Here is a 72,089-nt window from a genome sequence, read left to right on the forward strand (position 1 = left end):
TCCACTCACCGGGGACAAAACGCAAAAGCCCCCACCACCATCTAAGTCCTCCAGCCACACCCTATCTGCCTACAGTGACCACCCAGCTAATCTATTATCATTATATTAATTTACTAATTAGGTTCCAACTCTCATACTCTAGTTATTTCACCTCTAAACATTCTCACACATGAGCTTTTGGGGATGCCTCATATCTAAACCATAGTAGCCACCATGGGGAACAAAAAAAATCTACAAAAGAGAACTACTATATGATCCAGCTATCCACTGCTGAGTATATATCCAAAATAAATGAACTCAGAGACAAAAGAGATACCTGCATACTCATATTTACTGTGGCCCTAGTCACAGTAGCTAAGGTACAGAATCAACTTAAGTCTCCATCAACAGATAAATGGATAAAGAATATATGGTATATGGGCACAATGGTGTACTATAATTCAGCCATAAAAGAATGAAATCCTGCCATTTGCAGCAAAATGGATGGGACTGGAGGGCATCCTATTAAGCAAAATAAGCCAGACATAGAAAGAGAAGTACTGCATGTTCTCTATCAAATGTGGAAACTTAAAAAAAGAAAGAAAGAAAGAAAACTAACTGAAAGTCAAATAGTAATTATGATTACTCAGGGCTGGGAAGAGTAGCAAAGGGTGGATGGATAAATCCCACGGATGTGTTAATAAAAATAATAAGCAAATTAGTTAATTAAAAAATTAAAAAGATAAAATGATTCCAGACCAAAAAAGCCTACAGACCAGGATGATCAGGGAGATTAGGAGAACTTTAAGTTGGTAGCAGGCCCCCGGCAAAGGATGGAACTTGACTCATTAGATCCTGGAGACCCATCCGACAGTTAGGTAAGGCGGATGGACACCAAGTACCCCTGGGACCAACCCCTCCTTATTTCATCCTGTTTCAGCCACTGCACCAAGCCCACCATCAGTGAGCATGCGAGGACTAAACACCGTATCCTGGGCCACACCATCTCCTCCCCTCCTTGCAGAGAAACCAGTACATGCTGCTGTGATTACACCCAGCAGCGTGTGATTAGTCTGAAATGCCTCTGTGCACAGAGTGGGGTCAAGTACATTTCATAAAATCATTTTACAAGTGCAACTCAGAAAGCATATTTTGTGATCCATTTCACAGTATTCTAATGCAAAGCCAAAACAATGACTCTAAACATGGCAAGGTAAAACTATTTGTATCGGGAGCGAAAATAAGTTATCCACTTTCATTGTTCAATCCTCTGTTCGATAGAACACATGAATATTAAGATGGCCCTATTTCATTCCATTTTAAAAGTAAGATGAGGCTAATCGTATGCAAATAAAGCATTTATTTAAATCATATGCAATAAAGCATTTTTGGCCTGAGTCTTCATGACAACTCTGAATGCCTGCCACATTTTAAATACCACAGGTGGGAAACAAACGTATAACTTACCTCCTTACATAATTTTCCATTTAAAATATAGAGAAACAAAATACACTATAACAGCAGGGTTTTTTTTTCCTCTGAACCAAATCACATAATCTAAGCAAGAAAATTCAATAGCAGCTTTTATCCAGATGACAAAACTTGTTGAAGAGCACCAAAGTGACAGCAAGAGTTGGAACTTGCATACAAAGTTTGAAATAACCTCTCTTAACCAATATCCAATAAATTGTTTCCAATTAAAATTAAATTTAAAAATCCTATTGAATTTAAAAATCCTGTTAGAATTTTTAGACAGAATATGGGCTAGTTAAAAATAGTCCAAATGCAAAACAGTAGCTCAAATAAAACACTTTATGTGAAGTAATCTATCCAATTTATTATATTTGTTTAAAAAAAGAAGTAATGGTCACATTTACTAGTATTCATGTTCTTGCAATTTTAATATTTCTTTGTGTTCCATAATACATTCCCTTCAAAATAATGATGAAAGACAGAAAAGAATAACATTAATAAAAACCTGAAAACACAAAATTTTACACATCAGCAACACTACCAGTTAAACCCAGATGTTAATTCAAGTTACAGTAGTTCCCACTTATCTGAGGTTTCCCTTTCAGAAATAAACAATTCGTAAGTTTTAAATTATACAACATTCTTAACAGCATGGTGAAATCTCTCAATGTCCTGCTCCATCCCACCAGGGACATTGTTCAGTGTATCCATGCTGTATATGCTACCTGTCAGTCATTTATCAGCTATCTCAATTGTATATAGGGTTTGATACTATCCATGATTTCAGGCATCCAAGTGGGGTCTTAGAATGTATTGTCCATGGATAAGGGAGGACTTCTGTATATAATTTTTACTGTATATAATTTATCATCAGGTATAGAGGCAAAGGGAAAATTCTCCTCCACTCAGTTTGCTAGAATGAATGGACAATATACAGATTAAATAGGAGAAAGGACAAAGAAAATGATTATGTGCAAGGAGGCAGTCGCGTAATGGAATCACTCAGCAGCCCAGCATGATTCAATTTATATACTTTTTTCTATAAGGGAACTGGGAGAATGGGCCCCCTAGGCATTTTAAGGGATTGTAAATGATTATTAAGGCAAGAATGAACCCAGAGACAAAAATTAGTTTGCAAAACGAATTCTGTTTGGAATGTGAATGAGCCCAAGGGGCAGACAGTATTTTATAATCAAGTCCCTCCAGAGGTGGCTGTGTTCCTCTGTCACTGCTTCAATAAAGAGATTCCAGGATGAAGATGGTTGGCAACTGGGTTCCCTTTTGTGGGTTTGGTCTTAATGCAGATTGATGGAATTCCAGAGAGAAGCCCCGCCCCCTGCACTTGGTGTAGGAGAAGCAATTTAAACATTCTTTTGGATGAGTAACCTGAGGCCTCTAGGAGACCAACATTGGGTAAGGATCTGAGAGGGCAATGGAGAACTCTAGACTCCAGGCTGAGTGTGCTCTGCCCAGCACAAGAAGGGACCTGAAAGAACCCTTGTTTTATAATATTTTTATTGTCATGTGCTTCATAAGGAAAGTTTTAGGGGGAAAGTCACCATCCTCAGAGCAAGATTGTGTGTGTGTGTGTGTGTGTGTGTGTGAGAGAGAGAGAGAGAGAGAGAGAGAGAGAGAGAGAGAGAGAGAGAGAGAGCATGTGTGTGTGTGGTGCTGGGGATTGAACCCAGGGCCTTGTGCATGCAAGGCAGGCTTTCCACCAACTGAACTATATCCCCAGCCCAAAGCAATAGTCCTTTTTCAGTGCTTATTTAGTTACCAAACCCCAAAATATTGACAAATATGAATATGCATGCCCTGGAGCTTAAGGAACACAATCTAAATGAAAGAGAATCTAGAAGAATATAATGGAGAGTACTTGGCTGTGAATTCTCCAGTCAGAGGAAGCCAAGGCCACCACTGATCAAAGGAGCCTAAGAATCTCCTGGCTCTTAAGGCATTTTTGTTTGCAGAGTGTTAAGTCAAATCTCTGGAGAACAAAACATGTCTGAAATAAAAGGATCCACTGAGACTTACAGATGGCGCTGGGACAAGTTCCACAACCACCAGCAGCAAGGCTGGAGAGCAGCTGGGGGAAGTCTGCAGGCCCTAAGAGCCAAGAGCATTTTCAGAATGGAGAATGGAGAAGAAGCATGAATGGTTTACCCTGGACCTCCACTGGCTACAGCTAAGAGGGGCGGGTCACTGAAGGCAGGACTCCTGGGGTAGGAGGAGAGTCCCTACGGAGGTCCTTGTTGCAGTTGGGTTGGCAGGAGTGAATAGTCTGCAAAGTTTAATATAAACAGGGCACAATGGCACCTGTGGTCAACCGTGAGTTGTAAGTCAGCATCCACTCAGGAGTGTGACAGTCATTTATTGGTTTGCCCTGAAGCTGTTAGCTAATTAACTTCCATATTTCTTCTCCCCCTCAATCTTCTGACCCTTGTAATTAAATTTAGGACATTTCAGATTTTTTTTATTGCGACACACTTCAGAAGGTACGCTCACAGCAACCAAGGAGAGCAGGCCCATGTTGGTCTTTTGCAGGGAAAACTGACACAGCTCCCCTCACCCAGAGGTGGCAGGACCCTCTCTTCTCTTTATGATCTGGTTATCGTTGGTCCAAACCCACAAGGGTACCCTTCTCTCCTGCTGTCTGTTTTCCATATCCCTGTTTCAGAGTAGATCCTAAGGTTTAAATTACCTTGACTGCTAGACGCCAGTGCCCCATCCGCAAATCTAGTGGGTGGCCATGAGCGAGTGGCAAGCTTTGACCACCAGGGGGCGCCCAAAACCAGTGGCGGCAGAAATTGTGCATTTGTCTGAAACAAGGCCTCCCTTGAATCACATCTCTGAGTGTAACAGGGAGGTGGTCAAAGATTTATTACTGTCACACACACACACACACTCATACACACACGTCATGTTTGGATTTATACCCATTCTATATTGTCTCTGTCAAAATTTCACAAAAATGATAAGGTCAGGTACTTGGGAAGCTCACCTTTGCAGATGGAGCTGGAGGTCAGGGCAGATGTTAACCTGGAAGGCTGCGGAGTAGGCTCAGATAAATGGGGTTGAAAGAAGCAATCCTTGGGGTTAGGGTTGCCATAAAAAATACAATAAAATACACAGCAATATTTGGGACATACTTACACTAAAAACTATATAAATATTGGTTATTTATCTGAAGTTCAAATTTAGCTGTCTTGACCTAGAAAAGTTTTAAAAAATCTCAGGTCAGATGTATTGAAGTCACAGGAATTGATGTCGCAAGAATCTGGGCTAGGGATGAAGAAGTGAGCAAGTTAATAATGTTCCTTACTGTATTGCCCCAGATTCGTGGGAAGGATGTGTAGGGTTTGCATATCATGATTACCTGAAGAGTTCCATTTTAACACATTGGGCTTTATAAGCCTAGTAGTACCTGTTGCACATTACCATTCTGCATTGTGTCAATTATTTGCATTAAAATCTCTCCAACTGCAGTAATTTCTGGAGTGTGTGTGTGTGTGTGTGTGTGTGTGTGCATGTGTAGGTGTGTGTGTTAGAGGATGTCCATGACACTTTATCTTTTGCACACCTATGTCCTTGAAAATTGCCAGGCACATATCTGAGTGTACCGATTTGGGGGAAAAATCAATTAGCACATTTAGTAATTAACCATAAACTCAATATCAGAGGGCAGCGCTGGGCTATGTGAACAGTATTCCATGAAGAGCTGCCATCTGTTGTTCTCTCTGCGCTGAAACTTCTCTCAGGGAATTGCTCCCCCTGAGGTCCCGGTTTCAACAGTAGCAAAGACAAATCGTAGGTGTCCAGAGATGGCCTGGAGGAGGATGGGGGATTTGGAAATCTGTTTGTGTGTGGGAAAAAAAAAGAGAAATGAAGAGAGGAATTAGGTCACCAGGGACTGTGACATTTCCCAGCCATGCTAAGCTCATTCTGACTCTGGTTCCAGATGTTCTGTTTTAACCCATTCAAGTTGCCCAGTTATTTACCATGCAGTATCATGAAAGTATAATTCTTCATCATAATTAATGAAAATTCCTGCATTTATATGATTCTCAATGGGCAGATGGAAACATCCTCTGTTACGGCTTCGTCAGAGGACGAAGGTCAAAAGTGTAGGAACAACTCAGCTCTGCCAGGGGAGGGGATCCCACCTGTCTTTTTCTTGCCCCTCAAGGAACAATATTACCCTGACTTTCTTCTCCCCTTGCTGAGCTCAGCTCCCAGTGAATCTTGTGGCTTCCAAGTTTAGACCCTGCTTTACTTCCCATTGCAACTTTTCTGGCAACTAGAAGGATTTTAGCCAGCAGCCATGTTGCATGCCTGTCATCCCAGCGGCTCAGGAGGCTGAGGGAGGAGGATCGTGAGCTCAAAGCCAGCCTCTGCAAAAGCAAGGTGCTAAGCAACTCAGTGAGATCCTGACTCTAAATAAAATACAAAATAGGGCTGGGGATGTGGCTCAGTGAGTCCTCTGAGTTCAATCCCTGGTACCGCCCCCCCCACCCAAAAAAAGTATTTTAGAGTCATTGCATGCACAACACTGCATGTGCACATCAGTCTAAATTTTAGTTTTGTTATTTATTTAGTTTCTCAAAATGCTTTATAATGTTTTTGTTCATTCTAAAAACAAGAAATGGAAATATAACAGGGTAATGGTGTGAATGTCACAAAAGAAGACTTAAGATCCAAGATGGGATTTTCCTTCCTCTTTGCCACAAGGGGCCACAAGAGACTGTTTGTGGCAGAAGTGCACAATCTCCGGGTCCCACCCCCAGACATTGCCAACATGTCATCATATGTCATACAAGTGACAATGCTGGGAAACTGGGCGTGTCATGGTGGTGACTAAAGGTGAACACCACAAATTTGTTAAGAATGAAAACATAAAGATATCAGGGAAAGTTAGGAGACCCAAGCCTCAGAAATAAATAGCAAAATAGAAAGGCAGATCATTGTGTGTCTCTAATCCATCAAATGAAAATTTAAGACAACAGGGGACGTGAAGGTCTCAGGGCAGCTTCTTTCACTCCAGTGACATTCATTTTACTTAGAACTGGTTTCTCAGCTGCGTTCCTATTGATAATTTGCTGTGAGGGCCTGGCTGTCCCCAGTGTTGTAGGATTTTTGCAGGATCCCTAACTTGTTCTGACACAGGAGCGGCTCTCCCTCAGGTGTGGCAACCCAAAGCACCTAAAGACATTGGCAAATGTCCCCTAGAGATGGCTGCAGGGGAACAAATAGCCCCTGGTTGAAAATTGACTTAGAGGTTCTGGTGAAAAAAGTTGGCCCAGGCCCCCAAGGTTTCTGATCCCAAGGAGCCAGAGGCTGGGCAAATGCCTGCAGCCTCCTGGAGACCAAACTGAATCCCTTCCATACTGGGACTGTTCAGAATGTAAAGGAGGTTGGCTGCAATGGAAGAGAGAGAGCCAGAAAAATAAAGCAAGAGGAGAATTAAGCCTGAAAACCCTGTCGGTCTGGATGAAGAGCCACACAGGTAGGGCGGGGACACTGAGGGGTGCATGAGAAGCGGTGGCGGGTTTGCCACCTCAGGAATATGGCTGGCCCCAATTGAGCAGGGTTTCATGGAAACGTGCAGGCATGGCTCAAAATGAGTGCTTTGTGCAAGCTGAGGACCTCACCAAAGTCACCTTCAAAGTCATAACTGCAAACGGATTCAGCAGCTCTACATGTGTGTACACACACACACACACACACACACACATGTACATACATGCACACACATTCAGGGAGAAGGAGGAAGACACACATGCATAGGTATAAAACAGGAATTGGCTCACAGGACTATGAAGGCCAAGAAGTCATCATCTGCCATCTGCAAGCTGAGGACCCCAGAGAACAGGTGGGACAGCTCAGCCTGAGACCCAAGGTCCGGGACCAGCAGCACTGAGGAAGGACATCAGGAGGAGATGCTGTGCAGAGTGCTCAAATGGGGACAAAGGATCTGCTCCTCCACTAACTTTTTGTTCTACAGGCCCCACAGGGTCAGGTGACGTGGGCACATCTCAGTGGGAGAGTCCTTTTCACTCAGTCTGCCAATCCAGATGCTCATCTCTATGGGGACACTGCTCTGGAACAACCTGGTGGCCTCAAGGTGCCCTGAGCCCAAGCAAAGAGGTGGACAGATCCAGGGTTGCTCAGAGTGCAATTTATTAGGGACTTGCTGGCAGAAGCCTAGTCCTGGGCAGCAGCAAGGCCAAATGGAGCCCTGCAATTTGGGTCACCTGGTTGACGCAGCTAATATCCAAGAGCCAGGCACCGTCCAGGTCCTAAAGCTCCACATTCCACTCCAGTGGTTTGTTCTACTTACAATACACTGGGAAGCCCTGAGGGGAGGGCCAACTGCGCTCACCGTGGCCACCACAGGGGCTATGACTCAAGATGGCCCCACTCACGTCAGCTCAGCCCACACAAACACCGTCACGCACGCCCACGAGTAAGTTTTTATTGCCAGTGATTTTTTAGTAAGTACCCTTCCACCCAGTCGGGCTGACCCATAAAACTGCATCACAAGGAAAAAGAACAGCCTAGGCCAGACCTTCCCAGAGAGGGAAAAATTCTATTTCCCGGTATGCGACAGAACTATTCAAAGTAGATTACTTATGTGTGACGTAGAACATAAGCCAAGGTTCTGTCAAGTTTCATAATAGCACAAAAGTCACAGCTCTTCCATTCTCAAGAAAATAAGCCAAGAAACCAAATGAAGAGGTTAGAAAGTTTTCTGTGAACTAGGTTTGGTCGAACTTGCCTTAACCATGCGCTCTGGGCCTCCTCATAAGGAACTTGGTAACAGGACCACAGAGCGAAAGACCAATGTTGGGAATTGTTTGTCTTTAAAATACCAAATCAAATTAGCTTGAAAGTAATTGCACTTCATAAACTATCCTGCTTCTCTCCCCATGGACGTGCAGATAGATGATATTATCGTTAAAGAAAATGGAACACAACTGCTAGAAAAATCTTGATTGAACCAAGCGAGTCTGTGGAAATTCCCTCATTCCTCTTCCATATATTTTATTTAATGTCCTTGTGGTATTCACACTCCCATCCTCTAAAGTAATTTTGTTTCATAATCAGGACGATCAGTGATAAATTGGCATATTTAATTATAATGAGTATTATAGGCAAATCTTTCCACTTCAATAGAAAAATTTAATTTTCTCTTTTAGCAAACAAAGGATGTTCCTCCTAATGATACAAATAACTACACTTCTTATTAAGCAATTTTAACCCTCTTGTGTTTTCTAAAGACTGCACTTTGTAATTCAGTGGTATTGAAAACGAGATAGTCTCGAGTTCATCATCGGCACCAGCTTATGGGAGCTACCACGACCAGGTACCGCCCCCTGGGAACTTAAGGCAACAGAGGTTTATTCCCTCTCACGTTTCAGAGGCCAGAAGTTCAAAATCAAGGTTTGACAGCATTGGCTTCATCTTGGGGCTCACAGGGGAATGTGTTCCTGGCCTCTTTCCTAGTTTCCAATGGCCCCTGGCATTCATTGGCTTATTTCTAGGTAAGGTCACATCCCATTGTTCTAAGTGGACATGAAATTCAGGGTTCTGGGGACCACAACAATGACCTGCTATAGCCTACACAGCATCTATCTTCTGTAACTATTTTCTAGATAATACCCTGGTAGTTCCACCTGTTTCTGGGTTCTTGTTCCGGCCCATCAGACAGATGGTGGATACAGAGGGCTGGCTGGAGACCCAGAGGGTGTGTTGGCCTCCACCTCTGGTCATGTTCAGAGGTTTCCTGATGTCTTTTGTGGCCTTTGTGACTGCTTGGCAATTGCAGGCCCTGTGAGGGCAGGACGTGTGACGGAGCCCACCCACCGGTCCTCATTGATCCAGCCACACTGGCAAAGCCGGCCAAAGCCCTCACCAGGGATTTTAGGTTTTTTTCATCTTGGAAACTAGAAAAGGTTTTGCTTCCTCAAAATAAAAATAAAAAGGACTGAGGATGTAGCTCAGTGTAAAACATCCCTGGCATATTTAATTGGCATATTTAATTATAATGAGTATTATAGGCAAATCTTTCCACTTCAATAAAAAAATTTAATTTTCAATACCCAGTACAATACCCAGTACAAAACAAGTAAAACTTGAAAAATGAAATACAATGGATATTGATGTCCTATAGGGAGGTGTTGTGTATTCACTTCCTAGGGTTTCCATAACCTGCTCTCGTAAACTGGGTAGCACAAAACAAGGTCAGTTTATTATCTCCTGTTGAGAGCCACAGCAGAAGGGGCCCCAGCAAACTTTCAGACTGCCAGACAATCATCATTGGCTCACAGCGGCCCCAGCAACTTCTAGCTGATTGGTTCCTCTGCGGTGATGCTCATTGGGCTGTTTCCCTGCCCTTTCAGACCACGGAGCTGCTCATTGGGGGACTTTTTTGGCTCCGCCCATGCGACCCAGCCAATCAGCCTCAAGAGCAGGAGGAGTGGGGGAGGTTGAGAGGCTTGTGGGAAGCCGATGGTGGCAGTTGGGCTCTGAGGGTTTTACCTGAGGAGCTGTTTTGTTTGGCGTGTGTGGTTCTAAAAATAAAGTTCGTTTCTTTTGACAAGTGGCTCTTGAATTGTGCCCAGCCAGACTGCGGCAATCTCCAGTTCCAGAAGACTGATGGCGGGAACAGGGTGTGAGCCATCAGCCGAGGGCTGGTGGGAAATCCTCCTTTACTCTCTCCCAGCTTCGGGTGGTTGCTCGCAATTCCTGGTTTCTGGTTGTCTCCTCTCAATTTCTACCTCCAGGGTGACATGGCTTCTTCCCTGTGCACCCGTGTGTCTCTGTCTCCATCTCACTCTCCTTGGAAAGACAAGAGTCCTTTTATTTAAATAACCCACCGTAATCCAATATGACCTTCTCTTAACACCACCACGTCTACAAAGTCTGTATCTTTTTAAATCCAAGTAACAAATTCTAATCGACAGCACAATTTTTTTTACATACTTTTTAGTAGTTTTGACAGTGTTACTTTTGAGCAGATTTTAAAGGAATCCACAAAAGTTGATATATTGAAAAAAAAATACACCCAGTAAAACAACAGGCTTTCAGATGTTCAGAGTCACCCACACAGACCTGGCCTTGTTGGTGGTATCACCAGGTCCCTTGCCTGTTCAAGAATTCACCAGCAAACATCAATTCTTCTATTCCTCACTCCTCTATAATTCACCAAAATCCAAGGGCTCTAAACATACACACAAAATAAACTTTTTTTTGGTACCGGGGGGTTGAACCCAGGGACACTTAACCACTGAGTCACATCCCCGGGCTTTTTGTGTGTTTTATTTAGAGACAGGGTCTCACTGAGTTGCATAGGGTCTCACTAAGTTGCTGAGGCTGGCTTTTAACTCACAATCTTCCTGCAAAACCCTCATGAGCCGCTGGGATTACAGGTATGCGCCTCCATGCCCAGCAAAATAAACTCTCTTTTAAACCTACATCAGTACAAAATGTGAATTAATAAGCTAGTCATCAAACCAACAATTGCACTGAGCAAATTCATTGCTAGAAAACAAGCAATATTGGCACCTCAAGGTAAGTTTCTGTTGTTTCTTATACCCACAATCAGAGTGGTTAACCAACAAGGCAGTTAATCTTGCATTAATGCAAGACACTGATGGAAAATCAAAAATAACATGTAAATACCATTCCACTGAATCTGGATACAGCCCATGAGTTACAGACACAAGTTTCTGCCTGTCCAACAATGCTTTAAATATTTTTCTATTTAAAAAGAAAAGCATAATGGGAGATGCAGAGAAAAGCAGAAATGTGAAGGTGTACATCTAGTTCCACAATTTAAAATTAATATCAAACTGATACTATAAGCTAAGTGACAGGACTTAACCCTTGGGCATCTGACAGACAACACGACTCTTCACTGTGATTCACAATTTTCTTGAGAAGCTTCCAGCAGATGGCTAACCCAATAACACTAGCATAATATAGCAGAATACTCATCCACTGTTCAAAGAGACCCCGAAGAAAACACGGCACAGGCAGAGAGAAAAGTTGGATCTTTTCTGTTTGTTTGTTTGTTTTTGTATCAGGGATTGAAGGGGCGCTTAACCACTGAGCCACATCCCCCAGCCCTTTTTATTTCTTTGAGACAGGGTCTTGCCAGGTTGCTTAGGGCCTTGCTAAATTGCTGAGGCTGGCCTTGAACTTGTGATCCTCCTGCCTCAGCCTCCTGAGCCACAGGGATCACAGGCGTGGGCCATTATTCCCAGAAAAAGTTGGATCTTTTGAAAAAGATAGTGATACCAAGATACTCTTCCAAACTCTGTCAAGTACATGGCCCAAAGCAGCACTGTGTTCAGAGGTCACGTGTGGAATGCTGACTGCTTGCTGCAAAAATCCACATGAATGAGGAATGGCAGAGATGCGCCTCAATAGACCATTTTTTTTGAAACAATACCTTTATTTCACTTATTTATTCTTATGTGGTGCTGAGGATCGAACCCAGGGTCTCGCACATGCCAGGCGAGTGCTCTACCGCTGAGCCACAACCAAGCCCCAGTTTTTTTAATTTACAGAAAAATATACTGAAGTTTCCATTTAAACATTAACCACGTTATGCCAAAATGAAACATGGTAAAAAGTCATGTGAGTTCTGTTCATGATTCTTTACACAGTGAATGGGAAAGTGTTAGAAACAACTTTTTTTTCTTAAAAAGGACGTTTTGTTATTGCACTGACTTTTACAACCTGACCTACTAATTTAGAAAAATCATGTCATAAAAATCTATAAAATTAAAGTACAACATTCTGGCTTGTAAACCTCAGTTGGCCAGAGTCCTTCATGGTAGTGGAACAGAATGAATAATTGATTCACTACTTTATTTGTTTGCTGCAAGGGGGGAAATTCCAGAACTCAGCGTTTACACTTTCACTATAATTACGGTCAAAACCAAAAAGAATGTTAGTGCAGTTGCTTCCTTTTCTTTCTTTCTTTCTTTCTTTCTTTCTTTCTTTCTTTCTTTCTTTCTTTCTCTCTCTCTCTCTCTCTCTCTCTCTCTCTCTCTCTCTCTCTCTCTCTCTCTCTCTCTCTCTTTTTTTTTCCTGGGTAATTTTCAGCTCTGACCCTTCCCCCAAGTGCCACAGTTGAGGTAGTACTGATTTGGAGACCTCCTACAGCTGGTGACAAATGTCACCTAAAGTCCCAGGACTTCAGTATAGGTACTCCCAAATGGGTACTAAGGCACTGTGGGGACGGGGCCACCAACAGGTGCCAGTTGGCCTGAGCAAAGGGGATGACATCATCTCTCTTGAAGAACACAACTCCCAACCAATAAATGAAGCCCGCACAGGCAAGACCTGACATCGGTGGATGTGACCCATTGATGTCACCAAGCCTGGAGGAAATCCCACTGGGAGATGGAAGCAGAGCTCAAACCCTTGAACCTTTTCACAGTTCTTCCAGCTGCTGTGAATCAAAGGGACGTCAGGGGTCCGAGTTCCCTGGAGGTTTAGCCAGGGAGCAGGGGAAGCGCGTGAAGGAGATGACCGAGATGACCGGTCCCTCCCACTTGGACAAGCAATGCGCCACCCATCGCGCTGAAGACGAAGCACGGTGGAGGCCGGAGGGCGCAGAGGCCGGTGCAACACACCTGCGCTTACCTTTTCCCAGCGGTCGTCAGACAGCGGACGGAGGACACACTGCCCACCACCGCGGGAACTGTGCATCAGGTACCGAGGGGACAGCTAGCGGCAGGTTCGCAGCGGCCATTGGCTGGGGCCCTGCGGTTCATAAAATGCTGGAATCGATTCCTGAACCGCACTGATCCCCGTTTCTCCCAGTGGGACTGGAGCTGAACCTGGGGGTGCGGCCCTCACCCACTTGGGCTGCTCTGGAGCCTCCTGCGGGCCCCGCTGAGCCGCTGGGCCCCCAGTGGACCACACGTCAGGACAGGGCAGGGGCCAGACCTGTCAGCTGGGGACAGGTGGGTGGCCGCTTAAAAGGCCCCCAGTGCCACCTGCCTCCCCCAGACCCTATTTTTACATAAAGTCACCATCTCAGGTTTGAGGTCCTCTATGTATTTCAAGGGGCAACATTAAAATCTGGACCTGGCTGAGTCGGGACGTGGTGGAGAACCGCGATTAGAGTCGGGAGGCAGAACTGCCTTTCCGCTCAGTAATAAGCTGCGCCCCAACTTACACCCCCTGCCTCACAGGAGTCCACCCACCTTACATCCTGGGATAAACATGACGCTTTAGGGACTTGGCAGAAAATTACGGTAGTGACTATGTCCGCTACGTTCTAAGAAAGTCAGTCGGGTACAATGGACGAGAGAAAGGAATGTGCCCAAATACCCAAGACCATGGAAGGACAATCGTGCAATGACCAAGCAAGGGACAGCTGGGAAGGTAAGTGGACTGCACTCCCTGAAGCAAAGGCCAAGGGGCAGAAAACACCAGGACTGGTCCAGAGCCCAGTTAGGGTTTTAGTACTAGCTGTGGGGCATGAGATTACAGGCTATCAAAGATTCCCTCTCTTCCTCTTAATTTCTGAGGCGGAAGCACACTTCTCTCCTCACTGATGTTGAGGACAAACTGGGTGACTTGCTTTGGCCAATGAGAATTGGCAGAACTTACGCACTTGAACATTGACCTTGACCTTTGTGCTTCTGCCATTGTCCTTAAAATTGCTTGCACCAGGAAGCTGCCACACAAGAACAAGCAGACTTGAAACCCAACAGCACCCTGGAGCCAAGCCCAGCCCTGCCTTGATCCACTGAACTCAAGGCAAACTGCAGATATGTGAGCAAGAAATAAATGCTACTAGCCACAGGCCATTGAGTTTCAGAGTGGCTTGTTATGCAGCATGATTGTGAGTGCAGCTAACTGAGACATGAGCTAATAAAGCTCTGTTCCCCAAGAGAATTGATAGACAATTGATGAAGGGATCCTGAATTATATTGTTTTCCAATCCCAATCGAAACCACATTTGCTGAACCAGGAACATATTTCTCTGCCAAGAAAGTAAGCTTAAAAATGAAGACTCCTAACTACCCCTGTCTCAAGTAAAGCATGGCACACAGCTGAACTAAGACCCGTTGTTTTTCTTACACAAAGCTAAGGAAGAATTTTTGTTGCTGTTTTTCCTCTGTTGTTTTATTTCAGATGTGCCGGAATAGCTAAATGTGATGTGTTTTCTGTAGTAGGTTTCAGGGTGCCCTGAAGCTCTTGACCCAGAACTGATGAGAGGGTGAGATCCCCACCATAATGCTCCGCTTGGAGTTAGATCCTGGAACTGCCTCACTTTGCTTAGCATTCCTTTACGTCCTCAGCCTACCTGGACTTTCTGGAGGTGTTCCTGCCTACCAGTCCTCACTGGTCCCCCGCTGGCTCACCCCAGCAGGACCACCCAGCGGGCTTGATATCCCTGCCCCCTTTCCCTGCCTGTCAGCCTCCACCTGCAGCCACCTGGGGAGAAAGACCCTCTCAAGCTCCTTTCCTCCTTGATACTCTCGAAAACCCAACTATATTCTTCCATGATCTTTTTATTCCTCTATTGTTAATCCCCTATAGTATTTAATTATCACTTATATTGATTTTCTTGTCCAAATGACTATGTATTTCTGATTCCCTCATTAGAAATTGATGTGAGTCTTTACTAAGTGAATTCTGATTCTATTGGTGAAAGTGAATATTTGGGGGGAACTGCACAATTTATTTCATTTTGTTAAAACGTTTTAGCCTTAGAAAGCTAATTTCAAGCTTATTAATTTCTACTATATTTTCTTTCATCCAGCATACACATTCGGATGGCTTCTTGATCCCAGACTTTATTTAATTAATAAACTCCATGGGATTTACCATATCCATCTACTGCTGAAATGACTAGTTCAGTGCACAATGTGGAAAAAATCTGTGAACACGGAGTATGTTAATCTGAGGAGAAGAGAACGAACAGTTCTATTGATTTCTGTAGTGTTATTTCACTTGCATGATAACAAGTTTATCATGTAAACATATATAAACAAACAAGTTTGCATGATAAAGCTTTTGCAGTCATGGGGGAAGGGCTCCAGATTAATTTGTTCAGAATCACCCACTCATGAGCATTACTAGAACGGTAACTGCACACGGCAGATTCTCAATAAATACTTGTTGAATAGATGTAAAAAGCAGAAGACTACAGGATGAATCTTAGAAATTATCAGATAGGTGGAAAGCTTGGTCTAAGGTCTTAGCAGTGGAGTAGCAGATGGGTACTATATATTGCTAATTTCAAAGTGACTGCCATTTATGAAGACTTCCATGTGCCTGCACCATGTCACATTATTGAATCTTCCCTGAAATCTGATGGAATTTAGCTTGATGTTATTGCCAGTTTCAGATGAGGAAATTGAGGCTGCCTGCCCTGACTGAGGACAGAAACTATAAGTGACAACATCCTGCCTGAATCAAAAGCCAAACTCTCAGCCACCACACTTAGGCAAATTATGATGAAAGAATAAACCACGGCCCAAGTCCATGAAAAGAGCAGTCTTCATGGCCAGGGAATGCTCTCAGATCGGGCGCTCAGGTATGCCAGATTGCACCCCAAAGCACCTCCTTCCCATCCACACCAGACTTTGTGGGCACCTGCTTCACCTGAGAGCTTGCCTCCAGCGATTAAAGTTACCAGGGAGAATATCAGGGCAGACACTAAGCACTGGAAACTCAATTGGTGGTGAGCTTCTGCATAGCAGGAACTGCAACCTAATCACATTCAACCCCTCGGTGGGGAATGAAAAGCCAAAGCACTCCATCTTACCAATATTCAATTTTAGAGTAGATGACTGTGATACAATGCAGACCTTATTTAATCACTAAATAAAGGGGCAGCTTTAAAACACAGTCAAGACGTCATCTTTAAAGATTGTATTTGATATTCAGGATGCGGTGGGAAAATATGAACATGCTTAAGACAAATTGAAAATCTCAGCAGAGAAATTAGAAGTCTTGGCAAAGAAATGGGGTATCAAAGAAAAGCGGAGTGGAAATTGTGAACCCCAAACGTGATAATCAAAGACAAACTCGATGAATAGGATCAACAGCAGAAAGGGGAGGACAGAGCAAAGAATCAGTGACCTTGAAGGTAGAAAAATAGGAATTATCAAACTGAAGAACTAGGAGCAAATAACCTGGGAAAAAGTGGAACAAAGACACAGGAAATTGTGGGTTTATAAGAAAAGATCTAACATTTCTCTCAGCAGGGATCCCAAAGGAGTATTAAAAGATAGTGGGGGGGGGGAAATATTGGAGGGATTAAAAGCAGAATTTTTCCCAAATGAGACAAACAACATAAATCTACAGATTTGATAAACTGAGCCAATCCCAAACAAGATGAAGAAATAAAAAAAATTCAGGTCAAGGCATATCATCAGCAAAATTCTGAAAAGTAAAGATAAAGAATAAATTCTCAGAAGCAGCAAGAGAGAAATCACATTTTAGTTGCTGGTGAAAAACAAACTGAATGATGCCTGGAATTCTCACGGAATTGCCACGGAGTTCCAAATAGCCAAAACATCCGAGAAGAAAGAAGAAGAAAGTTCAAATACTCTGCTTACAGCCTTAAAACGTAACACAAAACTACAGTAATTAGAGCAGCATTGCAAGAAGTCATCTGGAAACACACAAGGACCTTCTGTGGCTTGGAAGCCAGGGAGAGAACAGCCATGGGAACTTCAATGGCTCTCCCAGGGGACAGACCGCCCAATGCACATGACCTTCCCCTCTGCTCTGCTAGAAGGGTCCCTCACAGTAACACCGGAGAACCCCATTCCCACCACCGGCGTGCCATGTGGGTGGCACAGTATGGTCCTGGCATGAGAACAGGCAGACAAACCATGGAATAGGATAGAGAGCTAGAAACAAACTCGCTCCATATGATCAATGGACTGCGACAAGGAGTCCAAGACCATTCAATGAGAAATGGCGTCTTGGCCACCAAAGGTGGGACTAAAAAAGGATTTGCTTACCAATGTTCCCATCGGCATTATCCACAGCATACCAAGGGTGGAATCAGCCCAGGTGTCCATCAGGAGATGGATAGGCAGAGAACCTATAGCATCACAATGGAATACTACTCAGCTATGGAAAGGAATGAAATTTTTACAAATGCTACAATGTGAAAGGAACTTGACAGCATTTTGCTCAGTGAAATGAGGCAGACAAACACAGAAGGACAGAAGTTGTATAGCTCCATGCCTAAGAGGTGCCTAGGACAGGCAATTTAATGAAGACAGTAGACTAGACGGGAGCTTACTAGAGGATAAGGGCAGAGGGAAAGTGGGTTATCGGTTATGAGTGCAGGGTTCATGTGGGGGTAAGGAAAAGATCTGGGCAGAGACGGGGTAATGGTGACTTCACATTGTGGATGTGTTTTATGCTACTGAACTGTGTGCTTACAAATGGGTATAATAAGAAATTGAATGTTACATATATTTTTGTCACAACAAAAAAATACAAAAGGATAACATCACAGTATGGGATTTTAAAGATTAAAAAAATAAAATTTTAACGATAAAAAAGCAAAAGAAAAAAAAGTAGAAGGAAGGTAAATAAGATCTAAGAATGTTCCAGGACCTTTGTATTATTTGGCATGAAGTAAAAATACAAATTAACCCATAGACTCTAATCAATTAAGTGTGATACTTACTATGTGTCAGCTGAACTGGGCCACAGCACACCCAGGTATTTGGTCAAACGTTATTCTGGGTGTGTCTGTGAAGGTGTTTGTGGATGTGATTGACATTTGAATCAACAGACCCCGGGAAGTGGATCACCCTCCCTAATGTGGGTGAGCCTCAGCTCATCAGCTGATGGCCTGATGGGACCAAAAGGCAGGCCCTTCCTTCAGTGAGGGCGCTTCTACCTATCTGATGACCCAGGCAGGTGACCTCTCCCTGCCTTCACGCTTGAACTGAGAAGCGGCTCTTCTTGGGTGGTGAGGCTGCCGGCTTTCACACTGGAATTCACACCATCCGATGATCTGGTTCTCGGGCCTTCAGACTCAGACAGGAACTACCTGTTGGTTCCCCTGGGCCTCCACCTGGCCTCCAGCAGATCTTGAGACTTCTCAGCCTCCATAACCACGGGAGCCAGTTCCCCATAAGAAACATATCTGTCTGTCTGTCTGTCTGTCTGTGTCCCTGTTGGTTCTGTTTCTCTGGAAACATGGATTCTACGTTATGAAAAAAAAAAATGAGTGTACAACATCCAAATTAAAAGGGGTAATTAGATCAGGACATATAAATAAGGGAAGAGAAGATAAGGATAGGGAAATAGCAACACGGAGAAGCTATGAGCACAGGATGGTAGAGGGACACCTATGTACACATATTGGTAACTGTCTTAAATTATAGGACAATTATGAAATAAATCAATTAAGCCAATGCTTTAAATAAAGCATTAGATAAAAAAATTTAAAATTTAATTTAAATTTAAAAATCAAAAATTTTAAAACCAAACAATTGTTTAAATAACATTTAGTTGAACAGCATTTATTTAAAGTGAAAATGAACAAACTCTCACAACACAACACAGAACCCCACTCACTGCTGCATACAGAAGATGGATAAGAGACATTGGGACACAGAAGAGCTGATGATTTAAAACACAAGGAAACACACCAGTAAGCTAGTCTAGAAAAGGAAAAAAAAAAGAAGGAAGATAACCATAAAATTTGGTGTGAATAGGTTATTATCAGGAAGACAAAGCAATTACTATTATCAATTAATTTCACATATGCACCTAATTACCTAACCTCAAAACTTATAAATAAAAAAATCCCCAGAACTATGAGAAAAAGCTTCCTTTGTGATTATTTTTCTTTTTAACACATTTTATCATAATTAATAGAAGAAACTAGGTGTAGATTTATAAGATTTGAACAACATGAAACTGACCCAGACACATGCTGCCAAAAAAGACATCATTTTCAAACACGGGCAGAGCAATTATAAAAAGAAAATATGTCTCGACAAATTTCAAATGATGAAAAATCTGCTGATATTCTCTGACAAGGGGCCAATTAATCTTGAAAGCGATAAAACAACACAAAGATAATTTTGAAAATTTTGAATATTAATAAACATATGTTTCAGTGCCCCCACAGGCCAAAAGGAAATCTAAAAACTAGAAGATAAACAGATATTAATATGAAAATGTAGTTCAAAACTATTGTGGTAAAGTGAGTATAGGACATTTCTTTAGTAAAATATTTGATAGTAATAATCACCTTTTAGAGACTAGCCAAATGAATCAATCAAATAAATGTAACAAAAGGCATTTGGATTGAAAAAAGAAGTAAAGCTATATTTGCAGATCATATGCTCTTGTATACCGAAAATCTAGAAGAATCCACAAGAAAACTATTAGAGTTAATAAACAAGTCAACACAAATGATGGAAAAATGAATATTACAAAACAACTGCGTTCCTGTATAGTAGCAATGAACACATGGTGAATGAGACAAAGAAAATAATTTCATTTAAAATAAGATTTAAAAACCCACTCAGCTATGGCTTTAACAAAGGAATTGCAAGATTTGTGCTTGAAAACAACAAGCCATTACTGAAAGAAATTAAATAAGATCTAAATAAATAAGCTCCCAGGCTTACTGGCTGAAAGAGCTAATATTGTTAAACGACAAAAAGTATTCTCCAAACAATTTACAAATCCAACACATTTTATTTCAAGATCCCAACTGGATTGTTTGCATAATTGACAAACTGATCTTAAAATTCATATAAAATGATAAGGACCGAGAATAGCCAAAACAATCTAGAACAGAGTTGGAGAACTCACATTTCCTGATTTTCAAAACATAACACATTATTCATATTAGCCCAAAGGGGACCCAACCCACATGTCCAAAAACTGATGAATGGGTTACTAAAATGTGGTATATTCATACAATGGAATGTTAAGCAACCCTGAAAAAGAACTCAGTGTTGACACTACAACATGAGTACATCTAGAAAGTACTGTAGTAAGTGAGGGAAGCCAGTCACAAAAGAGCATGGCTTGCATGATTCCAGTGAATGATATGAAATGTCCAGAATGAGCAGGCAGATGAGTATCCACTGGGGGGTTCGGCCAGGGGCAGGTCAAAGGATAAGCAGTGACTGCTAAGGGGTAAGGTGTTTCTTTTAGAGATGAAAATATTCTAAAATTAGATAGTGGTGATAGTTTCAAAACTCTATAAGTATGCTTCAAATACGTTACATTATTCACTTTAAAGGGTGAATATTATGAAATGGAAAATTACGTGTCAATAAAACAGCTTTTAAAAACTCTCATAGAATGTGTTTTCCAAACACTCAGTCCCTGGGCAGGAACTGTGTGAGTTTAACATAGGATTATGCGGGCTCAGAGAAAGCTATCAGATGGTCATCACAAACGGTCGATGTCATTTACTTGAGAAGGATGTAAAAAATAGAAATGGGATGGAAGAGGGATGAAAAATACTTTTTAAAAGTCATGCAGAAAAGAAAACACAGAGAATGCAAACTGAAGGTGAAGAATATAAAATCCCACGTATAATATTATTGCAAAGGTGTAATAATGTACAGAAATAAAAAGCATACCGCGCATGCCCTGGCAATACAGTCCTCTATCAAGGTGGCTGGTTCTGTTTGTTTAGACCCAATGACCAACCTGATGTGGAACTGGGATCCACTCATCCATTCATCCAGATCTCGGTTGGGAGGTAGAAAGCACAGAGCTTCTTCTCTTCCCTGAGAAGGGGCACGTGGGTTCCCCAGAGCAGAGGAAGCTTGCCTTTAATTCTACTCACTCTCGAAATGACAATTAGGGATCGTCTTTGCAAAAACACACGATACATCCACAAGGAAAAAAGAAAACCGGAGCAGGAAGGTCTGGAGAAAAGACAGCTCCCTGCCACTCTCTTAGGTTACACCAGGCATAGAAAACGTCAGAAGGGACATGAATGAGACCAAATGCTCCCGCCCACAGTTCAGGAAGGAGTGACCTCAGGTGCACCTGAACTTGGTGCTCAAAACAGAAGTCAGGCGCAGCACATGGCCCCAAGTCTCACCGCCAGCTCCCCTTTCCAAACCCTACACAGCCAGGCAGGTGCCTCCTGAGCTTGTGCCCACCTCACTGCCCCACTTCTCTCTGCAGAGACGTTTGCTGAGGTTTCTCAGGACACCTGCAAAACCCGACACCACACTCAAACCTGCAGAGCTGGGAAGTGAGAGGGTGCGACTCCCCAGGGACAACCTGCGTCCAGCGGAGGACAGGAGCCATTAAGTGGACAATCCCAAAACACATTCCATGCAGCTTCTCCATAAGGTCCTGGCAGTAATCAAACCCCATTCACCAAAGTGATCCTTCATCCAGTTTTTAGGGGGGAGGGGTACCAGGAATTGACCACTGAGCCACACCCCCAGCCCTATTTTGTATTTTATTTAGAGACAGAGTCTCACTGAATTGCTTAGTGCCTCCCTGTTGCTGAGGCTGGCTTTGAACTCGTGATCCTCCTGCCTCAGCCTCCTCAGCTGCTGGGGTTACAGACATGCGCCACTGCACCCAGCTTCCTTCATCCATTTTTAAACTGGCTTTTCTTTCTCCCATGCTCTGCGGGCCGCTCATTAGTGCTTCCTAAAATCTCTTCCCAAACACCTTAGATGTATGCAGACCTTTGTACTAGGTTCTGTTTTTAGAGAAAAAGCACGCTAAAAACTAATTTCATTTGAATATTGGTTATAAGTACCTAGAAAACAAAATATAGAGACGAAAAAGGGCAATCATTAATTCCACAGAAAGAAGAATGTTCTGGAGAGACTAATCAGAACATAGCACATGGCTAAGCTTAGAATGGCCATGAGCACTCACTACAGCACGGCTTTCAATACCAATCCAGTCACATCGTGTTAGGATCACATTAGATCACCGCCGGAAGAACAGGGCATCAGAACTGGTGGCTAGCCGTGGGATGTCACCGTAAGGCAAGGATCGTGGCTGTGACATTACTATAGCCACCCAAACACCCGAACTCTGTCCCTTAATGTGCTGAATACACATTTTTCATGGGCTTAGAGAAATGGATTGCCAGCACTGGCCTGTGGATTCCCATCCCTGGCCTGGGAATTACCAGGTCTCTATGACAACAAAACCTAAAACCCTGGTTGCCCTGGAGACAGGAGCAACCCCGCACAGACGCGGCTTTCACGAACCCTGAAACAGAGCTTGCACTTGATGAGAGTTGTTTAAACTCCTTTTATGAAAGAAGCGCCTGGTTAACTGATCTGGGCAAAATAGAGGTATAAGAAAAGGGAAGGAAGCCCTAAGAATGTTCTTCACCAGAAACGCTCCCCTGGCTGTATCTGGCACAAGCCACCAGGCTGTCCCCACTTTCCATCTTGTAAGATCTGCCAGAATCCACTGCCTGGACCTCGGGCAGTGCCTTGGACTCACCTTTGACACAAATCAGACTGAAAGTGAAAGATTTGTATTTTATTTAGAGACAGGGTCTCACTGAGTTGCTTAGCGCCTCACTGTTGCTGAGGCTGGCTTTGAACTCATGATCCTCCTGCCTCAGCCTCCCCAGCTCCTGGGGTTACAGGCATGCGCCACTGCACCCAGCTTCCTTCATCCATTTTTAAATTGGGGAAGCTGGCTAAGGAGGATCACCTGCAATCCCAGGGCTCCACACCAGGCCACCAGGATGGGATTTACCTAAGCAAAAGCACCCAATCCCGAAAAACAAAAGCTCACCTTAGGCAGCACCCAAAAGAAAGGGTGTGTGAACAGGTTGCGGTTGATTCATAGTCAGGGGCAAGGAAAATCCTTTCTCAGTGTTCGTCACTTTCCACTGGACTAGGAAAAGAGGGAGTAGGTTGGAAAGGGTCTGTCTCCCACTCTCACGCTATCCCAGATCCCCAAAAGAACCAACCTCCAAAATGCCGGTAATCAGATCCTCAGAGTTGTGTTTAACATTTGCACGCATCCAATCTATTCTTCCAAGAGTCTGATAAACTAATGACAGAGCCGAATAGATTCACGTCAGGCAAGACAACCAATATCTATTTTGTGTGTGTATGTGCACACACAGGGTGCTGGGGATTGAACCCAGGAACTTGTGCATGTGAGGCAAGCACTCTACCAACTGAGCTATATCCCCAGCCCCAATATCTACTTTTATCAAGGCAAAATTTTTGCCTCCTTTTGAAGTGGTCATTTTATTTCTGATTTTTGAGTGTCAACAGTCAAATGTAGGAAGGAATGAAAGTATGTTCTGGAAACAGTATTCACTCTATGAATATGCCTGGCTGCCTTTCTATGACTCTGGTTCTAAAGCCAAAGTTCCCAGTGCAGAGCTACCTAGACACCAGCTTTTCCTCGCCCAACTTCCCTGGTAGGTTTTCCTTTGGACACTCACTTGCCTCCACGGCTGACATTTTCAGGCAGAGACCTGGGCTCTTCTGCATCTATTATAGGTTGATAAAGCACATGAATGTGAATCTCAAGCTCTGCACGGTGCCTGTGTAAGGTGAGGCAGGACACTTAGGACCCTTGCAGTAGTGATACTCAAAGAGTAGGCATTGATTTCTAGGACTCCTCTATATTCAGAAGACAACTTTTGCCTATGGTTACAGTCAAGTTCAAACATGGCCTTTTATAGAGAAAGCTCGTTGTTGTCATTGGAGGGAACAAAACCCAGAAGGGAATCAGACACTCAGAAGATCAGGAGATGATGGTCCTGGGCCCCCAAAGAAATGATACAGTAGGTACCACGTTTCATCTTTGTCGCAGTTAAAGTGAAAAGTTTTTTTTTTAAAAAATGCTTTCTAACCAGATATATATATATATATGGTTTTTTTTTTTCAATCAATAAATTGATTAACTCAAACAATCCAGAGTTAAGAAAGGCAGGGGATTCTCTGTCTCTAGCCATGGTCTAGGAGAGGCTGGGTACCAGGAAGGAAATTCATGAACCAAAAACACAATTGCACTTCCTACCCATCAAAGCCTCTTCTACCTCCAAAGGAGGTAAAAATCAAGCAGATCCTAGGAGAAAGTGATCGGTCCAGGGGATGAGCCATGCGGACAAACCCTGCTCCCCTGCCGTTAATGACAGCTCTGTCTCCTGGAGGGGCGCTTGGGCCATAGTCCTGCTCTTAGAGGTGCCTGGATTAGCTACAGGAATTAAGCAAGCGAGAAGATTAGATTAGATCAAACTGAGCATTGAGATGCATTGAACAAAGAAGCATTTTTTTTTTTGCATTATCCTCCATTTGCCCCTGTGTCCCCAGCAGCAGGAGACTGGGCAAGTGGCATCCCCCTTCTGCACTGGGGAGAAGACGGTCGTGACCATTTCTGGACCCCTGGACCTCAGCGTGGTCATCATTAATGCCCAGTTTCTACTGTTTCTTGAAAAGGGGAACCAAGTCTTTGAATGAGTTTCCCTTTTCATACCAAATCATCGGGTCAGGCAAGAGGACACAGCCTCCTCATGAGGGCTAAGGCCAGCCCCCCAGCCAGGCGTGTCACCCCCACATTTCTGCCATCGAATCCATTGGTCACTTGGGGCGGGTCACCTTGAGTGTGGAGGTTTACTTTCTCCTCGGTGTGACCTCTCCAGCCTGACCGTAGGAAGGAGATCTCCTAAGGACTTGACTGACTTAACTTGATGGGCCACATTTAACAGGCCCAGCAACTGCAACACTTTTGTGAGCCGAGCAAGACAAGGTCATTATTTTACATCTCTGACTACGGCTCCTTTGACTCATAATGAAGGGCTGTTGATATTTACTATTCTTTTAATATTTCAAGGAAAATTATTTTTAAAAGAAATTTCATATATCTTTCATAGAGAATGATATTGCTTGGACAGAAGGAGGGGCTAGAAAGGGAAAGTGGAGATGAGAAGTTTATTGTGTTCAATACGGGAACCGACACATCATGGTAGTTTTTTATTGCTGCATAACAAATTATCACATACTTAGGAGGCTTAAAATAAAGCCCACTTACTGTCTCATATGTCTTTATGGTAATGGCACGGATTCCTGGTTGGAGTAGCTGGGCCTTCTGCTCAGGATCTCACATGGCCGAAATCAAGACAGGAGCTAGCTATGTTCCCACCAGGTTTGGATACTGAATGTCTCCCATGGGTCCACATGCTAAAGGCTTGTTCCTTGTTGGGACACTATTGGGAGGTGGTGGAACCTTTGGGATATGGAGCCTGGTGAGATGTCTTTAAGTCATTGGGGTGCTGCCTCAAAGGGAATTGTGGGGCTCTGGTTCTTTCCCTTCCTTCCTCTGCTCCCAGGCTCATGATGCAAGTACTTTTGCTCCTCCATGCACTCCCACCATGATGTGCTGCCTCACTCCAGGCCCAAAGAAATGGGGTTAATCTTTCAGGGAACCTGGAAACTGTGAGCCCAAAGAAACCTTTTCTCTTTATAAGTTAATCATCTCAGGTATTTTGTTATAGTGACAGAAAGCTGACTAACACACTTCAATCTCAAGGTCCTCTTCCAAGCTCAGTCTTGTTAAAAGACAGAATTAAGTCCCTTGCCTCTGGAGGATGGGGATCCCATTTCCTTTCTAGCCATCAAACTGTACCTCTCTTGGCAACCCACATTCTTTCTCACACATATATATTGAGTCCTCTTGATGCTTTGAGTCTTTCTGACTTCTCCTACCAGCCAAAGAGAACTCCCTGCTTTGGAATTATGTGATGAGGTTAGGCGCACCAAGATAATTCCCCTGTGTTAAGGTCAACTGTGTCATATGCTATAACACAGCCATGGAAGTGTTAACTCCTTCTGTTCACAGGCCTGGGGATGAGGGTGTAGAATCTTGAGGTCATTTTTGGAATTCTGTCGAATACACATATATAGAGAAAATACTTATCAGTTCATTTTATTTCTTATCAGATTGTTCTTTCTCCTCAACAAAATCCATCACTGGTATTCACTGTGCACTGTGGCACACACCATGGGCTCCACGGGAAAATCCTCACTGATGTATTTCAGTGCCACCACCACCCAGATCACAAAAGGGCCTCCACAGATGAATCATAAAACACAACCTAACAATACGCATGTGTGGCGATACACAGGGGAAGTGTTAATTGGCTTCTAGCTCTACTCTGCTGCTGCCTCTGCATTGTTTGGTGATGTATTCAATACATCAGATACTGACCCAGATAATTTTAAATTATTAGCATGTTCACTATATCCCTGCCAAAAAATAAATGGGAATCATGATGTGTTGATTTTTACTTTGCACTGCTGGGCCTCTTTTTTCTCTTTCTTTTATTCTTCTTTCCTTTCTTTTTCTTTTTTTCAAAGCAGATATCATTAGTATAGAGCTCACTTAAAAGTCTGGATCTGGTTACATGCAAGGATCTGAAAACCATGATGACAATAATGAGACAAATGGGCCTGATTCCCATTTGGACCAGGGTTTTATAGTGTCCCCAAATGATCCACACCTGTCACTTTTCAAATTTACATCCTTTGTCACAGGGAAAATAAACTATACAAAAATCAATACACTAGCACACGTTATTGGTAATACCAATTATGGCATAAATGAGCAACTGGGGGAGAACCAGCCTCTCCCAGTTTATTCTGAGATCTTCTAAGTTTCAAAACCGAACTCCATATCACTATCATTAACAATCTCATAGCTTGTCACAACTCAACCAATTTTCCCTTATTCTATTTTCTTCTTTTTGTTCTCTCCTTCCCTCTCCCTCCCTCCTTCCAAAGCCTGAGGGTAAAAACCTACTAACCAAGATTGCAAAGACATCTTCTGTTTTCATGAAAGTATAAAACACATTCAGACACAGCTCAATTGGTCTGAGGCGCCCACAGTTAGGGACGGCTGGCATTTCTGTGGACGCAGCCCTTTACATTTGGTGTGTGATGTAACTCTAAACTATTTGTGAATGAAAATCAACAACCAGTCAGCAACCTTAGGTTCTCTGGAAGGAAATACAATAGTTTTCAGAAGGCGCAACAGTACATTCATCAAGGTTGATTGTACAAGGAAACCTTCTGGACAAAAAATGCCTGGGGTCTCCGGCAGCAGGAAGATTGCTGTAGGCTTTGCCCTTCCAGAGTACCATAACAGGTCCAGGAATAATTCTGAGGACGTGAAGAAACGGTATTCACTCTAAAAGTCATTTCTCAGAGACGAATCCGCAAGCAGTGAAATCAGCAAATGAGTGAAATCCAGAAATGGCGCATCCCTCCTCGAAATTAGAATGCACATACCAGGGAAGGACTTTCATTCCAATGGGTGTAACATAAATATGAGTTCTTCCTTCAAAACATCATTGCAATATGTCTGTGAAAGTTAGTTACAGATTAATCTTTTAAAATCCCAAATGGCAATGTGCAATAAAAATCACACTTTGTATTAAGTAGCTGAAGCTTTCAAAGTACTTGGCCAACATCTTTCTCATTTATATTCTTTAAACATCAGCCCATGGTTAAGATGTTAAGAACATGTCACAGGAGAGGCGAATGCAGACCAGCCCCTCTATCCAGTCCTCACCCCCTTAACGTGGTTCCTAGCTCCTTGCTCCTCTGCACAGAAGATGCAGGGGCTCCCTGGTGGTCACTCCCAGAGATCCCACCTCCTAGTGCTGACCTTCAACTCTACCTTCAAATTCGCCCCTCTGGTCCTTAGCCTTACAGCCCCACACTCCTCAGTGCAGTTGCTCCTCAGGACAAAGCAGAACTGCTCAAGGAACCACCCTAAAGCCAACTGGTGAAGCATCAGAGCCTCTGAACATGTCTCCCCCAGGAGAGATTGTTTTACACATACTTTCTGATATCACGGTCTTGACCTTCAACCTGAGGTGCCCGAGGCTCTGAATCCACTCCCTCCTCCTGATCAACTTGCTTTTTTCCACTTATTCCTATACTAATTCCTATGCATATGTCGTGAATGCAATTCACAGAACACTAGAGAGGCTTGAAGTTATACCGTATGAGGTGTTACTGAGGCACAGGTTAGACTGCGTTTCTTGCCCTTCACATTCAGCAGGGTCTCATGACTGTCTCGCTCTGAGCAAAGAAGTGTGAGCAACAGTGAGGCAGATACGAAGTCCCGGTGTGGGTTCTCCAGTCTCATCCCCGCTGTAGTGACCTTGAATCCCTCCTGATGCATTGCCCAGAGCATGGAGCCCAGCCAGCCTGGACGCCTGAGTGTCCGTGTGGAACAGAGCCCCTTGTCTGTCCTGACTGAGTATCCAGCATGCATGAGAAAGAGTCCTTTACTATTTCAAACCACAGAGACTTTGAAGTTGTTTATTTACCAGTACTTGATCTAAATGTCCTGACTAAAACAAAAATTACAGGTCAGCCATTATTTAGATGTGAGACAACTAAGCAATCTATTTTTTTAAATATTTTTTTAGATATTGATGGACCTTTATTTTAGTCATTTATTTATAGGTGGTGCTGTGAATCGAAGCCAATGCCTCACACATGCTAGGCAAGTGCTTTACCACTGAGCCACAACCCCAGCCCCAGCAATCTATTTTTTGAGCAATGAAAATAATTAAACTAAACTTTGCTGCTCAATCCATGATTTGTGTAATTTTTCAAATTTGAATTTTAAAATTAAATTATTATTAATTTTAGACTTCTCAGATATGTGATTTGTTCCCTTCATACATAGCTCAGCCTACTGATTTCCATAAAGCCACAAAATTTGCAAAGTAACATTTTAAATTTTGCTTTGAGAGATAAGACCTACGGGGGGGGGGCAGTTATTATATATTTATCCACCCAGATGTTGATCTTGCCGAGATCAATATGAAAGGAAGGAGGAGACCCACTTAAGGCTTCAGTCACAGAGGGAGCAGGGGACAGTAGAAAGAGCATGGGTGTGATGGGGGATGTTAGGAGCCAACTCGACTGGGCCATGGGATGCCCCGTATCTGGCTAAACCTTTCTGGGTGTGTCTGGGAGTTTCCAGAAGAATGAGGGAACCAAGTAAAGCATAGGACCTTCCCCAGCATGGCCGTATCCAGTCCATAGAGGGCCTAAGTAGAATAAGAGGACAGAGCCAGGGAGAACTGTCACTCTTGGCCTGGATGCTTGGGCTGGGACATTGGTCTGGTGCCCTCAGACCAGGACTTTCACTATCAGGGCTCCCGATTCTCAGGTGATCAGACTCAGGTGAGAACAACCACCACCTTCCCTGGTCTCCAGCTTGCCGGTGGCAGATGGTGGGATTTCTCAGCCTTCAGATTTTCAGAACTTTCCTCAGTGCCTGCTGGAAATCTGCTTAGATTAGGGCTGTTGGATTGCATTACTGCGCCATTGTTGGGAACCACTCACCATTGCCCCATGTGCACGTTTGCTTCCTGTTCCCACAGTCTCGTGCTCTGCGGACCCGGTGTCCTTGTCACCGCAGGAGGAGCGCATCCACCAGAAGGCACAAGGATAACTCTACTGAACTGGATGTGGAGGCTCCACCCGGTGAATTCCAGCTCCTTGAGCCCCTGAATCAACAGGCCCAGGAGGAGGTCACTGAAGGAGCCTGGCTAACAAGAGGAGATCGCTCTGCTGACAGCAATAAGGGACAATGTGTCTGCAGTACAGGAAACCACCCCCCTTCCTAGGGTGTCTCTTAGCCCTACCATATCCTGGGATCAGGTTGATGACAAACTAATTTTCCAATCCAGGCAGGACTACCATGGCCCAGAGGCTTCAGAAATGAAGGCTTGGGTCGCCATGACAGGTAAAGAGCATGGCCTGCTCAGGTGCTCACTGAAGGAAACAGATAGGGAATGGGTACTGGAAGGAGGTCATTATACCAGCTGCCACCACGTGACCAGTTATAGAAATGAGGGCTGTAGTGACCATGCCTAGTCCCTCCTGTCTTGCTATGAGAGTCTGTTATCAGTTCTGTTTCTCTGGAGAACCCTGACTCACAGGATATGGGTGACATTGCCCAGTGGCAACCAAGGTCAACAGAGCCACACCTTCTGAAGGGGAAGGAGGACACATGGTCAGAAGGAGCCACAAGGCACGTGGTTGGAGAGCACCAGGAAATTGGAGAGAAGGTCTAAGGAAAGGAGTATACATGGAGATGGTGTTGATCAGGAATTCCAGAGAGCACAGAACAAGGATCTGGAGAGGTGACCGAGGGCGATGGGGACCTCACCTCCCAGCCGTAGTGAGGTCGGAGGGGAACTCCCATGAGGTGGAGGTGAGCCGGGCATGCTGGGTTCTCACCTGCCTTCTTGAGGAAAGAGAGCAATGGGCTCATCACCACAATCATAAATGCTCAGCTGGATGGTGAGGCCACTTTGTGGCAGCTGCACCCAGGGAAGGCCATATCTCCCATAAGCACCGGGATTGTGTTTTGCACGGTGTCGAAACAAGATATAAATGTGTGAACCTGAACTTATTTTTTTAGCAAATGCTATGAAAAAACTTAGTCCCACACTTTTTCCTGGTTTACAGCCACATATCCTGTTGTGGTTGTCCTTCCTTCCGTGAAATCATACACTTCTTTTTGTTGGCTGCAGGTTTCACCTGAGCGGCATGGCGAAGGTCCACTTCAGGCAAAGCTGCACATGTTTTCCTTTCCTGCCTGTCACCGGCTCCATAAGAAGTAGCTGGAGTGGTTCTTAGGATTTCAGTGCACTAATTAAGCCAACTGGGATTCGTTCAGACAGACAGACACTTGCCAGATTATTTTAGCTATTTTTCCAAACAGGGCCAGAGGACATCCAGGCCAAGAAGACCACACAGCCAGGTCATGCTTCCAAAATCCCCTCTATGAGTCAAATATCAAAAGGCAACACTGTCAAACAGACATAAAAGATCTAAAATGCAAAATAAAATCTCTGTGACTGGGATGGATGTGAGGAGGAGGGAGAGAAAGAATATAGAAGACAAAATGTCAAAAACATTTAACAAATCCAATCTGTTTATGGTATTAGCCAAACAAATGTATCATGGCTATTTCTGTCAACCCAGTAAGTTCAGCCTCCTTGAGGGTTTTTTTTTTTTTCTTTTCTCCCCTAGGGCTGAATCTTCATATTTCTATGACAACAGTACCCCATGGCCTCTAGCCCCAAGTCACCTCCAAGAACCTGAATCTTCTCTTAAGGGACATACTAAATTCTGGGCATACCACTGACTAGTTGCATTTCCTGATCTTTGAATTTCTGGGCCTCGGTTTCTTTCCCTCAAATGAGGACACTGCAGTAGATATTTTTGAATATCCTTTTGAGCCCTCAAATTTTATTTTTCATTTTGTTCGCAATGACTTTGAAAATATCACAGATATTGACATTCTCCTAGCTGTGATTTACAAGTGTTGTTTGGAGTAAGGAGACATGCAGCAAACATGTTGAGTATACTGCAAATAAGATGGTTGCTAAACAACCCAAGTAATTAGAGCAGTAGAAATTCCAGTGAAAGACAGATGTGAAATGCTTATTAAGAATCAAACCCAGGCTGGGATGAAATTCTTAAACACGTACAGGAGTCTCAATCTGTCCAAATAAATAATATGCTATTAAAAAACAAAGAACAGGAACAAAGACTTCAATGTGGGCTGAGTATCTAGGATGTTCCCTCATTTCTCTTAGTCAATATCTACTTAAAGCAGATGCATTTGACTCATTTCAAGTATCCACTCAGGAGCGCAGAAGGCCAAGCCCATGTCTCCCAAGCATTAAGCAAGGAAATAAGGAATAATGATTTTCTGCCAATGAAGCTCATGCATGAAACAAAACCAGACTCATCATAAAGACGCTAAGCACACAGCAACTGAGGGTCTCTAAGAAGGGCCCTGAGCTCAGTGAGACTTCAGTGAGGCCCACAGAGAAAATATCAGGACAGCACCTCCACAAATCCATGCAAAGGGTAAGAGAAATCTGAGGCAAGTTGAAGAAAAAACTGGTGAATAGTGTCAAAAGAATTTCTGCCGATCCTGAGAATAAAACAAAACATGACCACCGACATTTGGTTTTTCTTGCTGTTTCCGTTACCATCAGACAGATAGGTCAGCACAGGCTCATGAAAATTACATATGTGGACCCAAAAGCCGGCTTTTAGAAACAATTTCCAAACCCACAGAGGAAGTAAATTTTTAATGTAAAGCAATCGACTAAAGGGAATCATGTGCTTAAATGCTGGAGCCTGGGAACAGAACCCAGGGTAGCCAGACCTCCTCTATTCTGCCTACTCCAAAGCAGGCACCTCGGGGTCACAAGCCCTGCGACCGGCACACTTGGAAAATGTTCATGCTCTCAGCTCCTGATGTTTTCTCAAAAGAAAGAAACAAAAACTATTTATCCTTACCTGATATTTAATCATAGGAAGGAATTCCTTGACTTCCAAGCCAAAAAAGTAGGAAAAAGTGTAAAATGGAAAAGTACATAAGTGATCATAGTGATGGATAATGGCGAGGAGCAAAGAAGGAAAGTTAAAAAAAAAAATGACTCTAGATCACAGACCATCCCCCAGAGTATGATTGGCTTTGATAGTTGCTGCTGTACCAGGTCAGCATGAGAATATATTAGTGCAAAAAGTCTGAATTGTTTTCTAAGCACTCCCCTGGTGCGTTTAGAATGTAATTTAGAAAAAAAAATTAACCATTATTACTATCAAGTAAGTAAGCAAGCGAGCTTGGCTAACCCAAATGGCTTAGTGCTGAGATGCTAATGTGGCCAGTGCCTTTCAGAGAGGCTGCTCCCACACCCCCGGGAAGGAAAGGGCCCCAGACCTAGGTCCTTAGACACACGTGCTAGGACTATAGGGCTCCTGACCCAGTCTGAGCTACTATGATCCTCTCTCCCCAGCGAAGGCCCACCTCCCTGGGAGCCCTCAAAGGGGCAGAACAGAAGAAGCTGGAGCTGACCCAGACCCTAGAGTTCAAGTTGCGGATTCTACTGCCACTTGAGGCTCCGTGGTGCCACCTGCCTTTGAGTGACCTGAGAGAGCACATGGCCCTTCCACTATTACATTTTATCCCAGGCTAAGTGAACTTCTCTCCCTCGCACTCAAATAATACCTCACCAAGGCATATGGGAAAACTTGTTACTAGAAAGATTTAGTTTTCCCAAAGGCCCATTCCCCAAAGTCTCTAATTGGCTGTGATGCTCTGCGTTTTGTGTGGTTTTCCCAATTTCTCTGTGCAATTTCAGTGACTCTTACTAAACTATAATTCTGGCATTGATTAGAAGAAGACAGTCATCCATCTTGATGTCTTTCTGTTAATAAAACACCATGTGATGTATTCCTGGAAAACTTCACCACTAAAAATGATCTCTCAGGATTTTGAGTTTCAAAATGATGAAGTCTCTCAAATCTTACAAAAACATGTCACAAAATTTGAAGTAACAGAGTCAACTTGACCCGTTACAAATAGTATTAGGCTAAAATCAAGCAAATGCTCCCCTAAATCATCCTCTGAAATGACTGGAGATTCCAGAGACAAAAATAATAAATCAGAGAAATCAAGGTTTACCTCCACTGCCTTCTAATACGGGGCTAACAGCTTGCAAACTTAGTAAGCAATGGAAAGAATAATTAGCACTAGTCATAGTAGTAGCATTATATATATATTTAAATATTATTGTTTTTTATTTAAAATAACAATAATACTTTAACATCAGTTAAAATAGGCCAATGAATGCAGGTCAGTAGATGCTACAGTATTTAAGAGTATATTTGATGCTGTTCAAATATCCAGATTCATGAGAAAATCAATTCAAGATATATGACCAATTCCAGATTCATGAGAAAATGCTCGGCATCCTTAATCACTAGGAAAATGCAAATTAAAACCACAGCAAGGTATCATCTCACACCTACTAGAATGACTTTCCACAAAAAGACAAAAAATCAAAAGTGTTGGAGAGGGTTCAGAGAAGAGAACCTGTACATTGTTTGTGGAAATGTAAATTCCAGCATAGGAAACAGTATCACACATCCTCAAAAAACTAAAATAGAACTCCCATGTGATCCAAAAATCCCACCACTAGGTAAACATTATGTCAACCCATGTTCATGTTCAACCATGAACATGCAACCCATGTTCACTGAAGCACTGTTTATAATAGTCAAGACATGGAATGTGCCACAGTCTGGCTGGGCACAAATAACGGAGCCGCCACAAAGCCTTGTAGGTTCAAACAGCAACTACTTTATTTCAACTCTCACCGGCACTGCACACGCGCTTTCTGCCAACACCACACAACACCACACAACCGGAAATCCCTCCTCCAGCACTTCCCCAACCAAAGCCAACTCCCCAGAAATCCCCTGGAGAATTCTAAAGTAGCAGGCCAAGGCAGACAGCAGGGGTCTAATATACAATTGAATACACAGCTTAACATAACCATCATCATCTCAATGACTTGCTGGTGTCACCTCTCAACCACTCCTTTCTGGCAAAAATGCTATGCATCCTCCCAACTCAGCTGTGGCCCTCAAGAGGAATGAACCTCAGTATTTGTCAGCAGATGAATGGATGAAGAAAACATGGTATATACACACATGCACACACACACACACACACTCAATGGAATATTATTCAGTCATATAAAAGAAAAAAAGAGAATCCTGTCATTTGCAATAACATGATTGGAACCAAAAGGCATTGTGCTCAGTAAAATAAGCCTAACTAGAAAGACAAGCACCACAGGACCTCACTTCCACGTGGAATCTAAGAAAGTTAGTGTGGAGGGAGGGAATGCAGAGGGAATGCAGAACTGTCAACCAAAGGGTACGAAGTTCCAAATAGACAGGAGACAGGTTTGACATCTATTGTGGAGTGGTGGGGCTATAGTTCACAGTGATATATGTTTCAAAATAACTAGAAAAGTAAACTTCAAATGTCTCACCATTTTAAAAAATGCTACGTAAACAAGGTGACAGCATGTTAATTAGCTTGCTTTAATCTTGACACATTTTATGCGTATATCAAAACATTACATTGTACCTCATAAGTATATATAATTACAATTTGTTGACCAAAAATCCTTAAGCAGAAAAGATTGATTCTAACAGCTCAATTTTAAAGAACATTTCAGACCTTAACACCTTAACAGTTTATGTTACATTCAAGAGGCAACTCTTATTAGTACATTGCCCATTTAGTAGGCTTCAGAAAAACGCAAGTTTCATCAGACACACTTGGCAATAGCGTGTTCTTTCGTAATCCTGGGAGCAATAACTGTTTCCCTGGAAATGAAGGATTTGTATAGTAACAGTTGTCTGTTTATCCCTTTTATTTTCCTGAAGTCTATTTTGCTTTATTCTTCAATAACACAGATACTCGAGGAGTTTATAGTCTCATAATTTCTAGAATATTGATTGCTAAAACCTGTCCCAATATAAAACCCAGAATATATAGTCATCCATTAACAGTGGGTCAATAGTTCCAACAAGATAGAAGGTCTCATTTGTGGAATAATTTTTAAAAGCATACTAGTTGCCACTTCTTTCCCTAGCATTATTCACATCATTTAGTAAAAACACCTTCAAGCTATGATTTTTAATCTTGAAAAAAAGTAAATGAAAGATGCACTTCACGGCTGCTTCTGGGCTGAGCATCAGGCAGGTAAGTGAATTTTATAAGGAAATGGTTCTCGGTGAGGCAGTTTCAAGAGGAGAAATTCATCGAAATAAAGATGTTCAAGTACCTGAAACTGGTGACAGTCCTGTGTCACTATTTTGCTATATGCTATCGCTTCATGGTAAAAATTTGCAGGTTGATTGTTCGAAAAGCATTTTTTAAGCACATAAAATTTATTCAGAGGAGAGCAGTGAATACAGGCATCTGTAAATATTCCCCATGATTCTGGGGTCCTGAGCAATCAGGAAAGCCCACTTCATCATCCGCAGGCTCATTCTGCCCTTCAGAACCTGAGTGCAAATACCTTCAAAGTTAAAATTTTTTTTGTTTGCTTTTTGTGGTGCTGGGGATCAAACCCGGGGCCTCCTGTATGCTAGGCAAATGCTCTGCCACTGAGCTACAGCCCCAGACCCTTAAAATTGTTCCTGAAAAGCTTCTTTGTTTGATTTTGATTCCAAAAGTGGAAAAACACGTGCCAAAAGATGTATAAAAATTCATCGTGCAGATCTCTACCTTATCAAACTCTGTAAGCTTGATGCTGTCTTCTTAATTCTATGGGTTTCTCTTTGTCAAGGTCCTCTATCAGTTCCAATCCTCAACAGGGAGCCGGCCATGGTATTGCTGAAATTATGGATGCAAAGAGCCCTTGAAGGCCTAAAAAACTGACCTTCCTGCAGCTCTGGAAGGAATTACCAGCACAGAGAGACCCCTACATGACATCAGTTTGATTCATATTTGCTGATAAATATATTTTAGACTCTGAAGCATAATTCGAAGCCTCTCACAATCATGTTAAGAATCGGGACAATGCTCCCTTATTCCACTTAGGAAAATATCTGCTCATGAGAGGTCGACTTTCCCAGGATCCCCAGAGGCCAATGAGTAAAAACACACCAGTACACACTACCCATCCTAGGACCCCAGCTCCGTCGCCCGTCAGTGCACACACAGGTGTGAGTGATCGGCAGAGAGGGTAAGTGTGAAGCGCTAACACAGGGCTCTTCTTGATTCTACAAGGTGGTACTTTATTTCATGTTTCCTCAATTTATAAAATATAGATTCAGCCCCTATTCCATGGAGGAAATTATGTAATCAAACAGTGGAATAGAACATAGCTCCTGGCCCCAAGGCACTTGAAATCTAAGTGGGGGTAAGGAGGGCTGTAGAATGGGGCTGTGGTGGCTACAAAGAGAGAAGATGGACTGGTCAAGCACTGAATGGCCACTTCCAACAAGAGCCTCAAAGCAACTACAGGAAAGAGGTCACAGTGCTGGATGCAGGAAGGCAAGACCAAGCCGCAGCCCTGGAAATACCAGGAATCTAATGACATCAACAGCAAGGCCTTGGTCGAGTTCTGCTGTCATAAGAATCCAACCTGGAAGATCTGAACTGTTCACCTGTGTTCGCCAATCTTGGACCTTGGGTCAGCCTCCATGGTCTGGCCTGGCTCAGCTTCCCAGAGGTTTGCCCAGGTAAAGAAAATGGTCCTAAGCCCCAAGAAGAAGGATGATATAAGCAAAGGCTTAGGAATTGAATTTAAAAAACAAAAACACTTTGGAAAGCACCTTAATGCTGAATCATTTACCCAGTAGTACTGAATGAGGGGAGATTCACTCCTGGGGGACATTTGGTGACATCGGAAGATGTTCTTGTTGGTTATACTTCGTGGAGGGTGTCCTGGGAAGAGTGCAGAAGATCTGAAGAGGGGTAGAAAGAACGTGTGTGATGTCTAAGTAAATCAACGGAGAGACAATTTACACCTGCTAGCCTATCAATGGGACACACTCTACCAGAGGATGACAGAAAACTCAGCCTGTTATGAGTGACGAATGGATTCAGAAGCTCATCCACGGCTTTAGGAACCTTAACTTCCAGGGAGAATTAGAAACCACTTAAAAGTTGAAGGTAGTAAAAAAGGGGGCAGGGTGGCTGTTACACGTTCAAATGCCTCTTTGACACTAAGCTCTTGCTGTAAGTGGGCAGAGTCACCAGGGCAGCTGGGGGAGGAAGCAGCCAGAACAGGTCTCCTGGTGCATGGAGCTGAGCCTGGGCTGGGCCTGGGGAGGAAAGACAAGATGCAAATCACAAGGAATTATAAACAAGACAGATCTGGGGATTTCAGAGAGTCAAGAGGAAAAAATACAAGATTGCATATTGATCTTCAGTGCGCTTCACTTTAAGGCAAGGGGGTTTCCAAGTACAGAGAGAATTTGTTTTTTAATATTTCTCAACAGAATGTCTTTATAATGCCCACGCTGCTCCTGTAGGTGCCCTGGTTTTCCCGAAGAGCATCTTGTTGCCCAAGCCCCTGGAACCAGGGTGAGGCCCAGGAGACAGGACAATCACTGCTAAAATCTGCACACAGTCAGACAAGTGGGTTGAAGCAAGGTGGTCGCTGTCTTCATGGACTTTGGTGACACACCAGTGCCTGCCTCCCTTACGTCCAACCACTTCCTGTGTCTATTTCTCACTGTGATTAAATAATCACAGAGGAAACTTGCCATCTCCACCATTGTTAAGTAGTTCCGGAGTGTTCTTTATGTGCATGTGGCTGTGCAACCCACGTTTTCATCTTGCAACTTGAAACTTCTATCAATTGAACAACTCCCAGTTCTCCCTCCCCTCATCCTCTGGCAAGCAACATTCTAATTTCTGTCTCTGTGAGTTTGTCTGCTTTAAATACCTCACCTACATGCAATCTTGGACTATCTGGCTTCATGTGACTGGCTCATTTTGCTTAGTAGAGTTTCATTGTAGGATGATAAGAAATTTCCTTCTTTTACAAAGCTGAATAATATTCCACTCTATATAGGTAACATATTTTCTTACTCATCTTTTCACCTGCCTTTGAGTTGCTTCCAACTCTAAACTGTTGTGGATAATGCTGCAACGAACATGGGTGTGTAAACACCTCTTCATGATCCCATACTATTTTCCAAAGCAGTTGCACTGTTTTACATTTCTACCAGAATTCCAGTTTACCCACATCCTTGCCAGCATTTGTTTTTTGCTGTTTTGTTTATTTATTAATTTTTTTGATAGTAATCATCCCCCCCCCACTTAAGTTTATCTCATTGTGATTTTATTTTCATCCTCTAATGATTACTGGTGTGGAACGTCTTTTCATAGGCTGTCGGTCACTTGTAGATCTTCTCTGGAGAAATATCTATCTAATTCATTGGTTTATTTTTAATGAGTTGTTTGTTTTGTGTTGCTGGGTTGTGCGAGTTCTCTATATATTCTACATACTAATCCTTTACAGATAGAATATGCAAATATATTCTCCCATTCCGTCATCCGTCTTGTTCCTCTGTTTGCTCCTGAAGGACATTTGGTGACTTCATAAGATGTTCTTATTAGTTATAATTGGTGGGGGGTGTTGAGGGGAGAGGTACAGAAGTCGGAAGAAGAGTAGAAGTGTTGTGCATAAATAAACCAATGGAGAAGCAATTTACCTTCAGGTAAGTTTGATGTAGTTTCATTTTTCTCTTTTTTCTTTTATTGCCTGTTAGTTTGGTGATGCATCCAAGGAATCTTTGCCAGACCCAATAGTACAAAGCGTTTCCCTTTGCTTTCTTTTAGGAGTTTTATAATTTGAGGACTTATGCTTAGATCTGTAATCTGTGGTAAATTTTGTCTGTGGCATAAGGTGAGGGTCCAACTTCATTCTTCTGTCAGCTTTTCTGACACCATTTATTGAAGGGACTCTCCTCTCCCAGTTGTTTGGTCTGGGTACTCTTGTTGAATTCATTTGACCAAATATATGAAAGTTTATTTCTGAACTTGTTATTATGTTTATTTGGTTCATGACAGTATCACATTACTTCAAATAACATGGCCTTATAATATTTTTAAAATCAAAAGTGTGAGGACCCCAACTTTGTTCTTCTTCAAGAATGCTTTGCTTTGCAGAGTCTTTGAGATTCCATATGAATTTTAGGGTTGTTTTAGTCTATTTCTGCAAAAAATGCCACTTGAATTTCAACAAGGGATTGTAGTCAATTGGCAGATCACATTAAGTAGCATGATTAGTGATGTTTTAGTTTTCATCATTTGAGTCTTTAACCTTCTCAGTTAAGTTTATTCCTAAGCATTTTATTCTTCTTGATGCTATTGTGAGATTATTTTCTTAAGTGCCTTTTGGGTTATTTGTTGTTAGTGTATAGATCCACAATGCATTTTTGTGTGCTAATTCTATATCTTGCAATGGAAATTAGGCTGAATTTCTTCATTAGTTCTAATAGTTTTTGAAGGAATTTTTAGAGTTTTCTACATATCACGTCATCCACAATTACATCATCTGCAGAGGTAAATATATTTTTCCCTTTATATTCCAGGTGGTTTTTGTTTCCTATTTTTCTCTAATTGCTTCACCTGGAACATCCAGTATTACACTGAATAGAAATGATGAGTGTGAGCACCCTTGTCTTTTTTTGTGTGTTAAAGGAAAAGCGTTCATATTTTCATAGTTGGGTGCAGCATTAGCTGAGTATATATATGTGTGTACACATTTGATACATTTATATGATACAGTTGTATTATGTGGGCACATGTATATATGTGCACATATAACCAAAAAGGAAAAGGAATCCATATTTTTAAAACTCCCAACAAAGAAAGACAGAACTAACTGGCTCTTTTGGAGAATCCACTGAATATTTAAAGAGAAAAATAACCATTTTCCTCAACTTCTTCCAAAAAACAAAAATGAAGAGCAGGAAGACTTTTGAGCTTATTTTATAAAGCCACCATTACCCTGATGTGAAAGTTAGTAAGAAAACTACAGATTAATACTGATTAACTACCTGATTAATACTGATGTAAAAATCCTCAACAAAATACTAGCAAACTGAATTAAATGATACTTTGAGAGAATTACACACCCTGTCCAAGTAGATTCTAATCCTGGAATGTTAGGCTTGAACGCATGAAAATCAATCAACGTAATACATCACATTAGCAGAAAGAGGAAGAACACATGAGCATCTCAACCCAGACAGCAAGTGCACTTGAAAAAACGCAACATCCTTTCATCCAATATTCAGTCAAGAAACTAGGAATGCAAGGAAACCATCTAACATAATAACACTAAATTTGAAGATGTGTGTATGCACATGGCATACTTTGTGTGCATACATGATGTATAGGTATACATACCTACATGTACGTATGTGGGTATCCGTATTTGTTGGCACATGTGTGAGTGTATGTATGTATGTGCGTGTGAGTTTATGTACCTGGGTGTGCATGTGTGTATACATGTGGGTGTGTGTGCATGTGTGCATATACAACATGATCTCAGAGGAGAGGGGCAGGGGGACCTCACCGTCCCACAGTTCTGAGGATGTGAAACTGGAGAGCTTCGCTGCCTTGTGAGGCAGTGAAGGGCGGCTAAGGCAAAACTCCTCGTCCTCACGTCACCTGAAGGAGAGAGATGTCATGGCATTATTTCTCCAAAATGGAAACTATTTCTTCATTTAACTATATTTGCTTTGATGGTTGTGTTGGTTTTAGTGGTTTTCTGGCTCTTTGAAGGGATGTTCAGAAGGATGGGGAGGGATGTGTGCGTGCTCAAATCTGTAGCCGGGTGCTCCAGCTCTGACACCCTGAGTCTCAACCCCAGTGGGCACATGGGATGTGTCAGAGTCCTCCCAGAGGAACTTCCCATGTCACTGACTATAAACCTCAAATTGCTCCATGGAAAGACTCAGTGGACCAGGATGCTCCTCAGAATAGAAGCCTCCCCCAACACAGTCACGAGGAATGAACGTCACAACCCGGAGGCCCCACGCTCCCTGGAGCCACTGTCTGTTGGGGAGTCTTCACCGTGTGCCTCCCCTGGGGTCTGCATTCACTTCTATTTTAGTGCTGCTCATTTGCTCACTCCACGGGTGTGCATGAGTCACAAATGGCAGTTAGGGTCTCAACTAACTACTCCCTGCTGATGAAGAATGAGGTGAGCTTTTGCAGGTTGAGCAAGGATATGTGGAGAAGTAACTTGTTTCCATGCAAGAGGAATGCACACAGTTCTTACAGCCCAAAAGGTGGTGAGAGGAATAGAGTAATCCAAACATCTAGCCACAAAGCTATGGAATAACATTAGTTGATTCCAGTGTAAAAACCCCATCTGACTATTAGTTGTTATCCTTATGACGATAAAACATGGTTTTAAAAAAAATCTTTATGTCAGTTTTATTCACAAGAGTCAAAAACTACAAAGAACCAAACTACTCATCGAAAGTTGAGTGAAATATTATACAGCAATGAAAAAAAGAGTTTGTGTATATTATAGAATAATAATAATAATAATAATGGCATCCATCCTTAAGGAAATGGCTAATTCTAGATGTGGACAGTAAAAATGGGGCTGACTTGTTATGCCAGAAGTCAAGGAGGCACTGAGAGACCAAGGGAGCCTTCCCGCCAGAACAACCCAGGAGCAGGCTCAAGAGGCGGACAGGAAGCCGAAGAGCTTCTGGGGCCAAGGTTGCCCCTTTTATAACAACTCACTCTCGCGGGAGCTAACCAAAGTCTCGCGAGAACTCTAGTGGCCTGTTCCCAGGGCAGCACGCCAATGAAGTACTCACCTTCCACTAGACCCCGCCTCTTAAAGGCACCTCCACCTCTCATCTCCCGGGGACCAAGCTTCCTACACAGAAACCTTTGGGGACACACGCAAACCCTCTCCTGCCATAGCGCTCCCCAAAAGGATATGCGCTCCACGAGGGCAGGGATTCGGTCCAGCTCTCTGATGTGTTACCAAAATCTAAGACAGCCTCTGTCCCAGGGTAGCACTTGATAGACATTTGCCAAAAAACAGGGAAAAGGAACCCTAAGCCACAGCACTGAGCCCCCAGGAGTTCATCTCAACTCCCGCCTGTGCCGTTCTGCTGTGGGGCACTCTCCTGGGTTGTCTGAGCCCCTCTGCATTCTGGCCTCCCTTCATCTCGGCCTCAGTTCCTGGAGGGCAGGCCTCCGCGTTACCACTCTCCAGCATCCTGGCTGCACCAGCCTCCGGTTTCTCAACCAGGGGGCGTTCTGGGGCTTTGTGCTCCCTGGGAAAACCTTCGGCCATTTCTAGAGACATTTTTTATTCTCCCAACTGGAGGTGGAAGTTGCTACTGGCATCTAGTCCGTGGAGCCCTGGGATGCTGCAAAACACCTCAAGAAGGACAGTCCCCAAGCAACCCAGAGTCCCCCAGCCCAAGGTGTCACAGTGCGAGGCTGAGAAACATAAACAGCTGCTGACTGACCCGTTGGTGCCCACTGATGCCTCCCCCACATTCTTGATGGGTGCATTGTCCTTGTACATAAGGATGGGGCTCGTTTTTACATGTTTTGTCCATGCTCACAGTCTAACAACGTAACTCAGCCAATGCCACTTCCCAGCACTTCCATTTAACATCGTGTTCCTTTCCTTTTTCCAAGTAGGCAGCAGTGTCTCAAGAGCATCAAGCCTGAGCTCCCAGGCTCAACAGAGTTTTCAGTGTGCGACAGTTGAGAGTCATAAAACTGCATGTTTCCTTCTTTCTTTTTTTTCTTTTTTTTTTTTTGGAATATCAGAGAAACTGAAGCAGCACCTACTACATCTCATGATTTGGTCCCAACAGGTTTATTCCTTCTTTGAATGTAACAGGATCTTTTCCAAAGCAAATGCGACCTCCATATCACTTACCCTTCCTGGTGTTCCACCTAATTCTTAGCGAATTAAAGGTACTCCAAGCCTGGCCGACTCATCATCCTCGGGTTTCTTGTTTTCATGGGCCTGCAATTCTGGACTTTTACTTTTAAATTGTTCACTGTTTTGCCTGAATGGCATGAAAATAATAGCAATTGATGAAAACTCCCCCCAGCACCCCACTGACCTGCTTGCTGCAGTGTCTCAGAGAACCTTCACGCAGGAGGGAAAGGACAGCCATGGGCCTTTGCCTGAGTTCCACGACACTGCACTCCAGACTTGGGAATGCTTGGCAGTGGTGAGGCAAAGTTGAAGCAAATATAACCTGGACCATTCTGTGACATTTTAGCTGTGAAACAAAACAGCTGGAAACCCTTTGGCTACTTCTGTGTTTCCCAGTCCTGCTTTACTAGCAAGATGACCTCTGTAGCTGAGGGCTATCTGTACCATCCCCTCCCCTTGTTATTTAGTCTGCTCATGTCCTCCAGGAGGGCATCCTGACCTGAGTTAACGCAGTGAAGTGAGGGGGTAGAAACAGACGAGGAAGCATTTTTTGCCTGCCAGAATTGGGTGTTAGGAAAGGATGAAGATGTATCTAGAACAATCTAAGCTCATAATTCCAATAGTACCAGAGGAGGGCTGAAGATCAACTGCCAAAAGTATTACAGGAAGCAGCGTTTCCAAAAACAATTCTAAGAACATTTCTCTGCTTAGATACTATGATAACAATAAGGAAAAAAAAGTTTTATAGACTGTTTTATTAGAGATTCCATAGAAAGCAGGGTTTAAGGCAAAGGCTTATGCAGGACTATTTTCTAACAATGTGCCACCCCAGGCTGCAGGAGTGAGGGTCAGGGGGCCAGATTGGAAGGAAGGGAGGCACATTTGGCCAATGGTCCCTTTTTCCAGGAAGCCGTAAGCCCTGTGGGAAGAGTGAGTGAGTGAGAAGAAAAGGCGAGAGAACACATCCAGGGAGCTGCACCTGCCCCAGGCCACAGCCTCGCTGCCTAGGGGTGATCTCCCTAGATTCCTGGAGCTCAGGGCCCAGGCTCCAAGATGGTCTGCAGCCCACATCAACAGGGGACCCAGCGTGGGCGTTTCCAGCCACTCCTGGGTGACTTGCTTCGCCTCCTCTCTCCACACATGGAAAGGCAACAAATGTTATCCATAGACTCTTCAGGTGGCAACTGTGTGGCCAATCATCCACTCTGACCCCTTCCCTTTACAAAGGAGAACCCTCTGGCCCCGACAAAACCTCTAGAGAGCCACGGAATCTGAGTCAATGTTCAGGTCACTAAATACTATTTAAAAAATCTTCAGGGACCTGGGTTAGAAATCCTGCTATAGTCATATTAATAATGACAACGAAGGGCTGGCATTTGTCATGCTGTGCCTGGGGAGCTGTGCTGCAGACTTAACATGTCCTGGTTCATTTCATTGCCATGACGATCAGAGAGATAAGGACTCTTCCAGAGAGAGTGATGAATGACTAGCCCAAGGCCACATATCTGGTCGGGAACAACCAGAATGGGAACCCAGGTCCACACTGCACAAAACAGTACACGACAGGATTACCTGATTTGTCAGAGGAAAAAACAAAAGAAGCAATCTATTTACTTATATACATTTGAGTAAGTGTATAATTTTCTTTTGAAATTACACCCAAGGAACAAAACAGTTTTGAGTGAAGAGTGTTATGGGAGAAATCACATTTTCACTTCACAACTTTATGTGATGTTCTAATTGTTTTCCGTGTGCATGTGTTAAATCTGTGAAAATGATATCATGCTCAGGAGCAGAACTCTACTGCTCATGCTTTACCCCTCTGTTCTCGTCAGATTTCTCATCTCTGTGACAAAAGACCTGTCCAGACCAATTTTGGAGGAGGAAAAGTGTATTTGGGGCTCACTGGTCAGAAGGCTCGGTCCATAGATGGCCGGCTCCATTGCTCTGGTTCCAAGGCAAGGCAGGACATCGTGGCAGAAGGGTGTGGAGGAGGAAGGAAGCTCAGGACATGGCAGTAAAGAAGCAGAGAGTCCATTCATGAGGACAAAATACATACCCCAAAGTCAAGCCCCCAGGTTCCCACCTCCTCTAGCCACACCCCACCCGCCTACAGTTACCACCCCGTTAATCCCTATCAGGGGACAAACGCACCCAGTAGGTTAAGGCTCTCCTAACCCAGTCCTCCCACCTCTAAGCTTTCCTGCCTTGTCTCACACATGAGCATTTGGGGGACACCTCATATGCAAACCATAACACCTTCTTGAAACAATAGCCCAGTACGATGTATGGTTTTGATTATTCTTCCCACTTTCCAGGTTAAGACACCATGGAGCAATGGGTTCCATCAGCTGTGGAAGGTAAGAAGGTTCTTCTCCTCAGCCTCAGCTCTTGCTTCATCCCCCACCCTCCTCTCTGGGAAAGATAATGGATATTTAGATTTCGTGAACCCTGCAATCACTACACAGCTCAACTCTGCCCCTGCAGGACAAAAGCAGCCCAGATAAATAAACATGCCAACAAATCTGTGTGGCTGTGATTTAAAAAAAAAAAAAAAAAAAAAAAAAGAACAAACAAGCAATTTTTGACAACAGTCTGCTGGCCATGTATGTGGTCCCAGTTTGCCAAGGACCCCTCCACTAAGCCAAGAAGACAAAAGACCCTGTCTTCACGTGTTGTCACCAATGCTCTATTACAGAAAGACGTTCTTGAGAATTAAACATGTTTGCCCAATCCATGGCTGACAATATGAAGGTCTCCTAAAAAAAAAAAAACAGGGGAACTGAAAAATAATTAAAATACGACTAAATGTGTATAGTTTAAAACAGGCTTTTTAAATAGATAAATAAATAAAGACATCAACATGAAAACAAATCAGATATCTTCCATCAGGTAATGCCTGTGACCAATGCCAAGGGTGGTTCATCCCGGACACCTTCTCTCAGAGTCTAGGAAGCGGAAAGTCACATCCTTAAGATTTTCTGGTGGGTAGAGTGCCAGGAGCTATTTAGGTCTCACCGGTCAGAGGCATTCCTGCTCCGCTTGGGCTGGAGGTGGAGTTGGTCACCACAATCGGGGCTTTCGGGTCAAGGTGGAGACAGTGTGTTTCTGGAGCTCATAGCTCTAGAAACAGGTTCTGGGCTCTAGAGATTCTCAATGACAGGAGGCGCAGCACATCCTTAGTGGCCTGGTTTTGCTGTGAATATGAGAGTCATTCCTAAAATGGCTCCATCTGCAACTTTCAATTCCCTGTGACAAATCCATTTCTGATCAACTTTCCTAGAACATATCCCACTGTTTACAACTGAGTCTCAACCAACAGCCTCCCTCCCAGGTCATCTTCAATGCCTCAGGTGACGTAGCTGCAGCTCCATGACCCAGCAAGGCGAATTCCCCCCACACTTTGTGATATCCACACAGCAGCTTTTCTTAAGTTGCTTGACACAGGCTTTAGTGCTTCCAAGATGATTTCATTTTTCACTTGAACTTTCCACTTTGTTTTTACATAGCTGGCAAAAATATTTATGTGACAGACTGGCTTTAGGAAAGATGATGCTCTGCTTATGAACACGTTCTCAAACCGGGTCTTCTACTCACAAATCAGGAGATAAAGCTAAACCTTATTTCTTTCTTTATACTGCACCTCCATGGTTCAACACAAAAATCTTGGCTTTTTGGTCATAGTGGGAGATGAACAATAGAGATCATAAAATGCTGGATGGTCTTCAATGTTTACCTGTCAAAATAACAACTGGGCAAATTGAGATTGACAAGGGGTTAATATATGGGAATGACATTTTTTAAAAATTAAAAAGAAGTACAAAAGTATTTTTGATTTCTTAAATTTTATTGGTGCATCTTAACTATACAGAAGAGTGGGTCTCATTGTGACATAGTCACATGTACACATAACATAATTGGATCCATTTCATTTGCCTACCTCTCCCCTCCTCGTCCTCCTCCTCCTCCTCCTTCCCCCTGTTCTCTGTCCTCTCCGCTGATGGTCTCCTTTCTATTTTCAAAGATGACTTTCATTTCCTTTCTTCTCCATAGCTCCACATACCAGAGAAAATGTACAGAACTTGTCTGTTTCTGACTCATTGTGCTTAACATACTGCTCTCTAGTTCCACCTATGTTCCTGCAAATGACAACATTTTGTTCTTCTTTAGGGCCAAATAAAACCCACTGTGTACATATACCACCTTTTCTGGGTAATATCATCGTTTCATTTTTAGTTTGTTGAAGGCGCTCCATCATGGTTTCCAGGGTAGCTGTGTTAATTCACCTTCCCACCAGCAGTGTGCAAGGGCTGTCTTTGCCTTGACATTTTTACCATAATTTATTGCCATTTCTATTGTTGAAGATTGCCATTCTGACTGAAGTGAGATGGCATCTCAGTGTAGTTTTGATTTGCATTTCTCTGATGGCTAACAGTGCAGAACATTTTTTTTTCATGCCATTGACAATTTGTACTTCTTTTGAGAAGTGTCTGTTTAATTCATTTGCCTGCTTATTGAATGGGTCATTTGGCTTTTTTTTTTTTTTTTTTTTTTGAGCTCTTTAGATATCTGGATCACAATTCACGGTCAGAAGAGTAGCTGGCAAAGATTTTCTCCCATTCTGTAGGCTCTCTCTTCATGCTGTTAGTTATTTACTTGGCTGTGCAGAAGCTTTTAGGTTTAGTGCCATCTCACTTATTAATTCTTGGTATGATTCCTTAAACTACAGGAATTCTACGTGGAAATGGCTGCCTACACCTACATGTTGGAGACTTTCCCTAGGTTCTTTTCTAGCACTTGCAAAGTTTCTGAGCTTATTCCTATGTCTCTGATCTATTTTGAGTTGGCCTTTGTGCAGGATGAGAGAGTTCTAGTTTCATTCTTCTACAGATGGATATCCAGTTTTCCTAGCATCGTTTGTTTTTTAAAAAAAAAAAGCTATATTTTATTCAACATCTTTGGCTCCTTTGTCAAGAATCAGATGACTATAACTGTTTGAATCTGTCTCAGTATCTTCTATTCCATTGGTCTTCATATCTGGTTTGTTTTATTGTTTTTCGTTTCTTTTTTTCCAGTACAATGCTGATTTTTTTTTTACTAAGGCTCTGTCATATAATTTGAAATTAAATATTGTGGTGTCTCCGAATTTACTTTTTTGTGTGTGAAGATTTCTTGAGCTACTTGAGGTCTTTCATTCTTCCATATGAATTTCAGGATTTTTTTTTCTAGTTTTGAGAAGAATATAATTGGCATTTTGATGATAATTTCGTTGAATCAGTAGATGGATTTTGGTAATACGACTATTGTAGCCATATTAATTCTGACTGTCTATGCCTATGGAGCAGGGGGGTGGTCTTTCCATCTTCTGGTGCCTTCTTTGAATTCTTTTTTCAATGTTCTATGATTTCCACTGTATAGATCTTTCACCTCTTTGGTTAGATTTAGTCTTGTTTTTATCATTTAAGTCATTGTGAATAGCATTGTTCTCCTGATTTCTTTCTCAGAAGATTCATTATTGATGTATAGAAAAGCTATTGACATTTGTATGTTGATATTGTATCTGGTACTTGGACGAATTTGTTTATCAGCTCTAGATATATTCTGGAGGAGGGTTTAATTTTTTTGGGGGGAGAGAGGTATCCCAAGTATAGGATCATATCACCTGCAAACAGAGAAAATTTAACTTCTTTATTTCCTATTTGTATCCCTTTTATTGGCTTCTCTTGCCTAATTGCTCTGGCTAAAGTTTCAAGTACTATTTTGAAAAAGAGTCATGAGGGTAGACATCCTTGTCCTGTTCCTGAGTTTAGAGGAAGTGCTTTCAGTTTTTCCACATTCAGTATGATGCTGGCTTTGGGTCGTCATAGATAATCTTTATGATATTGAGGTAAGTTTCTTGCATTTCTATTTTTTCAAGGTTTTTATCAGAAATTGGTGTTGAATTTTTGAAGGCTTTTTCTGAATCTATTGAGATAATCATGTGATCTTTGTACTGGATCCTATTTATACAGCATATTAGGTTTATTAATTTGCAGATGTTGAAACATCCTTACACCCCTACAATGAAACTAACTTCAGTGTGTTGTTGAATTCTATTTGCTACTATTTTACTAAGGATTGTTGTGCCTATGTTGATCAATGATATTAGCCTGTAATTTTCTTTCCTTGATGTGTCCTTATCTGGTCTTGGTATGAATGTGATATGACTTCATAGAATGAATTTGGAAGAGTGCCCTCCCTTTCTATTTCATGGAATAATCTGAGGAGCATTGACATTAGTTTCTTTAAAGGTCTGGTAGAACTCAGCTGAAAATCCATCTTCCATTGTTTGTTGGAAGGTTTTTATTACTGCTTTGCTCTCATTGCTTGTTACAGGTCTGTTTCAGTTTTCTTACATTCTCTTGGTTCAATTTGGTAGGTCATACATGTCTAGAAATTTATCCATTTCTTCTAGATTTTCCAATTTAATGTAACATAATTTATTTTTCAACATAGTCCTTAATTAGCTTTCCAAAATAGGCCAAGTTTGTGGTCTAAAATTGTATCTGTTTTGAAGAAAGTTCCATAATTATCTGAAAATAAAGTATCCAACTGTTGTGGGATGGAATGTTATGTAGATGACATTAAGTCTATTTAATTAATAGTATGTTTTAATTGATTTTATGTTTGGATGAACTATACATTAGTGAGTGAGGTATATTGAAATCACCCATTACTATTGTACTAAACCTTTATGGTTAAGAGTTTATTTTATGTGATTAGTTGCACCAGTATTTGGGGCAAAAATATTTACTGTCATTATATCTTCTTGTTGGATTGCTCCCTTTGCCAGTATCTGTGACCTTCTTTGTCTCTCCTAACTAATTTTGGCTTGAGGTCTGCTTCGTCAGAGAGTAGCTAATCCTGCTTACATTCAGGTTTGTTTGCATGGAATATCATGTTCTAGTCTTTCACTTTGAACCTGTGGACATCTTTGTCCATGAAGTGTGTTTCTTACAGGCAAAAAATAGATGGGTCTTGTTTTGAAACCACTCTGAGAGTCTATATCTTTTAATTGAAGAAATTAATAGATTTACATTCAATGTTGTTATGTATTAATTCCTGCCATTTTGAGTCATTCCTAATTTTGCTTCAATCCTAATTCTTGTTTATTTATCTACTCTTCTAATGAGATTGATTCTTTCCCAAGTTCTCTTGTTTGTTTGTTTGTTGTTGTTGTTACGTGTGTGTGTGTGTGTGTGTGTGTTTGTCTTCTATTATAGGATTCTTATAAGTATATCCTGAAATGCTGTCTTAGTCACTAATTCTTTTAGTTTTAGCTTATCTTGGAAGGTTTTTTGGTTTGGGGGTTTTAATTTTTATTTTGTTTTATTGTATTGGTACCGGGGGGTTGAACCCAGAGGTGCTTAACCACTGAGCCACCTCCCAAGCTATTTCTATTTCTTTATTTTGAGACAGGGTATTACTAAGTTACTTAGAGCTTCACTAAGTTGCTTAGGGCCTTGCTAAGTTGCTGAGGCTGTCTTTGAACTCTCTATCCTCCTGCCTCAGCCTCCTGAGCTGCTGGAATTACAGGCATGCTCCACCATGCCTGGCTTGGAAGTTTTTTTGTTTTCTGATTATGAAGGATAGTTTTTCTGGATACAGCAATCTTGGTTGGCAAGTTTTTATTTTGTTTTGTTTTGTTTTGTTTTCAGGGCTTAAAATATATCATTCCAAGTTCTTCTGGACTTTAAGGTTTCTGTTGAGAAATCTTCTGTTGTTTTGATTGGTTTTACTCTAACTATGACCTGCATTTATTTCTTGCCACTTTACTTTATCTTTGTTCTGGGTCTTCTATATTTTAATCAAGTGTTGTGGAGAGGGTCTTTTCTCATCTTGTTTATTTGGGGTTCTAAATGCCTCTAGTGTTTATAAGTCTGCATCATTTCTAAAGTTTAGAAATTTTTCTTCTATTATTTTGCTGAATAGCTTATCAATGTCATTAGTTTAGCTCTATGTTCCTTTCTCAATACCTGTAAGGCTAACTTAGGCTTCTTAATATTGTCCCAGAGTTCTTCGATATTCTGATCATAGGTGCTTTTTTTTTTCTTTAATACTGTCTGAATACTCAAGTGTGTCCATTTGGTCTTCAAGCTCTGAGATTCTGTCTTCTACTTCTCTCTTGGAGAGACTTTCAACTGAGTTTTTTATTTGACTTATTTTCCTTTCGTATCCAAGACTTCTGTTTAGTTCTTCAAAAATCTCTTTATTGAAATGTTTCTTTAGAATCTGTGCATTCTCCTTAGTTAGATTACTTTGATCTTATTCTAAGTCATTGATTGTTTTAACAGTCAAGTTTTAAAATGTGTTGTCCATCATTGCGTCTACTTCCATGTCTGTGGATTCAGTTATTTAGGGGTTACAAGGTTTGGGGAGTCTTTTTTGGCTTTTTGCTTGTGTTTGTGAGGATCTCTGTTGTGATGCCTTCCTCTTCCCTGTCGGGTGACAGTCACTTAGTGAGCAGCTCTCTCTTTACAGTATACCCTGAGCCTGAGCCAGGGGATATCTTAGCATGGAGACATCCAATCAGCATAATCAAAGTGTCTAATCTCTGCTATTCTAGTAGGCAATGAAAAAGTCGACGATAATAATGTAAAATAGGCTGGAAAGCTAAGCGTTAATGATAGTACACTCAACACTCAATTGTGTTGTAAAAATGAAAGAAAGAAAAAAGGTGAGAAAGGGAAGAGAGAAGATAAAAGAAGGAAAGAAAGAAGGATTGAAAAGAAGGGAAAAGAGCAGACATGGAAAACAAGAAAAGTACCAGTAAAGACCCGATCAGCTGAGAAACATATAAAATTAGATTGAACGGTAAAGAAAACCGTGAGAAAGACACAGAAAACACTTTCCACAAGACAGACAATGCAGCAGCAATCGGGAAGTGCTGCCAGCTGCTCCTTGCTGAGGCATTTCCATGGGAGCCCCTTGTGTCTGAGGCCTGGGTTTAGAGTCCCTCAGCTCTAAGGAGGCTTGTGGGACACGATTACTGTACAGTTCACTCATTTGTCAGCTCTGGTCCCAAACGGACAAACTTGACATGCTGAGCTCCAGCGCTGGGGAAGTGCTGTGCATTTCACAGCAGAATTCACCCTTGGCATCAGGCGTGTTAGTGCTTGGAGACGGGAGGGTAGGTCTAGCAGCTTCTGCTTGCCGGTCCTCTCACCCCGGTAGCCTGTGAATTGATCTGGATTGTTCTTGTGCCCCTAGGTCTGAGAGCCTTGGTCCCTATACTGGGGGAAATGTGGAAAGTGCCCACGTTTTTTCAACAAATTTCCAGACACTTCTAGGCATAGGGGCCCTGGGGTGGCCAAGCCTGTGGAGGGTGCTACAGAGAGCGGCTTCCTACCAGCCCCGACCCACGGCTACTCCCTGTCAGCGTTGTCCCTGTCACAGAGTTCAGGGAGCCGGCTTTGCTTTTCTCTGCTCTGCACTTGCAAGGCCAGCAGCCACTGCCCAGGGCTTCTCCAGGCCACAGTCTCACCTTGAGCCCAGACTGACTCAAGGCTTGGGTGGCCGCCTATCCAAAGGGAAGTCAAGCACAGGTGGCCATTGCTTCTGCAGGGCAAAAAGAAGAAAAAAGGAAATCAAGGAAAACCACAGGAGTCGCTGTCTCCCACACAAAGGGTTTAAGCACGGATGCCCTCTAGGCTGCCACCAGGTCCCTGATTCACTCTATGGTCTGAGAAGTGCTGGGACCCCCTGCCCCACCAGCTCACTTCATGAGGCTCCTTCTGCTCAGATGGTGGGTCTGCTTCTTCTTAAACTCACTAGGACACTCTCAGCTCCCTGGAGGGGAGCTCCCTGCCCCCTGAGCCACCCTGCACCTGGCGCAGGTGCAGTGAATCCGTTTTCTTCTCTTTCCATCCTAAGAACTGGTGTTTCTGGGTTCTACTTTGTGGCTGGCTCTGACTTGCTCCCCGTGCTCTTCCCCAGGCCACCTGCCTCACCATGCCACCAGGGGACTCTGGTTTTTATTCAGCATTAGGGAGCAGCTCCTATACAGTGGCTGCCACTCTTCCACCATGTTCAACACCCTTATCAAAAAGTTTTTTTAAAAAGTTTATCTTTCTGGGCTACAAATAGTTAATGCCAGTTCACGAGGTAGAGCAAAGGCTCAGTTCTATTTGTTTTGGCAAGAAGGCTGGCAGCTGTGCCCTAGAAGAATGTTGTAAATGGAGACAGCAGCCTGCATTGCTTCTCCCTGGAGGCAGAACTAAGGGAAGCTGTTTGTGCAACGTCTGCCAAATTGCCTATCAGTGTCTGGCTTACCAGAAAAACGTGCCAGGCAATTCCGGCGAGGAGATGTGAAATGGGTGTTTTGGAAGCTTCCGAATCCTCACTGCTTGAAACAGCCTAATATATGTGCAAATGGAGTAGAAGCTCTCAGGTGGGGCTATCTTTAGTGAATTTGGGAGCTCCTAAAATAGAATTAAATTACATCAGTCAGAACTAGTTACTCACCTAACATATTGATTTTCAGTGGCAGTGGGCCCCTGGTTAATCAGAATAGTACATTTTTAAGGTATTACAATTAGCTGCCAGCAAGACAGCTATTTCTTTAAAAGCCAGACTTCCAGTTTACACGGCAACCTGTCAAGGGTTTTGAAGTTGTCCCTTCTGTCCTCACAATAAGAAAAAAAATCGGAACAACCTGGAAAATAATTTATTTTTCTTGGGTTCATCAGAGAATTGAGGTCACAAGGAAAATTATAACCCCAGAATCTGAAGAAACAGAGGTACAGCTGGGATCATTTTAACAGGCGCAGAGGCTACTGGAGCACAAACCAATAGAAATATTAAAATGGTAATTTTGGTGTTTTGCCACTGGCTGGGCGTGGACCAGGGTGAGGTTGTGAGACTCTGGAGGCTGCATGGTTGAAAGGATCCCACCCGATCCCACCCGCACCTGAGTTTTACCATCGTAAACCCTACCAGGTTTTCACAGCGAAGAGAAAAGAAAAAATCACCTCCTGCCTCTGTCAGGAGGAGAGGAAAAGTAATAATTTTGAAATATATTCAGAGCATTCTCCCTAACACAGGGCTCATCACCGGAGAAAGGAGCCTCATTTTGCTTAGCTGGGGGGCACTTCCCCAACTCTATCCCCCTCCAGCCTCATTATCCCACCAAAGGGGAGGGAGGAGGAGCTGGAAGACACTTGGGAAACTCACAAGTAGGGACGCAGACTGGCTTAGAACTAAGATTCAGGCACCAGATAATACAACACTCCCCCCACCTTCCTTACCACCCTTCAATAAGGCTCCATTATCACAACAGTGGATCACATCAGAGAGAGCTGCACATCTCAGTTCTTGGGGACACTAAAGAAAACAGGGGAGATAACAAGGGCATCTGAGGAATTTGAAGCCTCATCTACAGCCACAGCAAGCCCTGAACTCAGCCAAGTCTCAGCCAAATTAATATAAAGCTTCAAACCGAAGGCCTCTTTCCTTCAGTTCCTTTCACCTAATACATCAAGTTTGACTTTCAACAAAGAACTATAAGGTATGCTGAAAGTCAAGGAAAGACAGTCTGAAGAGACAATCTGACCCAGACTCAAATACGACATAAGTTTTGGAATTATCGGGTTGAGCATTTAAGATAACGATGGTTAATATGTTAAAGGCTGTGCTGGAGAAAGGAGACAAACATGTAAGAAAAGACGAGTATTGAAGTCAGAGAGACGGAAATTCTAAGAAAGAATCAAAAGGAAATGATAGAAATAAAAATAACCTCAATGAAAATGAAGTACTTTTAATAAGCTTTGTAGACTGGACATGACCAAGGATAGAATCAGAGAGGCTGAAGATATGCCAATAAGATTTCTCAAGCTGATCCCAGCAGCTTGGGAGGCTGAGACAGGAGGATCACAAGTTCAAAACCAGCCTCAGCAATGGCAAGGCCCTAAGCAACCCAGTGAGGCCCTGTCTCTAAATAAAATACAAAACAGGGCTGGGGATGGGGCTCAGTGGTGGAGTGCCCCTGAGTTCAATCCCCAGTACCAAAAAAAAAAAAAAACTGCTCAAGAACTGCACACAATTTCATATGGAAAATATGAAATAATGAGTAGCAATAGTAAGGGTAGACAGAAAAGCTTTTTCTAAAAATCAATGGCGGTCACAGATCCAGGGAGCTCAATAAGCAGAATAACACATACCACTTATTACTGCACCAACAACAACTAAAAACAATACTAAGCCAGGTTCATTGATGCGGGCCTGTATTTCTAGTGACTTAGGAGACTGGGGCAGGAGGATCGTGAGTTTAAGGCCAGCCTCAGCAATCTAGTGAGACCCTAAGCAACTATCAAGATCCTGTCTCAAAATAAAATGTAAAAGGGGGTGGGGATGTGGCTGTGTGGTTAAGAACCCCTGGGTTTGTTATGCTCGAATTCAGGACCCCCAAAGACCACCAGAGACCCAAGATCGATGTAAGCAGCAAAGAGGTGTTTATTGCGAGCTATCTCAGCGGTCTTCCAGGCACACACAGCAACTGGTGACGCTGAGAGGCCCGGAGCCCAGGGTTTGCAGCAGTTTTATACATTCTTTGGAGAAGGCAGGGACTTCACATACATCATAGCATCCCTTAGCAAATCATCACACACGGCGGGAAAATCAAATAACAACTCTAAAACATGATTAGCACATTCACTGGCAGGAACAAGTTGGGTAGGGGTGATTGGTCAGTACAAAAGGGGTATTCATTTGAACTGATTGGTTTAAGCCAAGAGGGGTGTACGTGCTGAACTACATGGTTTCCCAACTTGTTATCAACCACCATAAAATATTGGAAGGGTGTTAGAGTCTGTAAACAAGTCTGGATGGCGCCTGGCATTTCGCCAGAGGGAGTGGTTTGTGAAGTAACACCAGCAAGCCATTGAGTGTGGAGATTCCTTATTGGTTGACTGATGTATCTAGTTTATGCTAATTAAGATAAGCTGTGTGGAATGTATAAATACCCCTCCTGTCCTACAATAAACGGCTCCCACTCCTGCTGTATCAATCTACACAAGTTATTAGTCACCCCCACCCCCCCCACCCCCCACCCCCGGTTATTTTGCTGCAGCGGGACTGCGGCAGGAGGGCCATCTGGCAACCCAGGTATTTCCCTGTCTCATGCTGATTGGTGGCTGCTAGGGGGCTGCTGTGGGTCCCCACCTAGCCTGACTGAGTCAGGGACACCTGGCCCAGCAGATCTCTCCTGTTATTTGTAGATGAACAACTCAGCAGGGTGGGGATGTGCCTAGGAGTGCTCTGTGGAAAACTAGAAAACTTCATGAAATAAAACAAAGATCTAGATAATTGGAGAGATAGTCTATATTCATGGAATGGAGAATTCAATATTGGTCAGATGTCATTTTTTTCCCAACTTGATTCAAATTCCCAGCAAGGTCCTTTATAGATATCAGAAAACTGATTCAAAAGTTTATATAGAAAGGCACAAGACCCCAAATAGCCAGTATATTATCAAAAGAGAAGAACAAATATGAAATATTAACACTAAACTTCAAGTTTTACTATAAAGCTATAAATAATCAAGACATTGTGGTATATTGATGAAAGAATGAAGTAATGCCACAAAATAGAGCCCAAAATATGTGTAGTCAACTGATATTTCCTCAAGGAGTCAAAGCAATTCTATGGAGAAAGGATGACTGTTGGTGTTGGAACAGACAGACACCTGTAAGACTTTCAGCCTCTCACAAATCTTACATAAAGTAAATTGTGCACATTGAAGTAAAATACAAAACTCTAAAAGAAAACATAAGAGAAAATTTGGGTTCCCTGAGATTGGCTGTGAGTTTTTAGATAAAACACTAAAAATATAACCCACTAAAAATATAACCCATGAATGAAAGAAATGAAAAATTAGACTTCATTAAAACTACAATTTTCTGCTCTGTGAAATACATCGTTAACAAAGTCAATGAGGATTAGCTTGATATCTAAAAACTACCTCAGATTCATTACACCTTTGAATTTGAGTCATTGCAGACCAGGATGGTCTTAATCAATGAAATGTTTTTTAAAACTAGATTTCCCTCAGTTTTAAGAGTTTTGGGCTACAGTTTTCAAATTTTGCTCTCAGCTTTAGAAATACTTGTAAATATGTAATATCTTCTGTGGAAAATTCTGAAGACTTTTTTGAGCTGAGACAAGAATACTGGAAAGACAGGGAGGTAACTACCTGTGTCTTCACTCTCCACCTATAAAAAGTTGGTGAGAAATTCAACAATGTTCAAGATCTCAAGCTCCCTGAGATCTTGTGACACATGCAATAGAGAAGGGGATAGGTAACAGGGGTTCGGAAGTGGTTACCATCATTAGAAAGACCACTCTAGCTGACTGAGGACATTCAATTCCTTATTTATTGAGAGACTCACTGTGCATGATCAATACTAAGTTATGTTCCTTGCCCCACAGAGCATACATTCTATTGAGCATAAAAATATACACTCAAGTGATAAAAGCATGAGACCCAATACAATGAGTGAAAACAAAGCTGAAGGTATAATGGAGTACAGACGAGAAAAGACTTGATTCCAACTAGAAGGGTGTTAAGGGAAGGGGTGGGCAGAGAAATCCATTTCTGTGACACTATCTGTAATATGTTTTATGAATATGAATATTGATAGTATTGCATATGCAGTAAGGCTTTTACTTATTAAAATATGTATCTCTACTAATTGTTCTCTCATAATAGTGCTATAAAATCTAGAAGGCACTATTATCAACACCATTTGAAATAGACCAAAACCAAGACTCTAAAAAGTTAAATACATAACTTACACTTTTACAACTTACTGCCTAGCATCAGGTCTGAAACTTAAGCTCCAGCTACGGCAAAATAATTACTCTCCCCCCTCCTTGTGCTGAGAGAAGTTTTCCCAGGTGTGATCTGTATTGGTTTGGATATGAAGTGTCCCCCCAAAATTTGCCGTGTTAATACAAGAATATTCAGAGGCAAAAAGATTAGATTATGAGAACTGTAACATAATCATCCTAGTTTGAATGAACTGACTGGCTGTAACTGTATGCAGGTAGGATGTGACTAGAGGAGGTGGGGTCAACAGAGGCATTCCCTACCCCCGCCCCTGGTCACCATGAACAGACCAGCACTCCTCCAACACACCAGTGCCATGATATTCTGCCCTACCTTGGACCAGAGTAATAAGTTTGGCCCAGCAGAGATCAACCCTCTGAAATCATGAGCCCCAAATCAACATTTCCTCTTTTAACTTGTCTCTGATGGGTCTTTTGGTCACAGCAATGAAAAAGTTGACCAACGCAAGACTGTGTACCCTTGAGTGCTAAGGTTAGATGAGGTGCCAGATGTCCACACACCTGACTCGTTTCCCAGTGCCCATAACAAAACTGTCCTTATTGTAGCTATACTTAATAAGACCCTAATGAGTCACTTCTCTCTTCCAGCTATCACACGGAGTAAGCTGTGTTGGTGCCATTTGAAACATGAAGGCAGAAAAGCTAAGTGGGGTGTCCTGCCCAAAGCCCCTCACACATCATGGAGCAGGTGGGGTCTATAGCTCTCTGTGGCTCACTGCCCTCCACCTCTGCATGAGAGCTTGAATTCCCCTGGGCAGAAGTTCAGAGGCCGGAGGGCTATTGCAGGAAGATAATCTCAAAAACAGGTCCAAATCTGGAACTCCAGCCCTACACACTAAACAGAAAAGGTACAGAGAGCTAAAAGATGTTTCGATAAAACGTTGCCTTCAAATAATTGGATGCCAAGATGAACAAAATGGAACCGAATTGGTCAGAAGGAATTACACTCTCCTGGGGATTATTTTTAAGGAAACAGGAATTAATGATTTTAATGTCATTAAATATTATGTATCTATACGACATTTTCTTGATCCATTCATAAGTCGACGGGCAATTTTGCATCTCAGCTGCTGAGCTTATGTTGTACCAAAGAAGTAATGTCATATAATTTAGCATTATGTTAATCTTAAACGAGTTCATTTAAATGGTTATCAACGAAGCAATACGTTCTGCAGCGCTCGTGTTAAATTTCACTCAGTGGCTCCGACAGGATTGATAGAATCATGACAGGGAGCTAATACAGAAAAGATGCTATCATCCTCAGGAAAATGAATGTAAAAGTCGGGGCTTGATTTCTTATCAGAGCTGACGCTGTGTGGAAGCCTCACAGCTGTTCAGCCTCTCTGTGGCTCCTTTTTCCCCCTGATATGGATCATTTCATTCTGCACTCCATTTCTGCACTAGGTGTGTGTTACAATGTCATCCATCTTGTGTATTTGTCAGTTTATAACAGCTTTGCCAAAAGCAAGTGAATTGCCTCCAGGCAGGTAATGAGGAATCTTTCCCACTTCCTGTGGATTTTTATATGTGCCTCATAGTTCCCCATACAAAAATTATTGAAGGGGAAAAAAAAGTCTTCACTGTTCACAATGGTTCTTTAGCTTGCTTCTTTTCCTTGTTTTATTTATTTACCTCTCATCTTCTCCTCTTGATGATCATCATCAAATATAAATGCCAAGGTCTTTTTTCTTAAAATGCAAAATTTTGAAAAGGTTGATTTGAGCCAGTTATTCGTTCAATCTAAAGGAAGATTTTTGGAAGATTTGTCAGATGGAGCTTTCTGGTCTCTGCTCTCCTATAGAATCTTCCACTTAACACTTGTGCTTTGAACCAGAGGGATCAGTAAGGGCTGGGAACGTGGGCAGATCCTCAGTTGAGTTCCCATAAAAACAGAAGCTAAATGAGCCCCCGTTGATTAACCTAGGGGTCTCCTGGTTCAGTCCTGTCGGCCTGTGGAAGTGCCCACATATCTTTGAAACACTTTGATATTTTTTTCTGCTGTTACTAAAACACAAGGGTGCAGTGGAGATTTTGCCAAGATGAATTATGCCAGCCTGTGCCGCAGAAATACAAAGTCATCCATGAGTCTGATTAGTTTAGCAAAGGCGATTTCCTCTACTTATTACTTTTACATCCTCCTGTTTCTCTACAATCTTTGGCCAAATACGTAGGTGAGTAGATAATTGATAAGCTACTCCACATGTTCCCAGGTTCTTCCTTTCTTGAAGACTTGTCATATTTACATTTAATCAATAGAGAATCAGATTTTCTAACACTACAAGGGGGGGATCAGCACCTAATTTCCAAAAATATATATTTGAAAAAAATAAGGTTTTTTCAGTGCTGTGGATGGTGGAACCCAGGGCCTCACACACGCTAGGCAAGCTCTCTATCACTGAGCCACATCCGCAGCCCCTGGAAAACATTTTTAAAATTCTCTTTGGCCTCTGTTACTTAAACATCTTTGAATGGAGTGGGGAAGGCCAAATATATATTTGCTTGATGTCCTGGAAATGCAGCATTTAGGTTAAATGGAGATTTGCTTCTGCTTCTGGACCTGCTTGGTCCCCAGTCCTGGGGACAGCGTCACCCCATCACGTGCACAGCACCAGCTGGAGCAAAGCTCTCCCTTCTCCCTAAGGATGACATCTCTCTGCCCCCATTTCCCCTGAGATTGGGGGGGTCACTGAAAACAAAGGAGTGTTCTAGATCTTGGATCTATCACTCTATATCTGAAGAAAAAAAATAAACGTAAGTGATGAGTTCAGTAACTGTTAGGAAAGACACTGAGTTTTAAGAAAAATCAACATTTCTAAATGTAGCTTTAGAAAGTGACCCAGAAAATTGAGGAGGGCAGCGCAGTGTTGCTACAGCTCAGTACAAAACATTGTCTCTACCAACTCGGAACAAATGCTCGCTTTTAAATAACACCAAAGGCAAAGGCATATCTGGAGGGGACAGGGGACTCCTTCCTTGGCCTCTAACAGCTTTTAGTAAGTACACTTGGGACATTGGAGCTCTGAGCTAGAGATGCCTTCTGAGGTCTGATGCCAGGGAAATCATGGCTGTGGACTCCACAGAACAGAGAGAAAGCTGAGCCTGGATCGCACTGTTCCATGATGTCATTGTTGAAGCAAATGACAGCTACACAGAGCAGCTGCCCTGACTGACTCCCTCCTGAAGTGGGCGGGGCCAGTGGCTGGGCACTCTCCTGAAGAAAGAGGCAGGACAAATTGAAGGCAGCCCCTTGCCTACATCTCTTTGAGTTGTTTTTTTTCTAGAATTGTGAACGAGGAGGCCCTCAGTAACTCAGCGTGGACCAGTTTCCTTCTTTACCTTCCAACTCAGGCCCATGGACCCTCTTTGGAAATTCCCACCAAAAAGCCCTGGCCTTTCCCAGCTACCCAGGGGGATGACTCAGGCAGGGGAGGAGAGCAGACCCTCACCCTTAACCTTTCCCCCTGGGGAGGGGTGAGGAGAACTGAGGCCTACTCGTGGGTGGGGAAGGCCAGAATGCCCCTCTCTCTTGCAGCAGAAAAGGAAGAAGGGGCCTTCAGGGTGGGGATATAATGAAAGAAGAATTTTGTCCTAGAAACCAAGGCTGCAACCAAGTGATTTGTGAGCCACCGTCCTCAATTCTGGCTATAAAGTAGAAAAATTGGTACACTACAGATACATTTGGGGTTAAGCAGGTGTCTGATGCTTAATCACCATTTATTATATCATTTCAATGGGGAAATGTGCTCCAGATTTTAGTTTTAAAACCTGTAATAAATCAGGGACTTCTGCACTGGGAGAAGTGGCACTATAAAAATATCAACAAGCCCCGCTATTTATCAGTCGCACATTGTGAGGTCTCACTCCGGTAAAGAAGCCAGTTAGGCATAAATCTGAAGTCACATCCAGCTGGTGGAGAGCTCATTACTCCTCGGTATGTCATCACTCTTTGGAGTATTATTATTACTGTTTGTCTGACATATTGTTATTTAGCTTTTCCCACACAGGGTTCATCTGCTCCTCCTCATCGTGAGGACATGAAGCCATCGGACTGTGGCTTCTCTCCTCCGAGAGCCACACAGCTGTTAGGATGGTCCTTGGGTCCTATCTTTCCACTTATGGATCCATATTTTTCCTTGAAGACTTCAACCAGTTCTTGTTATGTGTGGTGCAGAAACGTTACGGGCAGCTGTTTCCCTTCGGGGCTGTCAAGGGTCCGAGCACAGGCATCCCTTCCTAGGACATAAGGGGGCAGGCAGGCCAGGATTGAGTGGCTTCCAGATGCAGTGTAGGCTGAAGAAGCCCTCCCAGACCCAGGTAATCCCAGCTCCAGAACCAGGCACCTGCCGTGAACTTGGAGCCAATTCAGAACCAACCCACACAGACGCCAACCCAGGTCCTGATCACAACCAGGGCAGCACAAAATGACCAAGAAACCAGTGGCTTCTGCCTGAGTTCGAAAGTTCTGGCCATTGACAGGGGTGATCTGGACAGATCCCCGAGGGAAGAGTGTGCCAGAACTTCACTGGAGCCACACAGCAGTGCTGAGGGTTCTTTGGGGGCCCAAGGAGTGGGGAGCCGTCTAGAGGGGCTGGTACAGCAAGAATCTGGGATCAGTGGTGGTGACCGGGGGATGGACAGGATTTGAGGATCTGGGCAGGAGTCAGTGCAGGAATCCCCAGGCATCCGACACGAGGTCTGTGCGAACACGTGTGTTTCCAAAATCAGTGTCAGGAGAACAGTAGTGGTGTCCTGTGTCCCCTCATCCATTCTGCATCACCGAGGCCCAGAGCCCTCTGAGGCACCTTCGTCGTGAATGCCCACCTCGTCGTCAGACACAACTGCATGGTTTTCTAACCTGATTTTCACCTGCAGGGCTCTCAGCCCCTGCTCCTGATAGATAGTAATTAAAAAAAAATGCCTGTCTAATTAGATGCTGCTAGTCCAGCAATGATTCTCAACCCTGGCCGCACGCTGGGAACACTTCAAGAGCTTTAAAAAAAAATCCCCTTTACGAGGCTGCACAAATTAAATCAGAATGTCTGGTGTCAGACACCCAAACTCCATTTTTCTCAATGGTCTCAAAAAATGCATGCAGGTTTGACGTATTTAGTAAATAAGAATACAGAAGGTCCAGTTAAATTCAAATTTCAGATAAGTAAATCAAGCCATTTTAATTTCTGATTTTCTTTTTTAAAAAATATTTTAGTAGTCCATGGACTTTATTTTATTCATTTATATGTGGTGCTGAGACTCGAACCCAGTGCCTCACACATCCTAGGCAAACGCTCTATCACTGAGCCACAACCCCAGCCCCTTGATTTACCTACAAGGTTATTGTCATGGTTCCGATCTGGGCTGTCCCTGAAAGTCCCCTGTGATGAAGGATGAATCCCCAGTGCAGCCGTTCTCAGAGGTGGGGCTCTTGGACAGAGACTGGATCACGAGGGCTCTGACTCTCTGTGGATTCACTCACAGATGGATTTATAATTTGAAGGCAGTCCTGGGAGCTGGCGAAAACTGTGAGGTCTTGCTGCAGGAAGTAGGTCACTGGGGGCAGGCCCTGGCAGGTCACATCCTGTTCCTGGCCCTTTCCTCCCTCTCCACTCTGCTTCCCAGCCTCCTTGAGGTAAGCAGGTCTGCCCCACCATGTCCTCTGCCATGATGCTGGGCCTCACCACAGGTCCACAGCCATGGAGTCAGCTGACCATGAACTAAAATCATGAGCCAAAATCAACCTTTTCTCCTTTAGTTGACTTTCTCAGGTATTTTGTCACAGCAACAGAAAACTAACAATTACAGACACTTAAAGTAATTTTGTATCTCAATACTTTCAATCCAGTACTTGTTTCTCACTTGTTCTACTTAGAAATTAACAACAACACAACAAAATAACTATTACTTTTAAAAAGAACTAAAGATGCCGTATTTAAGTTCCTAGTGTGGGTTGTTTGAATGCCTTCATGAAATCAGCAGAAATCCTTGTGCAAAGTATTCTCTCTGTTAACAACAACAAGGAACAGAAAAGGAGAAAATCAGTTATTTTAAATAAGCAGTTTTTTTAAAGTATGTCCTGTGCACTACTTGCTTTTTTTTCTCATATTTGCATGTTCTTCTCACAACTGGACTATATTAACATGTTGAGGGAAGAAGCTCAGAGAAGTATGTCCTATGCACTACCTGGAATGCACTTACACTAAAGAAAAAAAAATAACTTGTGGTTTACCTGAAATCCAAATGTCCATGGGAATCCAGTATTTTATCTGTGAGCCCTTGATGAGCAGGCAAATACAAAAACAGCTGGAAAGGAGGGGAGAGAACGAGAGGAGAAATTGGAGGGAGGAAGCTCTCAAGCAGTACTCAAGAAGCCTTGGATCTGTGATTGCTTCTTCCCCGTGCTTTGCCAAGCAACCCCTGAGAATATCTAGGGATTTCAAGTGATAATGTACATTTTTTTAACTTCCTCATAAAATGCTTCATAGTCTTGAATATTTCACTGAATCAAAATTGGTTGATTTGTAGAGTTAATAGCACAACTAGGACATAGTTTAATGTCAGTATCCAGGAATAAAACATCAGCCTCTTTGGGGGCTCTGATGCTGTGCAGGGCAGGAGCAGCCAAGAGCAAAGGCAACCCCAGGGACTCTCAATGCGTCTCTGATATCTGACATGCCTTACAAGCTGCAGGAATGCCCATGTGTTGTCTCCCCTTTAAACGCATGAAACATTGGCTTAGTGTTTCGTCTGTGGGTTTGGAGCAGCTGTAGAGATTTCAGGTAAATCTCTTACAACTCTAGAGAAGATGATAAATAGCGAGACCAAGCTACAATTCAACCTAAAAAAACAAAAAATCTATCCAGTAAGCTAAAGTAGAAGACTGATATAAATGAATAAATAGATAAATGGGAAGAACAGGCTAATCTCTCATGCAGAAGACTTCCTAATTTATGTAGCTATTCCAACCTCAAGAAGGATAAGCACAAGGGCTAGGGGTGTGGCTCAGTGGTAGAGCGCTTGCCTGGCAGGCATGAGGTCCTGGGTTCAATCCCCAGCCCAGGAAAAGGAGGAGGAGGAGGAAGAGAAAGGACAACTCCATACTTCCTTACATGTGGACTGCACACAGAAACTTCCTTCCCAAGTGTTCAGTACAGAAAGAAGGGAAAACAGTTACTTCACAGTGAGGAACCTGTCACCGTCACCTAGCCAGGTGATCCAGGTGAATCTCAGTGAGGAGTCACACTGAGAGTGTGCACTTGAAAATGATATGATCTGAATGGCACTCACCTATGGGTTTTTCCCCCTAAGGCATAAACCTAGTCTAATCATAAGGAAAAACAGACAAAGTCTAATAGAAAGGCGTCTTACAGCACACCTGACCAGCATTCCGTAAAACCATCAAGGAGTCTGAAAAAGAGTCACAGTGGAGAGGGGTCACAAAGGCACCTGAGCACTGAATGTAAGGTGGTGTCCAGAGTGGATCCTGAAACAGAAGGACACTAGGTACAAGCTTTAAAAAAAATTCTGAATAAAGTATGGACTTTAGTGCATAATGGTATGTCAGGATGTCAATGCTGGTGGCTAATTCTGACCCATGTGCCACACTGCAGTAGGTTGTGAATAATCAGGAAAACTAGGTGCAAGCTAGCTGGGAAACTCTACTCTCTTGATGATTATTCTGTAAAATTAAATGATTCTAAGATTAAAAGTGTGATTTAGAAGATCTCTTCCTCACACAGCATATGCCCGCCAGCTGCACTTCTCCCAGTCCACCGGCTCCTGTACTCAGTATCCCCAGAATAAATCACCCGTATCTGCGTCACTGTGGAACAGTTACCCACACAGGGTAAACGGCATGATGGGGAGGGGAGGGAGGTCAAGTGCACACAGCACACGGGAAGGACGAGGTCAAGGTTATGACAAACACGCATCTGTGGGAACCCAGAGAGAAAGAGCGATTCCTGTAGTTGGGTCAGGCAGGAACCCATGGAGGAGGAGACCAGCACTTCCACCAAACCTGGAAAAACTGGGGTATTCCTGCAGGTGGAGTTGGCCATGGGAACATCATTCAACTTAACTTAGGAAGTAACTGAAAAGACAAGAGGTATTACATATGAGTAAGTCCTCAAACTGGGTGAAGATAAGGGCTGCCTTGGAATACTTGCAGGATGCTCAAATGGAAGAGGAAGGCACCTTTGAGGCAGTGTATTACAGAACCACAGAACGGACCAGAGAATAATCCCAGATGGCAGATTTGAGCCCCACAAAAGAAAGGCCTTTCTAACAATTTAGCATCAACCAAATTTTGCTTGAAAAGAAAACAGACACCTTCTCCTTGAAAAATATCAAGTCTCCAATAGACCAATAAAAATATAGGGTGTCCATAGTAAACTAGAGATCTCAGTCCATCCACACACTATTTAAAGACATGGCGAATAAATCAAAATTTTAAATATGTTTTAGTGAATAAGTTGGTCATAAGATATTAAATATTAAATATCCCATCCTAGCCTATAAAACCAACACAGGATGGGTGTCCCTCCAATGAGCAAGTAATACATATGGAAAAGAAATCCAAGCATAAGTTATTTAGATAAGCACCACTCCATTGTGAAGTCTTATAAAAGAATAACGAGAAGGAAACGGAAGTTGGATGAATAACAACCCAACAGCCCACTGCTTTGATGACAAACTCAATAAAAGTGTGGCATGTAGTGATATGAGAGCCCCAAGAGCCAGCCTGACAGGGCAATTTAGCACCCAGGTACACCCGCACATTCTACAGAGATCTTGGGGAACAATAGCTCATTGTCATCCAGGTAAGCACCATCAACAGGTACATTTAATGAGGATGACAAAATCATCGATATTGAGGCAAAATATATCACATCTTATCCACTGTGTCACAGTCAGGCTGAAATATCTTCTCAGCACAGACCTTGACACTATTCCTTGTACAAAAGGCACTAACTCATTTTTCCAATGAATTAATGCAGAATCCCTCTCCCAGGAAAAAAGAAAAGCATAAATCAGCTGGCTTTTATATCCAACTTATTCATCTTTTGCCTTTCTAACAAAAGACAAAGGGAAGGAGCTGGACACTGTTCAGCAAGTAACTTTATTGGCCCTTTAAGTCTGGGGGCAGTTTCATGAAGCAATCCCAAGGAGCAGGTGAACAGAAATGGAGGTCTGGTTTGGTGTGTTAGACAACAAGATGTAATTGCTTGTTAAAAATGTTGAAGGAAGGAAACATAATTCTAAGATGACCTAGGTCCATGTAAATGGAGGAAAATTAGCTTATAGCAGTGGCTCTCAATGGGGTACGGTGTTCCCTCCCAGGGAACATTTAGCAATGGTTGGGTTGTCACAACTTGAGGGAGGAGTGTTACTCCTGACCTCCACAGAGCAGGTGCAAAACATCCTCTGACACACATACACTGACCACATTTGCCCAATCCAAAGTTATCAACGGTGCTAAGGCTGGGGAGCCTCTTCATAGGAAATCTCTGTGGCTTGTTCCTTATTACAACTTCTGAAAACTCAAACACTAACACATCTTTACTGACCCCCTACCACTAGCAAGTGGCACACTAGGCAGCTGTTCATTATCACACTGAGTGTTCCCTCAGGCCTCCCTCAAGTGTGGGGAAACTCTGCTGATAGCAATTTTGATTCCCTGCAGCTGTAGACCAACTTCTCCATCCAGCAGTAGCTCACCCACACGCCTGGATCATGTCTCTCCAAGTGTGACTTGACTCAGAGGCCCTCCACCTACCCCTACCTCTACCCCCACATAGTTCTTCCACTTGCCTCATCCTGGGCCCATGGGCATGACCAGACGGGGGTTTCCACATAGGAAAATTAGTTTAGGAACACTGGAAAAGGAGTCAGTAAATTGGTTCCTGTTTGCAGAAGGGAATTCACTTGGGTCAAGTACTAGAAGACAAGGCAAGAAAATGAATTGCAAATGCTAGACCAAGAAGTTCCTGGTGTATCAGGTAAAACACTGGGAAGTCATGAGTCATTTCTAATTGGGGAGATGGTACGGAGAAAAAAATAATAATTTCACAAGAGTAAGTGTCTTGGTCCGTTTTCTGTTGCTATAACAGAATACCTGAGTCTGGGTAATTCATCAAGGAAAATAGATTCAGCACTTGGTTCTAAAGGCTGCAAGTCTATGATGGGGCAAGAAGTTTGGAAAAGGCCTTGTGCTGATGACAGAAAAGCAGAAGAGCTGGTGGACACGGACGAAAGAGACACACTCTATCACAACCTGCTCTCGTAGCAACCGATGGAATCCCATGGAAACTGACCCACACAGGAGAGAACAGCATTCCCCTCCCCTTCATGATCTCATGCCCTCTCGGAAGACCCACCTCCCAACACCATCACAATCAAATTCCAACATGAGTTTGTGGAGATAAACGTGTTCAAACCTTGAGGGCAAGGTGGATCTAACCTTCTTTGGGTTACACTTCCCTCTCCCCACCATCCCCATTAACAAACAAATATTCAAAGGGAGAAACATACATCTCTCCTTCAGTAACACTGAAACCTAAAAATTGTAAAGTTAAAAAAGAACAGGAAGTGATTCTTTTTTTCCTGTGCAGATGCACGGGAATTCATTAAAACAAATATATTTCTCCTCATTGTAGTTCACCATCAGCATAATAACTAAATAAGAAAATTGCCTTTGTTTCCTTCCAATTTAATAGAACTGCAATTAGGAAACTCAAGATGTAAAACAAAGCCACCAGATTTGTGCCAATTAAATCACTCATGGTGCAAACGAAATAACCTCACCGCAGGGAACAAACAGTCATGGTGCCCTGGTGATAGAAAAAAACAGTTTTTTTCCCCAACTGGATGTGCAGTTTTCATTTTTAGCCAATATTAGCCACATCTCTAATTTCTTCCTCTATAATAATCATTTAATTTGATCAAAATCTATTTATTTTAAATTGTTATTATAATATCTGAATGTTGATATCTATGACATGGATCAATTGTGATAAGAAAAAAGTTAATAATACATACAATTTAAACAGTATGAAATCATTTTAAGATGAAGGAAGATCCAAGCAAGCTAAAGGTTTTGATTGGTCTTAAAAAACTCCTATCAACCAGTTGTCCAACCATTTCTTAGTTTTATAATACATTGATTTCTACATGGAAAACAAATCCTGAAATTGTAGTATCCTCAACATAATGATTCAACAATAATCTGGTGAGAGATGCAATTCGGGGTCTTAAAAGAGTGAGCAGACCAGGGGCTACCAACATCATGTGGACACTCATTCCACCAGGGCACCCATCATCCTGGGCTGTCCACACACAGGGAGAGGAAACCCGATTACCCGTTGAGTCCTGGAAGTGGAGGCCAGGTAGGGATCTCACATACTAAACAAGGAAGGTGTCTCTCTCTATCTTACATCCACTTGATGTGCACAAGTACTGTGTAGCCATCTACTTTTCCCTCAAGTTGGAAACTTCTCAAGTCTATGTAGCCCACTTCCAGAGTATTTGCTGAACTGATCTCAATTTCAACCAAAAGCTAATCTTTTTTTTGATAATAATTTTTTAGTTGTAGTTGGACACAACACCTTTATTTATTTTTATGTGGTGCTGAGGATCAAACCCAGAGCCTTCCACATGTGAGGTGAGCGCTCTACCGCTGAGCTACAACCCCAGCCCCCAAAGCTAATATTTAAGTAGAAAAGATTCTCTGTAATAAGCATGATCTCTAGAAACAAAGCTGAAACCACAAGCCAGAAACTTATGCAGGAGGGTAGTTATGACTTCTCCCTCCCAAGCTTGTGCCAGAAAACTCATTTCTTTAAAATTTTAGTTGAAATTATTTCAAAAACACCCACAAGTACTCTTCTTTCAAATTTAACTCCAGAGGAACCTACTTATGTTTTTCTTTGGCCCATTATCTCACTCAAGGGACAAGAGTAGAGATTTCTGCCTTCTTCTCTCCTCCTCTTCCTCAGTCTAGCTGACATGAGGTGATGGGAACTTGAAGTGGGAAATGGAAGGGAACAGATGGATGGGGAGTCCCATGAATCCAGGTGAGACCCAGTAACGAGCAGAGTTTTAAAGTTCCCACCAAATCAGCTTTTTCTCAGCATTTTCAAAACCAAAATGAAGATAACCTGTGAGAAGGTACTTATGCCTGGTGGGCAGAGTGAGTCCCACTATTGAGGAGGTGGCTTCAGACTTTTAGATGTGGAAGGGCCGAGATGTTCTAAACCTGAGTTCAGAACTCATGATCTGAAAGAATCAAGTATAGATATGAGACTCTGGTTCTTTCCTATGAGTATTCTCAAGTCTGTAAATACATATATCTTATAAATACATAAATCTTGGCCAAAATGAAAAAGTCTCCCAGCACCCTAGGACGCTTCTAGCTTCTCTCTTCTGTCATCTACCTATAAACTTTCTAAAGAGCTGTCTACTTCAGAGGTCTAAATTTTCCCTAAAAGAATTTCCAGCAACCATGATTATGATCATATGCTAAACAATTAAGTCCCTATTTTCAATTCTGCCAAGATTCCAATGAAATTAACACAGGTGCATTAGAATAGATTGGAAATCATAACCTATGACGTATATATTATTATTATATTAAGTAATATTATTATAATCACTGTATCATAATAAAATTATTAGTATTGTTATATAATTATGTTTTATATTGTGGACTACATGTAAGTTTTTATAGGTATTCCACATCTGGGTCAATGAAACAAAATGGGTTAAGTTGATGTCCAAATATTTTCATCACAAATTGAAATAATTGTCCAAAAATATAATTTCTCCTGTGTTGTAATGGTTAATTTGAATTGTCAACTTGATTGGATGAAGAGATGTCAATGATTAAGAGGCTTCTGGGTGTATCGATGAGGGTGTTTCTAGGAATGATTGGCATGTGGGATAGCCAACTGAAGTGGAGACCCGCCCTAAGGGTAGGAAGCACCATCCAATAGGATGGTGGCTTGGATGGAATAAAAGTTGGAAGAACAAGGAAGCAGCAGATACAAGCTGGATTCTTCTTGAAGGGGTTCTTGATTGCTGCTGTGATCATCTGAGGATATTGGATTCTGGCTTCTTCATTCTTCCAAAGATGATTCTGCCAATGATTCTCCAGAAGCCTTTGGTCTCAGACTAGGGTAGCACCGTTGATCTCTCTTGTTCTGGGGCTTCAGCCCCTTGGACTGCGCGGCTACCAGTTCCTCCAGCTCTCCAGCCTGCAGACGGCCACTGTGGACTATCCGGCTTCTGGTCGCATAGGCCAACCTAGTAAATTCCCCATTTATAATTGTACTTCCTGCTGATTCTGTTCCTCTAGAGAACCCTGACTGATACCAGTGTCATAAATATTAACATTTAGAAATAAAATTATTATGTTACTCTTAAATGTATCCAATCAAATACAAATACCAAACAGAATTCATAT

The sequence above is a fragment of the Marmota monax genome, unplaced genomic scaffold, assembly GCF_021218885.2.
Source record: "Marmota monax isolate L192 unplaced genomic scaffold, Marmota_monax_Labrador192_F-V1.1 WCK01_AAM20220418_F8-fsc00590, whole genome shotgun sequence".
Lineage (NCBI taxonomy): Eukaryota > Metazoa > Chordata > Mammalia > Rodentia > Sciuridae > Marmota > Marmota monax.